Source organism: Cryptotermes secundus, unplaced genomic scaffold (assembly GCF_002891405.2).
Source record: "Cryptotermes secundus unplaced genomic scaffold, Csec_1.0 scaffold1044, whole genome shotgun sequence".
In the NCBI taxonomy this organism is placed as follows: domain Eukaryota; kingdom Metazoa; phylum Arthropoda; class Insecta; order Blattodea; family Kalotermitidae; genus Cryptotermes; species Cryptotermes secundus.
Genome location: NW_019738363.1, coordinates 941,122 through 1,000,078, shown reverse-complemented (window position 1 = coordinate 1,000,078; position 58,957 = coordinate 941,122). Strand labels below are relative to the sequence as shown.

At 38.6% G+C, this 58,957-nt stretch overlaps 5 protein-coding genes across 11 annotated transcripts in view; all 5 read left to right on the top strand.

The window, feature by feature from the left end:
- Positions 1-4,527, top strand: part of LOC111870952 (transcription initiation factor TFIID subunit 10) — a 17,092-nt gene extending 12,565 nt beyond the window's left edge. The window contains exons 2-4 of the mRNA XM_023863626.2: positions 1,016-1,222; positions 2,605-2,669; positions 4,314-4,527. Of these exons, the coding sequence (XP_023719394.1) occupies positions 1,058-1,222; positions 2,605-2,669; positions 4,314-4,518 (435 nt within the window). The 5' untranslated portion in view covers positions 1,016-1,057 and the 3' untranslated portion in view covers positions 4,519-4,527. The remainder of the gene's footprint in view (positions 1-1,015; positions 1,223-2,604; positions 2,670-4,313) is intronic.
- A 2,242-nt stretch (positions 4,528-6,769) lies between these two features.
- On the top strand, positions 6,770-8,331 carry LOC111870956 (UDP-galactose translocator). Of its 2 annotated transcripts, none has more exons than XM_023863634.2 (2): positions 6,770-8,167; positions 8,228-8,331. In XM_023863634.2, exon 1 carries the CDS (start codon positions 7,174-7,176, stop codon positions 8,164-8,166), a length of 993 nt encoding a protein of 330 aa, XP_023719402.1. In that variant the 5' UTR covers positions 6,770-7,173; the 3' UTR covers position 8,167; positions 8,228-8,331. The 2 variants fall into 2 exon arrangements, with proteins under 2 accessions (XP_023719402.1, XP_033609945.1); XM_033754054.1 differs by having other exon boundaries at positions 8,198-8,331.
- Positions 8,332-14,309: 5,978 nt separating this feature from the next.
- Positions 14,310-19,526, top strand: LOC111870957 (exosome complex component CSL4). Its single transcript, XM_023863635.2, has 6 exons — positions 14,310-14,569; positions 14,791-14,906; positions 15,005-15,079; positions 15,992-16,165; positions 18,197-18,278; positions 18,647-19,526. The coding sequence occupies exons 1-6, from the start codon at positions 14,494-14,496 to the stop codon at positions 18,754-18,756; spliced, it is 633 nt and encodes a 210-aa protein (XP_023719403.1). The 5' UTR covers positions 14,310-14,493; the 3' UTR covers positions 18,757-19,526.
- Positions 19,527-20,870: 1,344 nt separating this feature from the next.
- On the top strand, positions 20,871-52,428 carry LOC111870987. Of its 3 annotated transcripts, none has more exons than XM_023863693.2 (13): positions 20,871-21,207; positions 28,378-28,480; positions 30,452-30,570; positions 32,542-32,674; positions 34,077-34,455; positions 37,345-37,604; positions 39,031-39,153; positions 40,345-41,633; positions 42,914-43,021; positions 45,839-46,006; positions 47,703-47,906; positions 48,379-48,524; positions 49,539-52,428. In XM_023863693.2, exons 2-13 carry the CDS (start codon positions 28,409-28,411, stop codon positions 49,691-49,693), a joined length of 3,156 nt encoding a protein of 1,051 aa, XP_023719461.1. In that variant the 5' UTR covers positions 20,871-21,207; positions 28,378-28,408; the 3' UTR covers positions 49,694-52,428. The 3 variants fall into 3 exon arrangements, with proteins under 3 accessions (XP_023719461.1, XP_023719462.1, XP_023719460.1); XM_023863694.2 differs by lacking the exon at positions 20,871-21,207 and adding an exon at positions 21,840-21,886 and having other exon boundaries at positions 45,839-45,967; XM_023863692.2 differs by lacking the exon at positions 20,871-21,207 and adding an exon at positions 21,840-21,886.
- A 5,410-nt stretch (positions 52,429-57,838) lies between these two features.
- The window catches only part of LOC111870975 (charged multivesicular body protein 3), a 14,719-nt gene continuing 13,600 nt past the window's right edge, over positions 57,839-58,957 (top strand). For all 4 annotated transcript variants that reach the window (XR_002843956.1, XM_023863674.1, XM_023863673.1 and 1 more), the window contains exons 1-2: positions 57,839-57,883; positions 57,965-58,025. Coding sequence is in view for 3 of the 4 variants with exons in the window: in XM_023863674.1 (XP_023719442.1) it covers positions 57,839-57,883; positions 57,965-58,025 (106 nt within the window). In the remaining variant the exon portion in view is untranslated. The remainder of the gene's footprint in view (positions 57,884-57,964; positions 58,026-58,957) is intronic.

The window sequence follows — 58,957 nt, the reverse complement described above, 5'->3', positions numbered from 1 at the left end:
GACAAAGTGAAGTTTTGTGTGTTGGTGATTTCTTTTTCTACTATAAATGCCTCTGATGATGGCTCCGTGGTGAGCCGAAACATGTAAGGCAGGTGGTGACGAGGTGGAAAACTTAAAAAAGTGTCACATTTGACGGAAGGAATTTGATTGTTAATTTGTTAGTGTGACGGACCAGAATGAAAGACCTTAAAATTTGGGATCCTTGCTGGGTTTCAATAACGTTATAACCTTTGCTTTCTTCCAAGGCTTTGGAAAATATGACAACCAAAGACAGTTATTAAGTAAATGTGTCAGATATATGAGGCAGGGCAAGCATAACTCTTTACTGATCTAATCAGTGCTTTTTGGAGTGTTAATTTATTGTTAGCACTTAAACACTCACTTCTAAATAGGGAGTGAATTCTAATGAATGTTCTGAAGGCTTTTGGCTTCGGTCATTTCTTTGCACAGTCTCAATGTAATCCTCTTATTGAAGATTACCTCTAGATATTTTACGTGATTGACGAAGGGGATGTACGATCTGTTCAGTGTGCGGCCTTTATGTTCCAGCGCTCCCTAGCTGGCTGTTAAATTGCTGCTGGCCCTAGACAGCACACCGATTCTTGGTTTCAAGCCCCATGGGACAGTTTTGATTCCATTTATATAGCCTTGACATGGACCGCATAGAAAATATCACATTGCTAGCAGTGGCCCAACAGTTCCTCTACTGAAGAAAGCAGTCTTCTGGGATTTGGCACCGTGTATATGTGGGATTAACACCACATATACACGGTGCCAAATCCCAGAAGACTGCTTTCTTCATAGTCACCGCCGTGAAAGCCTCAAGTCTTACACAGTTCCTCTACTGTTGCGTGTGCGTTTGTTGCTGCAGAATCACATGTATTGGCCATTCTCTAGAAACGGCCATCCCTTCTGGTTTGACTATTCTGGTTTCCAATGTTGCATCTAAAGTTTATATCATATTTAGCAATGTAAAGCCCTGTACCACTTTAAGCTGTTTATTCCTTTTTCACAGACATCCCAGCTTTGTGGCAGTTGACCTACGGGTTATAGGAGAATGAATTCATCAAACATTACCAATGGAGACGGGAATCACCATGGATTGGATGCTTCTCCTACTTCAAGCAATAGTGAGATAGGAATGACTGGTGTAGGAGATGGAAAGACAGCTGGACAACCCTTGTCTGACTTTCTGTTACAGCTGGAGGACTACACCCCCACTGTAAGGAATGTAGACAGTAAAATATGTTTAGCCTGTCCAGACATTGTCTGGCATATTCAACTGATCAGCCTAACTTTCTTGTTCCTAGACCACACATGCTGGAAAATGCATGATTTGCCTATTGATATAGCTTGACAAATTTCATTGTGGAATATTTAAATTTCTAGCATCAAAATATAATACCTGGTACCCAGTCCATGCCAGAGGTGATGAACTGGACTGGCGACTGAAGAAAGGGCCAACAAACATACCAGAAGTATGTGAACATATGGGGTTTCCTAGTGATCATTTAGCCACTTACCCAGCATGTACAATGTTGCCTTTCCTCTGCTGTCCTATGCTCCATTAGAGAAAGGGGTACCAATTAAACCTTTCCTGGAAGATTGTCCACACAGTTAAGCAGCAGAGAGGATGCTACACTGATAAACATCCCACAAAACCCATGCTGGAGCAAGAAACAGCTGTAGCAGTTCCCTAAGGGGATTCATGTCTGCCCCTGTTCCCCTCATTTAAGGCCCATCTTCCACCTGTGCACTACTTCGCACCTTCCTTCTTTCCTATTCCAGTTGTAACTTACTTTGATCATAGCCACACCATAGCTCAAGGGGTTAGTCGTGGACTTCCCATTGCGGCAGCCCGGGTTTGATCCCGGGTCTGGTCAAGTGGGATTTGTGGTGGACAAAGTGATGCTGGGGCAGGTTTACTCCGAGTAGTTGGGTTTCCCCTGCCAATCTTCATTCCACCAGTTGCTCCACAATCACCCTCACCTACCATCTGGGGCTGGTACAATAGGCCAGAAGTGGCTGCAGTACAAGATACTTAGTCCCACCCCACTAGCAATAAAAGAAATACCTTGATCATCAGGGATCCCTCCACTACTTCCAGAGAGATGAAGTTAAGCAACATTGTGTGTGATAGGTATTTGGATGATAAGTACTGGGGGAATATATATTGATGTTTTGTGCACACTCGCTGGCCAGTATGGGGGTAATTTTTGATCAGAGTGATGTACTGACTATTACTGGGCACCAATCCACACCTTCCCCAAGTGGGTTTATTGAACTGCTAACCTATGTAACATGAAGATGGAAGGAGCACATGCCTGTGAAAAAGAAGCACCACCTGTCTTCCAGTGTTCAAAAGCAGGAACTTGTTCTTTTATGAAAATGTTTCCAGAATTTTAAGACATTGATACCAGAGGTGATAGGACTAGTAACTCATACTGCTGTGATTAATAATTATGAGAATAAAGTTCTGTGATGTGTTCAATTGAAAATCTGATGGAGATTTATTTCCAGATACCATGTTTCCCCAAGTAAAAGAGGTTTATATTCATTAGTGTGTGAATTGTGGTGTAGGATTTATTTCCTCTTTGTCCCCAGATCCCAGATGCAGTCACTGCCTTTTATCTACAGTCAGCTGGATTTGAAACTTCAGATCCAAGGATGTAAGTGTTTGATGTGAAATTTGACGTTCTCACAGCAGTGAACATACTGTCTTCTGGGATATGACATTGTGTAATTTGGTAGATAGGTATCAGTGTTTCAGAGGAACATGCTGCCTGCGTCTTCAATCCTGTATCCTGAAGATGGAGGCAATGTGTTTCTCCTGGTACATACGTACCAAACCAAATGGGATAACATCCCAGAAGACAGTAATCTTCATGTATGTATTCGTTCAGAAATTCTTATACTTTTATATCTGTTTAGAACTCCGTTGTTATACTTTAAAATACACTTTTTCACCTTATTCTTCACTTCCACACTACATGTTTCAGCACTAATGTGCCATCTTAAGGTGTCTTTATGCACGTTAAACTATTGTACTGTATGCCAAAATGTTTTCATTCTAAAATGACTAAAATCTGTATTCGTCATATAGGACGATGAATTCTAAATAATAAAACTTTTCAGGATTCTTCCTACGTCACACTGAAACACGCGAATTATGCCAATCCTCTTTTATGTGATCATTCTTCCTACATATATTTGTGTATCGTGTTCTGTGTTGTGTTTTGCTCCTGTTACTGCATGTGTGAAAAAGTGTATACACTGTAAGATGGTCAGCATAAACCATGGACATGAATCAGTGTAACAGGACGCTAAAATATAACATCTTTAAAATACCATATCAAATCATGGGAAAATTTTAAACACTCCCATCTGTATAGAGCAGTGATACTCAACCAGTACACCACAATCTTTTGCCAAGTGCACCATGAGGCTTTGAAGAGAAGAAACCCCAAATCTGTTTATTTAAAAGAAATTAAGATAATTGGAAAGATGTTCTTTATACACAGAAAGTTTTTGGGGGGGGGGGACATGATGACACCTTTACTGAACTCGGGGCCTCCATTATATGAAAGTCAGAAACCACTGCATTTGCACAGATTTCAAAACAACATACTTCTCTTTTACAGTAATTTTATACTTTTATGCAGTGAATGACATTTAAAAAGATGTACTGATTTGTAGTAAAGCAGTGAAGAATCTCCAGTATTTGAAAATTTTCATACACATCTTCAAGGTACTGTGCTATGTCTGAATTTGCTGTGTATAAGTAAAGTTTGCCCTCTTCTTAATTAAGCCTCATACCATGAAGAGAAACGAAGGAGTAGATGTGTAGTTCCACAGATTCTTAACCTAATCACTGTAGGGAGGTGACTGGTCACTTCACACCCCAACCATTTTACCCACTATGGTGCCTGTTGCATACATCATTCAACTGTTCAAAAGCTATTCACATTACAGGGAATAGAACATTTTTTCCGTACATTTTACTAAATATTCACTCGGTCATGTGAAAGATGTACATCTGAGTGATATGAGTATTTTGTGTGATTTACAAATATCTTATTGTCAAGACCCATTTTTCGAGAAAATTATTAAAGTAAGTTTGATTTTAACTTCATGTAGAGATTGTATATGTCAACAGCTTTTAGTTTAAAGCCTCAGTACTGAATATTGAAATCTGTTACATAGTTTCAGTGTTGAAATATGTGGAAGGACACCCTGAATTCCTCCTTGTATGATCATTTTATGTACTTTTAGCAAATAATGCGTATAAGTTCATGTTCTTGTGGTTTGTACAGAATTCGTCTAGTGTCTCTGGCTGCCCAGAAATTTGTGTCGGACGTTGCTAATGACGCTTTACAGCACTGTAAGATAAGGGGAGCTTCACAGACAAGCAAGACAAGTAAGGGGAAGGATCGCCGTTACACCCTCACCATGGAGGACCTGACACCTGCCCTTGCTGAGTATGGAATCACTGTGAAAAAGCCTCACTACTTTGTATGAAAAAAAAAACAGTAAAAAATTGCTGTGATATTTAAATTGTTTTATATTGTGTCTGGGTAATCTTTGCAAGAGAAGCTTGAAGCATGAATGCCATCACGAAATTGTAAAATTGTCTTTCTTTTGTGAATACCATAGAAGCAGTAATTGTAGGATAAGAATAACATATAATTTGATTATTTAATTCGTCGAATTGTCTTTTTTTTTTCTTTCTTTCTGAAACTTATGCAATCCATCAGTCGTATTCTATTTACATACTCCTGTAATAAGTTGTCCCCCCCCCCCAAGAAAAAAACATGTTTTCCAGTACTCTACCGCTTGGTTTTAGACTCGGTATTGAAACATATTGAAATGTACTGACATGTATGACTTTCAACAAGACTACCAGTACACAGTACCTAGTACAAACGACACAGCACGCACATAAACTACACGACTAATAAGAACATAAAATCAAGAGAAATAAATGACATCTCCCACCATCAGGAGGAAGACAACATGACCCAATGTTGGCTCACGATATTTTAACATAATAACTAATTTTTTACATTCAAAATTTTAATACAATTTTAAATACATTGGGAGGCTAATGTATATGATAGTGACTATCACATCGCATGCAGTGGAAAATCCCAGTCAGAATACACAGCAAATACGCTTAAAAGAAACATCATACAGAAGTCTACTCTTCAAGAAGCGCCATAGTGAATGCCTGGGACAAATACCAAAACCAACCGTGATAACAACAAATATATATAGCGAGCATTATTCATAGCTTAAGTGCATATGGTTAAAACATCTTATGTGACAGTGTTTCCTGATCGTAGTGGTGCGCCTCTGAGGATGATTCTTTTGAATCAAAACATGTAAGGTGAAAAAGACTGAAGTGTTGTAAACTTGTATGTCACACTGGACTGAAAATTATCCACCCTGTATCCTAGTTTTGTGTTTATCCGTATTCAGATAGTGTTGCTGTTGTATATCTATTTGCTCATCAATTTATGTTTCTGATTAATTAACCACTTCTCGTATATTGAACTGAGTTCCAGAAACTAGAAGGAAACAAAAATAGTGGCACTTATCAAAGTAACACTATACGTTACCATTAGTGATGGTAACATTATGTATAATAATGATTCAGTGTAGTATCTGGTTCCTCTGCACAGATGAATAAAGATTTCAGTTTGATACACACACTCTTTCTCTGTATGTCCATATACATTATACTGTGTTTTGTATAGATTTTATTGACAAGTGTTTACTGAATGGAATTATGTAACCAAATATTTTGTTTGATATAAGAATGTATTTTGAATAATAAATTAAACAGTAATAATTCAGCAGCATTTCATTAATTATTTTTTTGTGAATATACTATATTATTATTATTATTATATGGTTGGGGGGAGATGTCTGTTGGCTCCCCTATGGGAGCTGTGAATTGCTGTCCAGGGTAGTGGCATTAATACTTTTCTAGGGTTTATGGTTTTGTATTTGGTTACCACCTTACATATATTGCCATTACCACAGATGCTGATACAACTACCAGCTTTAATTTAATTTTTTTTTTCGAGATGAGTTGAGACAGACACCACTTTGCACGCAGATCACTAAAGAAACTACCAGGCGTATCGCACCCGCTACCCCGACTTCGGATGTGAAATTGGCATGTAAATCCGTAGCTTTAGCCCGCAGGCGAACGATACAATAAAGGGAAATCCCCACGGCAGTTAATTTCGGTTTTCTAGACCGGATTGGCATGTAACACGTTAACACAATCCAACATTACTTAACCCGTGTTTGAACCTGGGCCGCCGCGGTCGCGAGACGGCGATTGACCGCTTGAGCTGCGACACGGCCTACATTCACATTTTTTTTTAATTCGCTTAGTGGGTGGTGGTGTCCAACTGGGTCCACTCGGTTCGGCGGCCACAGATTGGCCTATTGTAGCCTGCCCCGGGTGATTATGAAGGAGAATTTGGTGGAATGAAGATTGGCAGGGGAAACCGAAGTACTCGCAGAAAACCCGCCTCAGCGCCACTTTGTCCACCGGAAATCCCACTTGACGAGACCCGAGATCGAACCCAGGCCGCCGCGGTGGGAAGCCAGCGACTAACCGCTTGAGCTGTGGCGCGACCTTTGCATTTACATGTTAATGATAATATTTTAATTTTTGTAAAAACAAATTTTAGAATAAAATGTTGGCAGTATTGTCGTTGCGTTGCACGTAGAAGAGAGATATATGATCCGTGAATATGGCGGTATTTGTTTGTACGTGTCAATGATGTCACCGGGTCTGTAACCTCTGTAGCTCTGTAGGTAGCTAACTATTTATCGTCTGTTTTGATTTATATGGCCATAGTATTGTGAATGAATACGCAAATTTATGAAAAGATATTGTGATTCGACCTGTCAGAAGTTCATTGATGGTTCTGTATAACGGCAAGTGCGCTGTAGTTGTGTGTAAAGGTTATGCGTCAAGTACATGTGGCAGGTGGTTCGGTAGTGATGATGTCATTCTGTATTTGGTAAAAGTACGATATCCGGTATCTATGTGGCAAAAGGTATTGATTTTGATAGCAACAGTGCATGCAGAATCCTAAAAGTTTTGGGTAAATAGAATTGTTAGCAGTGAATGCAGAGAGAAAATTCTGAACAATGGATTTAGAAAAGAAGAAGACACTGATGAAATATACGAGTCTTGTAACATTAACACTGCAAAATGCTATATTAGGATTAAGTATGAGATACGCTCGTACGCGGTCTGGTGACATGTTCCTCTCTTCGACTGCAGTTGTGATGTCAGAAGTAGTGAAGCTCCTGACTTGTCTTGTGTTTGTGTATCATGAAGAAGGTACTATTGACAGGGCATTAGCAGCTCTCCATAACACCATTATAAAACAGCCAATGGACACACTGAAAGTTTGTGTTCCCTCTTTTGTGTATATAGTTCAGAATAACTTGTTGTACGTCTCAGCTTCTCATTTGGATGCAGCCACATATCAAGTGACTTATCAGTTAAAAATTCTCACAACAGCCATGTTTACTGTGCTGATTCTACGCAGGAGTCTCTTTCCTCTTCAGTGGGGAGCACTGGCAATTCTTTTGACAGGTGTTGTGATGGTACAATTAGCCCATACAGACACACCATACTTGCCTTCTGGTGTGGAACAGAATCGATTGCTAGGATTTGGTGCTGCTCTTTCTGCTTGTGTTCTGTCAGGTTTTGCTGGGATATACTTTGAGAAACTGCTCAAAGGCTCAGACATTTCAGTGTGGATGAGGAATGTGCAGCTGAGTTTCTTGTCACTCCCGTTTGGGCTCTTTACTTGCCTAATGTATGATGGAACTACTGTTCGCAATAATGGATTCTTTTTTGGTTATGATTTCTTTGTGTGGTATCTTGTCATCTTACAGGCTGGAGGAGGACTAGTGGTTGCAATGGTTGTGAAGTATGCTGACAATATTCTGAAGGGCTTTGCCACATCACTGGCTATTGTAATCTCATGTGTTGCATCTATATATTTGTTTGATTTTCATGTCACACTTCAGTTTGTGTTAGGTGCATCTCTTGTTATATGTTCAATTTTCATGTACAATCACAAACCAGCAACACGAGAAAGTCAGGGTACACAAAATTTGAAAGTGTGACATACAGCTCCTGTATGTCTCCTGCAGTGACATACAGCTCCTGTATGTCTCCTGCAGTGACATACAGCTCCTGTATGTCTCCTGCAGTGACATAAAATGAATGTGCAAGTGCATGAACATTTAATATATAAAAAGAATGAATGAAATCTGCCTCTTACAGTGAAACCCGTGAAGTTGACCACACCTATAATTTTGTAATGGGTTTTCATTTGCTGCTTTTGTATGGCACTGACAGAATTGTATTAATTTGCGCATGGCCAACTCCCTGTTGGGGTACGCTGTAACATGGTTGAGGCACTATGCTACAAGCTGGAAGGTAGCAGGTTCAATTCCTGATTAGGTTATTTGATTTTTCAGTTGATCTAATTCTTCCAGCTGCACTACGGTCCTGGGTCGACTCAGCCTCTAACAGAAATGAGTACCAGGAATCCTCCTGGGGTTAAAGGACATGTGGCACATAAGGCTGACAACCTGACCATCATCTATGAACCGATTGCCTAGAAACTGTGGGAGCCTCAATGTCTCACAACCCAGTGGGCATCCATGGTCTGTTACGGGCAAAACTTTATTTACTTATTTTTTCTTTTTAACCACCCTCTGTAACTTTGCAGCCCATCCATCTGTTCCATGCTATGGTTTTGTATAAAATTTAGGCTCTCCATGTTCATCACAAGGAAAAAATTATCATTTTTTTTGTACTAAATTATACAAAAGAAAACCCCTTTACCTATCTGTCATTTGCATGTACCTGCTAAACACACCTGCTTTTTCTTTGCAGTTGATATATAATGAAATTCTCAGTCAGGGAAGGCCTACCACTTTAATAAAAGTTGTCCCTGTGCTTAACTAATTAAGCCCTATGCCATGAAGGTGTATGGGGAAGTGAATGTATAGATCCACATTTTCTTGACCTCAGCATTGGTTGGAGGTGAGTGGTTAGCTTCATGCTAACCTCAGAGCTGGTCTGGAAGATTGGAGAAGTGAAAATTCTTGATCCTACCGGGACTCAAACTCTGACCCCTTGGTCATCCAGCCCATAGCCAGTCGCTATACCGACTACTAGTATGGAAGAAATATTCGGAATCTCATTTTGACCTGTGGCCTTTTCTCTTGTTCTTCAGTCACCGGTGATTAGCAAGCTGTCTCTATGAGGAAGAGATTTTTAGATTTTCCAAGCAAAGTCCAGTCACATACCTACTCTTGTGTGTGTGGTCATATGACATCATTGTTTTTCCAAGACACTATACACAGCGCTCAGTACTAGCAAATTTAAATATTGTCACATATTCAATGACTAAATATGGCATTTGGATTGATAATTGGATTTATTGAACATTTGCAGATTGTAACTGCAAGTAACTATAGCGATATCACTAATTCACACTCCTTACAATTGACAATAGAATAGAATTAGCATCAGAACTGTGTATAGCTTACAGGATTGTGAAATATGTGCCATCACTAATGATCCTAGGACCAAAATATGTCAGGCTGAATGCTAATGTACATTCATGAATGTTGTGTATAGATGGTTATGAACTGTATTCAGTTGAATGATTGTTACAGCTGTTCTGAATGGACTACAATGAATTTTAGCTTACTGAACTCAGGGTGGAAGGTTTTCAATTGGACGTACATAGTACATCGTATGTGCCAAAGTTAAAGTCATTTATTTACAGAACACTCTTAGATTTGGGGCTAAGAACTTATACTATCATGCCTTAAACTTTCATTACATGTTTTGACACTCAGATTTCAATTTGTTCTTTGTGAAGTAATTATATTGTGTACTTGTATGGTGGAATAATTTTGTAAATAGTCTTTCTAGTGATTCATGAGAGAGTTATGGGAGGATGCCATTTTATAAATGTTATTCTTCTTAAATATGTTTTCCAATAACTTTCTCATGTCTAGTATGCATATAATATTAACTTTCACCTTGAAATCAGCCTTTATTAAAATTTTCAATATAATGTAGTTTCAATCAAAATTGGATGTCACATTCCATTACTAATTAAGATTTACCAAAAATATTTATATGTATGTTAGTAATACGTGATCACAATTATTGTGATTCTGCGTAGTGGTTTATATTTCCTGTCTTGTGTTGGTGCTGGTGTCTGGAGATAGGGACTAGTTCTATCAGTTGGACCCAACTAATTGGGTTCCACCAGAAGACGGAGACAGCATCCAGTCTCTGAGATGTTGCATGTTTTAAATGAAAACAGGACAATGGATAATGTCCAGAAACACAGTAGTTATATTACTGTAGCATTGTCGCAAACTTTTGAATCAAAATACTTTATCAGTAAAAGACATTTAATTCAAATATCTTATATTGTGTCAGTTTCCCCCCCCCCCTGAAATTGTGTTCCTGATTATCATTGTGGAATAGTAAGTTATACCTCATTGATATACAGATAAATATGAGGTGCATTAATTTTCCAAGTAATTTACAGTGTGAATTTTTAGAACAGGGCCACATATGATATTAAGATATTAGTTCACATATTGCCTGTCTTCATTATCATTACCTAAATTTGAGACCCACTCATGTTTTTCCTAATTTTTTATCTTTCAATAAATTTGTCACTGTGGCTGGAGAAATTCATGTTTGTATACACATGTTGTTCCACTCCTGGGTAGAGTATTTTATCAAATGTTTGGTGTAGGAAATCGACTAAACTGTGTATGCTGAAACATTATGTGGTGTTAGTCACCATTTATAGTACAACAGTTTGTTTTTATGATTGTGCTATGTGTCTAATGAAGCATGTTCTGTTAGGGACAGGTTGTTGTGAATTTCAGTTTTGAAATAATTTTGTGTTTGTATGAGGTTAGCTATTCCATAATTTAGAAGAGTAAATGAACATTTGTGAAAACAATGGATTTTTGTAGATAATATATTTTATAAGCAGTATTTATATCATAAAAAGTGGATAAATAATTTCTTCCAGTATACAAGTATGTGTATGACAAGTTACAATTGCTTTCAATATTTATAAATATTGTATGCATAATAGGATTCATAAAAATGATTGTGTATCCATATGTTTAAATGAATGTGCCAATGACTCAAATGTCAATTGAAACAATTTTTAATTGGAGCAAGATATGTTTGGGTACTCATCCCTGCAGTTGCTGTTCAACACTGTGATTCTCAGAAGCAATCAGAATTTACCATTGCAAGGATATCAAATTGTATTGCTTAAAAAGAAATAAGGTAGCATATAAAAGGTAAAAGATAAAGCTACCCCTATGAAGGCCCATAGGGTTGTGAGACATTGAGGCTGCCACATTTTGTCCAGACAATTGGCTCACAGATGGTGGTGAGGTTGTCAGCCTTATGGACTGGCCGCCCTTACTCCCCAGGAAGATTCCTGGTACTAATTTATGTTAGAGGCTAAGTTGAACCCAGGGCCATAGTGCGGCTGGAAGGATTAGGTAAATTGGAAAAAATAATCCGCCCCATCTGGACTCGAGCCCGTAACCTTCTGGCTTGTAGCATAGTGCTTCAACTATGTACACTACCGCGAAGAACATTTTAAGACAAATGCGGATGTACACAGTGTTGATACAAGACACAAACACTGTCTTCATAAACCAATTGCTATCCTCTCATGCTTTCAGAAAAGCGCATATTATGCTGGGATCAACAATTTTAATAACCTGCCATCTGATGTCAAAGGTCTTATGAATGAAAAGGCATGATTCAAAATATGAGTAGCACTGAACCGATACTTAAATACACATTCATTCTACTCTGTTGATGAATACCTATTGTCTTGAAAATAACTTGTGTATCTTTAAGTAGCCATGTGTGTAGTCACTGTGTATTCTTGGTTTCTCTTGTGTGAGAACTCCATTGGGACTGTACACATGTTTTGTATTTATATGACATATTCCACATCCTGCAGTCATTTTTGACTAACTTTGGATCTATGGAATGCAATGCAATGTAATGTAATTCTTATGGCAGTGGTATTCTGATACAGGCATGAACTTAGTTTAGTTTCACTTTGTAATATATTTATATGTAAGTTATTGTACATATCAGTGTAATTTTAAGAGTGTATAAATAAGTCATAATTTTGTACTTAAATTTATCTCAAAGCGTAATTTGTTTGGATGTGTTTAATTTATGATTTAAAATATAAATTACATTTTGCTCTGCCAGTTTTTCCTTTGTCTAATGATAATACAGAACAGGCCCTTCATAAGTCACCCAACCATGGTAGTTTTGTCACATAAACTCAATTTATCTTTAGAATTTTAGAGATAAATAGCTTATATATAATGATGTTGATTTGATAGAAAGCATACAACTTTTATCATGCTTCTTGCATAAAGAAAGAAGGAAGGATATCATGGTATTGATCAGTGAGAATATGAAAGAATGGTTGCGGGTATGAATTACTGTGTTTTACGCTCTACTAAAGCTCTCGTTGAAGTTTCAAGGATTCTGTAATACATGTGGAACCAGTTTAAAGTATTATTTCTTATTGAAAACCATCGTAACACAACAATCAATAATACGTGTAAGTAGCTCTAGGAGATACTTTTGCCTTCAGCCATCATCAGGCATTTAAAATTTTTGTTATTGAATTGCATGTCATTTAGCACAGTGCTAAACTTCCAAGTATATACAATGGCATAAAATTAGATGAATGAACATAAATTATAAATTACAATAAAAGTAGAAGTCATGAATAGTTAAAAGTTGTATATGTGATGGTATTTGGAAGTTGGCAGTTGTTATTGTAATATATGTAATGCTTATACGGACGTATTACATACACAATGACTGATGTTTTCGGAAGCCTGTTGCAACGTTGTATGTTATTTAATATCTGATACTATTTGATGGGCAACTACATTGTGTAAATGTCCAATTTGATGGAGAGATAGATTACAACAGTTTAAAGTAGTTCATTTTTGTGCACTAAAAATGCAATTGAAAATCCTATACATAATCTGTGTATCGGGGTGGTTCAGATAGCTATTTACTGTCACTGAATAAAATCTGACAGAAGCTTTGAATGATATACACATACGTGTATAACCGAAGTTGCTAAAATGCATATCCCGCAAGATATACTAGCATGTAAATTTGAGAATATGCATTAATGAAATTTGTGTCACTATACTTGGGAATTAAGTGAGGTGGATGTTAAGTGACATTTTTTGTGCAGGAAGAGACCATGCACAATAATTGTGAGGTTGTGAGGATGCTTTCAGTTTAACTTGACATGCATTGTAATATTAAGATTGTCATTCAAACATTCATATTACTAATTTAAAATATATATTTTCATTGCATTTTATAATGTTATTTATTTTTGTTGATTTATGCCAGGCACTTGTACCCTCACTGAAAACATATTGCATTGCCTTCATTCCCACTCATGCCTCTACAATACGACTTTACAAGCATTTATATCAGAAAGCATATAGAACCAAAAGCAAAGCTTGAATGATGCTGAGTGTTTTAGTTCACCACACTGACTAACCTGTTGTGTAACTGTCATGTAGAAACTTGTGCAAGTTTTGTGAGAGAAAAGTTCTGCTGTTGATATACATAACTGTTTACTGAGTATGAATGTGTTGTTTTTGGTATTAATTGTAGCAAACAAACAAAAAATAGGAAACACACATAAATTAAAACAAAAATGTAAAAATATGGCTCTGACCAGACTGCCCACTCTGTAATCTACAGTGAATTGCATCTTTCAGTCATACAATGGCAAAAATATTCAGCTGTTTCAAATTTGTATATACCATGCAGCAGGAAAATGCAAGCTTCCTACATTTGCAACCCCAGTGGCAGCTGGAGGTGTGTTCGTTTACTTCATACACAATTGGGACGTTTAGCGCATTAAAGCGACAGATTTTTTGGTTGAGAATGTCCTACGGCCCTCCTGATGTGGCAATTTTCTGTTAGGTATCAGATGTATGGGTTTTCTATTTTTTGAGCTGGTATGTGAGCAACATGGTATTGTCCAATTTATGCAGCAACATTTTAGGCCGCGGCCCATCTAAATAAACTAAAAAATTATATTTAGTTCATCACATTACAGACGTTACAGACGCTGAAAACCCCGATAATACTCATATAATAACTGCCCACACACCTTGTGCTCCTCACGGTTCGCTATAATTATATCGTATCATCTTAAAACGTTCCACAGAGTGTATTTCACTTCAGTTCAAAATGTTGGCAACAGTTGGCAGAGAATAATATAGATCATGGTTCACGTATGATTTAACATGCTCACCCACGCCATGTTGTTTTCTAGTCGTTAAGAATAAGTTTAATGGTTATGAGTTATGAGTGCCGCTGTCCTTGGAGCACTAGAGTTCCCACCAAATAAAATGGAAAACACACAACTGGTCTGCATACCAGGTTATACATGAATTGTACACATTTTAACTTAATTCAACTTATTGTAATAACTTATTATGTTATCTGATGGCTTGTTTCATGTTGTATTTTGGAACTGAGTTGGTACATTAAGGAATTATTTTTGTTTAAATAGGGAATTACGTATAATTGCCTGTCGTATAGTGATGTTTTGCATCGCATTTTGTTAGCAAAATTACTGAAATATGTTTCGTAATTTGTAGGTCAGAGGTTATGCCTGGCAGATAAGGAACACATCTCAGGTTGCGGTACATATGAAAGGAATGGATACATATATTCGACTCTTGCGGGCGTTGTGAACGTTGTAAAAGAGGAAAGGGTATCGTTTTTTGTTTGAGAGAGAGATCGTTACTGTTATACATAAGATTTAACATTTTGAAGTTTGCGTAATGTTTATAAGCTTTTTTTCCCTTGTAGTCTTCCATTATCGAAGTACACAGCAGTAAGGGACAGGGCATTATCCCAGCTCCTGGGGATATAGTAACAGCAAAGGTAATGTAAGACAGAGCAGAAATTACTAAATCATTTGTAGTAATGACTATGTAAAATGTAGAGGTATACGTACAGTAATGCACCAGCATACAAAACCTATTCTTCTAGTCTACATAAGACAGCATTTTATCACCTGTATTCAGGAAGGGGCAAAGCCATCCTTGACATTCATGAGTATTAGAGGGAGTTTGTGATAATATAGTAGCAGTTGAGTAAGTCATTAAATTAGTTAAGAATGCCTTCTTTTTTAGTTAGTTTGCCAGTTTAAATTTATGGAATAAGGAAGGCTGAGATAGAATATGTGGCATGCATGAAGCAACTGAGATGTGCAAACAAAATTTGGTCAGTGATCTTCAAGAAGACACCTAGGAAAAATTTGAGGATAATATTAATCCTTTGCCTGCCATGTACTGACTAGATCAACCCCGGGTACTTTTGTTCAAACCGCCACAGCCACAGATATCTTCTTTTTCCAGATTGACTAATACAGCATTTCTGTCACTGGATGGTACTGAATGAGGTGTATCAGTGTTTAGAGGAAAATATAGACTTACACGTAACCTATACTTATGGGCTTTGTAGGCTATTTGAGGAAATATTGGTGGTGTTTGTGCAACTGTATTAACCCCCAAGCAACCTTGATGTTTGTAGTGCATAGTTATATGGCAGGGCTTGGCAGTTGATGCGTTTAAAATGGATGTGATGATGTAGATATAATGCAGCTGACTGAAGGTGTCATTAGTGTCAGGCTGTTGTTAGCACTGTATAATCACTGATATATCCTCTGTCATTAAAAAGGACTCTGAAACAAATTCTGATGTATGATTGCATAGAAGTATGTAGTGTTTAACTGTGGTGGTTTTCATCCTGTTCTTTAATTGCATGGAGTACATGAATTCTGTTTTATGACAGGTGACTATTGTGACCCAGAAGTTCTGCAAGTGTGTCATAAAATGTATAGGTGACACAGTTCTGACACGGCCTTACCGAGCAATTGTACGCAAAGAAGATGTCTGTGCTACAGAGAAGGACAAAGTGGAAATAATTAAGAGCTTCAGACCAGGGGATATTATATTAGGCAGAGTTGTATCCTTTTCAGCTGCTGTTCACATAAGTAAAATACCCACCTCATTGTTAGATCTCTGAACTAGATTTCTTAAAATTAGTTACTGTTGGAGGTAAATGTCTTCTGGAATATGACAGTGTAGTATGGTAGAGATTTACTGATATTTCAGAGGGACATTCTGCCTCAATCTTCAAGACAGAATAGTGTTCTGTGCCAAATGTAGAGACAGCACATACTTTTTAAATGTTGGTAAATATCTACTAGGCTACATGACTTCCCATTATAAGCAACATAATCTTCATAGCCACCACAATGAGAACCTGAAACCTTTTGATGTAAGTTTATTTTAATTTTTGTGTACATGGTAATGGTACTGTGTAGCAAAATTGATAAGGCTCCTGACTTCAGACTGGACTGTGATTATTACTGTGGGTAAGCTGAAAGGAATGATGTGTAGTCATCATGAATTTGTAATATGTGACATGTTTTATGTCGAGCCCTACGGTGAGATGATTGGATCCATAAAGTGAAAATGAATGTAAATGTAAGGGTGAAGTTGCTTAATTAAGCACCATGCCAAGAAAATGTACGTGGGAGTGGAGGTACAGCTGCACGCATTCTTAACCTCAGCACTATGTGGATATGAGTATTTAGCTTTACTCCTGCCTGACAGTCCCTCTGTGTCCATGGGTCCCAGAGGTGGGCTGGGTACAGTGGAGGAGAGAAAAGTAGTCTCTGCCCTTATTGAGATTTGGACCTTGACCCCTTGATTGTCTGATCTGTAGCCTAGTCACTATACTGACCTGCTGCGATGGACACTGGGATTATTTGTAGTACACCTTTTGCAGTATGGTGACTTATGAGTCTTTTTTTTTCTTTGCCTGATATTTTAATATAGTTATATCATTTATATTATGAGGATAATTGAGGAGCTATTTAAAGGAAAAAAGTGGCTCTGGTCTAGAGAACTGAGATTAACAGCTGTGGGGATCTGTTAACGCTGACCATGTGGCACTATCTGTCCACTGAAGTTGGCACTAACTTCTCCAACAAATGGCGGTTGTTCGGTCAGTATAATTTGCTTGCAGACTAAAACCATGGAGTTTGTGTTTTTGTTTGTATATCAGTTATTGACAGATATTTATACACGTAAGAGTACTAATAAAATTAAAACCAATTATTTCACTCTATTCAGATATTGTTGGAATTAGGATAGGTTAGTTTAATTTAATTTAATTAAATTATGAGTACATTTGTGTTTGTGTTGCATACACAGTTTAACTGTTCCTCGGTTAAAGTTTTCGTCTGACTTAATGTTCAGTTTCAGTGATCCAGTATCAATAAACATAATGTTAAATTACTTCTAGTTAAGATTTTTCTGTATAGTTTTCAAAACCGCTGTTCTCCATAGAAGCCCTAAATATGGGTGTCACTGTACTAAGCAGTGCTAGATTTAAATAAATGCTAAATGAACTACTGCTTAGGACCTCTCAATCTTTGGGGTTTCCACACAGAGAACGAAGCCACCCATGTAAAACTCGGAAGATAACAGATGTCTGTCTGCATCTCACCTGATTGGAATAATGGAAACAGCACACACAGGCACAAATTGTAGCAGTTGAAAATAAATTTTAAGGCTGCATCAGTTCTCTGTTTCAGTTCTGGTGCACTTGTATGATTATTGCCAAGCAAATGATGGCTTTTACCATATTTGTACCAGTCTACGTACATGAACATGTATTTATTCTTAGCTTTATTAAAAAAATACAGGGTCCTTGTCTTTGCCTCACATTGTCTTTGGTCCAGGTATTAAGCATGAATAAAACTTGAAGAATGAGGGAAATGCTATTTGGATGTGTGTTGATTCTGTTATTTGGTCTCCATATTGTGTGACTGTTCTTTATTTCTTTTCTTGTTATCAAGCACATCTGTATGGCATAACTCACTTTGAAATGGTATAAAACACTGCCATTTTATTGATGTGGTATTATTTATCTAATTGTGAAGATGATTTGTTTAGTTTATTGCAGAGTCCTTAACATACTCTTCAGCTTCCATTGACTGAAGTCCATACATACCATCTGTCAACAGCAGAGAACGAGTTAGGTGTTGTGATAGCATACAGTGAATCAGGTATTTTCAGTGAAAATTGCGATTTCATACCCATGCAGCTTTTTTTTTTTTTGTATGAAGGCTATTTTGAAAGTAAGCATTTTTTTTCTTATTTTGGGCAACTCGTGTAGGAGTGTGGCAGAGCTCACGCATGCAGCTCTGTCATCTCTATTCTGAATTTGGAGTGGCAGGTTCCTCTGAAATATTGGTAACTACCCACATGACTACATGATGTCAGAACCCCAAAGATCAGAATCTTATTTTTAAGCCTTTTGAACACCCCCCCCCTTCCAATAAAATATACTTACCATTATAAAACTTTCACCTTGCTTCAGATCTTATATATATATAAAAAGATGCATGATTATATGGTGGCATTCCTGTTTCAGGTGTTGCAATGGTTCCTGTGAGCTGGACAGAGATGCAGTGCCCAAAAACCTATGTCAAGGAACCTCGGAAAGTTGCAAAGGTTGTTCCAGAAACAGTTACAGTTGATTAAGGTGGCCTATTATAATAGAATCATTTTATGTACAAAGCACTCCACATTTTTTAATAGACTAATAAAAACTATTGTGTGTGTATAAAGCATTTGATTTTCTTCAATACAAGGTGTATGCCATTGTAGTAATTAAAGATTGATTTGTTTATGCAGGAAAGTATTTAAAAATCCTTGTTGAATTGTACAAATGCAGATCCTTGTTTGCTTCTCTGTATTTATGCTCTAGTCTCATTTCTTTCGGTATTGTCTACTTTTGTGTCTCGTCCCTCTCTTGTCACCACAACAAATAAGCAATTAACTTATCACCACATATGTGGTGAATGTAAATGTATGAAAACATCTTCAAAACTTGAATGAGTTTTGTAACTAAATAGCCACAACCAAACAATGAAAATTCAGTAGAGGACATATTGCCAAGTTTAAACTGGAGTCATTAAAGAGGCAAAAATTATGCATTACAGTAGACATATGTTATAAGCAGGAGTTGAAAGTGATCTGTAAAATAATGAAAGAGGTAACAGTTAAAGTAAGTGAATGTACAAAATGTGTCTCGTATAAAGTTACAACAGTGATAGGGGACATGTGGTAACAAAGTACAAGAAATCTTCCTGGGGGTAAAGAGCAGCTAGTGCACAAAGCAGATAACCTCACTGCCATCTGTGAACCGATTATTTAGAAAATGTGGGATTCTCAACGCCTCATGACCCTGTGTTCTTCTATGGCCTGTTACATAGATAGCTTTAGAACTAATAAAGAATGTATTTGGAAATTATGTGCATTTGTATGCAATACATCATTCAATATAATTTTTCTGTACTGTTTACTGTACAAATAGGGCTAACGTAAAAGTCTTTCTCTGCCCTCTTGTGTGTGAGATTCTATGTATCTGTTATGGTCATGGGTTTTGTCAACAGCACTTTCGCAGCAAGATCACTTAATAGTACCCAGCGGTGATTTTCTGGTCTCATCAGAAAGAAGGTAATTCTCGTTAATTCTTTTACCTTATCATCAAGGCTGTTGAAGAAAATTGCAGCTAGTGGGGAACTCAGATGTTTTCTGAGACCTGTTTGTGTAAGAAATTCATTTCCATATTGCAGCTTTGATACCCTCAGTTCAAAATCAAAACCTGTCATCGTATTGGAGATGTCTGATAATGTTATAGATATTTTCAAATGTATTTTTTTATGTTCAAGATACACAGATTTAATGAAAATCAATTCATTGCTGCCTGAGTCATAAGTGGACAGACAGATGAACAGACAGGCACACATGGTGAAGCTGTGTGTGTTTTTGAGACTTTTGTTGTGAATGAATATTGCATAAAGTGCATGTGCAATTGGTAAATGACAAATGTACAGTAAGATTATGTTTCATTTATTTTATTAAGTTATACATTACCAGGAGTAAAAATGAATTTCCCTAGTACTTCAGTTTATTTTTACAGTTCAGTTAGTATCTGTATCTCATCATTTTTTCTGCTTATAAATTTAAGTAAAATTTAATAAGCTGAAAAGAAAATCATTTTACTTTCTCATATGCATAGTACTGAGATGGTTTTCATCATGAAATATCTACCTTATGATGAAAAAGTTAAATAGTTCAATCCAGTGTGATTGGTTACCCAGTCACACCAGACAGAACTATTCAACTTTTTCATAATATTAGTGTGACAGACCAGAATGAAACAAATCAAATTCTACCTTATGATTTTAACAGATTTACATGTTTTGAGCACAGCTCAGTATGAAAAAATGATTATGGAATTCTGGCTGTGTGTATGTGTATATGCCTCGCTAGTGCCTGAATGGTGTGATGGATTGTATCCATATTCGGTATTTGAGAGTTCATCTATCATAGGTAGGTGCCTAGTTACTCAATAGTCCAACTTCAAAAATAGGGGCCCTTCACACTAGCCTCTGCATATAAAAGTGCATTTTTTGAACGGCTCTAATGATTTTGTTAAAAATTTTAGAATTTATCTAGACTATCTGTATAAATAAAACTGTATAGATGATATTTTCAAGAAAATAACGGTACATCCTCTAGCAATCCAAATGAGATGACTTGGAAAGTGCAATTTGTTTACATCAAGGCAGAGTAATTCCACGTCTTCTTATCAGATCTTTATACTATGAATGTTTTGATAAGTACATAGTTCTTAATCGTAAAAATAACATACTCATTGTTTTAGTGATAACCCTATATTACATAATGATATGAATTACGGAATTTCGTTTTTGTTTAAAATTTTGAAATAAGCGGTGTTGTGGCGTCAGAAGTTTCTATGGTAACCACTTTTAAGTGAGAATTCTGCCATCTGTATGTGAAAGTAGGAAAGTCTGCCCACGTGATCAGTGCAAATGCTGTAGTTGTGTGGTGTGTGTGTTGATGTGTGCGTGCAAGCGAATACGGAGCCACATGTGACAAATATTGATACTTTCGGATTACACAGTAAGTTGACATTAAATAATGTATTTATTGATGTATCCTCATTTTTTATGAAGATCTCACTATATATAATAAAGCCCTTGGTTGCTAATAAGTTGTTACCGTCAGTTAAACTCTGAAATATGTGGACTCGAGCGCGTTTTTTTGTTGTGCTGCCTATTTTCTTTCGCCTAAAAATAACACGACCTTTTATTAATAAATTATGAGAAAGGACGTATAAGTGTATCAGTGAAGTATGTCACTACAAATTATATATTTCGAATGAAGGCGTAGGTGTTTAATAAGAGAATATTCCATGCCCTATCGTTGTGATCCGGCAAGTGAGCAGCGCGGAATTTTCGTGCTTTGTGGCATGGAAAGTTTCGCGCCGGTCGAAGACCCTCTGTAACCGTATATGCAGTTCAAGCCCAGAAATGTACTTACCTATGCGTACACAGCCCTTACAAGATATTTGTAACTTTTTCTTGTGAGAAATGGGAAGAATATGTTATCAGCTGTTCATGGCTGGTTTATACATATATATTTTTTTTATTGCAAGCACCGGGGTTAGTGGCGGGGCAAGTTCGTACCGTAGTAGGTCACTTTCCAATCCCTGGTCGAAATTTTGTGGGTACTGTTTATCACATTAGTGAAACTTATACGCTGAACTATTTACAAATCTCGAATGAGATCGTTATATTATGTAAGAAACATTACATATAAAACGTTTTATAACCTCAGTTTTGTAGTACATTAATGATGCCTGCAGTATAAATGCATTCTCGACCCAAACAGTTCATTTATAAGCATCATACATTGTACAAATGACAGTTTTGTTTTTAGAGTGTAAATTGGCATGTTCATGATTACATGAGACATTAAAATGTTAGTTGAACTATTTTTTGAGGTTTGCAGAATTAATGCCATGAACTGATTAAATCGTTTATAATTATGTTAAGCTTTAGAAACAAAAGAGAACAGCTTACATGTGCAATTAATTATTAGTAAGTTGCTCTGCATGTCACAGGCGAGTGGGTGGCACTCTTGCTTTGTATTTGTGAGGACCCAGGTTCATACTTTGTCCTATAAACTGAGTTACTGATGGAGTTTTTCTTGGTTTTACTCAGACCTTCCAGGTAGAACATCAATTTGTCCATGAATGCCTCCTTTTTTCCCCTTCCATTACAAATTCATTGATCATTTTACAATTTAATGCCATATAGCCTGAACTACAGACACTGTCATTAAATAACTGATAAGTAAATAAATTAGTAGCTTACAGTGCAGCATTTATAATATGGTTGCATAATCTGTTTCTAGGTTTTTGAAATGTGTAATTCACTACAAAATAGTTATTCGAAATACATCACCATTCCTACTTCTGCGGTTATTTTCATTGTGTGATTTCTTTCAGAACAGCTCTAACGTTGTGCTTTAAAACAGGACAGAACTATAGTCTTTTCTGCTTTAATTTGTCATTTGCTACCCACGGTGCTGTATTGGAGGATGTATGTTGGTGAACACCAAATATCCAATTCTTTATTTCTGTATTTAGTGTATACCCTCAGCTGTACTTCAGAGATTGTTTGACCCTCAGATGTAGAACGTTTATGGGGTATGGAATGGGGTCCACTCAGCCTCATGAGGATAATTGAGGAGCTATTTCAAGGAAATAGCAGCTCCGGTCTAGAAAACTGAAATTAACTGCCGTGGTTATTCGTTGCGCTGACCACGCGACACCCTCTATCCACTAAAGTTGGCACTAACTTCGCAAACAAGGAGTGATCGCTCGGTCGGTATAGTTCGCTTACAGACAAACACCATCTAATTTTTTTTTTTTTCGAACACAATTGTTACATAAATTGAGTAGTGTCTGTGCTATAATACTACTTTTGTTTCGGTCAAATTGAAAATACGGTATGATACTATTTTTTAATTTTTTTTATGTACACTATTATGCAGTGAAGTACTATCTCCATTGCTGTTACTTGCTGGGCACCTAGGGGCGATAGCCTAGATTGTGACGAGCACCCTGGAAAACTTTACCAACATAAAGGGGCGGTATGGACTGAGGGTCCTTCAGGGAGGTGGGTTCAAGTGGTGGTCGAATCTTATCTTCACAGATTACAGTTGGTAGCGTTTCTAGTTCTTATGAGGTTGTGATTTCTAGGGAGTAAACTTGTAACACTGGGGTCCACTATTGCCTACATTTATGGGTGATTTGATTTACACAGTACCATATTTATCTAGCCTTAGGCCGATCCTTGTAGGCATGTCTCTGGTTGCAAGTAGTGTGGCATGGATTCACTTTGGATGCAGAAGAGTGCAGTGATAATGAAGCAGTACAGGCGGTGTCCCATGGCTCTGGGGTGGTTTCCTCCGTCTAATGTTGTAGGCTTTTGGGCATAGCCCACCCTAGCAGCTTGTACAATGTTTTGATATTGGACTGCTCAGTCACTGACCTAAGGATCAGATGTTGGAAGACGTCTGCAAGTCAGCTGTTTCTTCATACTTTTCAGTAAACAGTGAGTGTTTACCACAGTAATCACAACTGCTGGTTTAGGGTTTACCAAAGAGTCTTGCCACACTTGGGCAAGCTTTATTTAAGTTCCAAAAGGGGGGCTGTGAACTGATTTATAGAAGTAAGGGAGTAAAGTAAAGCTATCCCTGTACCAGGCCGTGAAGGCCTGGTGAGACGTTGAGGGTCCCACATTATCTAGACAATCAGCTCAAAGATGGCGGTAAGGTTGTCAGCCTTACGTGCCAGCCGTGCTTTACTCCCCAGGAAAATTATTTAATTAATTCCTGGTACTCATTTCTGTTAGAGGCTGAGTGAACCCCAGGGCCATAGTGTGGCTGGAAGGATTAGATCAATTGAAAAAAATGCAATGACGTCATCGGGACTTGAACCTGTGACCTTCTGGCTTGTGGCATAGTGCCTTACTACACTACTGTGTGCCCTGATATATAGAAGTGTGTAACCGTCCTTCGGTTCTGCTAGCCTCGGTAGAGCAATTAGACTCCTCTCAGGGCGTGTTGACTGGCCACGTCTTGGGCGATTAGTGGGGCTTTAGGCGTAGGGAAGTCACCTCAACACCAATTAACTGTTTGAAGTCTTTATTCAACCAGCACTATTTGTACGGAAACAGCACTGTAGTGACGCTTCACAGAGTAGTGGATGTAGGCTTCTCACTGTTTTCTGAGATGCACACTTAATAGTCACCACAGGGCGTGTTTATGGGGATCAGAATACGTGTACCCCCGGTGAATGTAACTTTCAGAGTCCTCCTTGCCAAGCACCCTCTGAATGGTAATATTTGCCCTCGTTACCCAAAATTCGGGCAAAGGACCTCCCACTTCAGACGATGATTGGCTGGACCGGGCAGACTGGGAAGTTGCTTATCATTCTCCTCCAGTTAGAAAAGCAAATATCCACTAGTGTACAGTTTAGGGGTGAACTTTGCCACCTGCTGCATGGCTGTCAAACTGAGATTTTGGGGTAGCAGGAAACGACGCTGCTAAATTTATGACTTCCCCTGTCAAGTTTAGAATTTCTAAAGGACTCGGCCTTGTTTTACGCATTAAATTGACTGATTTACGGATGGGCAGCTGGCCTCGAGCTTGACCCAAGCCACTTGCTGCTTGTCTGAGGGGGAAAATTTCAATTGTGAGGCGAAAGTGAGGAATTTCACAAAAGCCTAACCATACACAAACATCAGTTGACCTCCCCATAAACTGGACAGTTACTCTAGGAATATAGTAAAGTGACTTTATAGGTTGTACACCCAGGGTTTGTTGCTCAGCAGGGATAGCAGTTTTTCTCTTCCCCACACATTCAGGCAAATTGAGACTTCCCAGTCTCCTGTCTGATGGATATTGACATCTTCCTTCAGTGGGAAAACCGCTGGGGTATGACGCTCGCTGTTCACCTCTGTAAAATGTCAAGGTTAGGAATTCATTGCCATAGTTAACCAAATCTAAGCCACATCCCCAGAATTGTATTGTCTTGAAGCAGAAAACAATATTTCATGCACCTACTTAATTTTTTTTACTTTTCAGCATTATTTTTCATATATCTCGTTGTAAGAAATTGGGTGTGAACTACAATGGACACTTTGTCATATGACCACTGAACAGTTCTACATGTTCAGTTTTTTGCTAATACCAGAACTGATGAGTGCAGACATACTGTGTCCCTTTAGTGGATGTAAGCAATCCATTGACTTTCTTTCTCTTCAAGAATTGCTTATAAACTGCACCCTGATTTTAGAAATGTCTCTTTGGATGGAGAACGTTGATTTTAACTTGGGGGCGGGGAATGGTTTCTCGTCCTTGAACAGGGGATTTTGAATATGCTACTATCGTGGCATTGCGGCCAGATTAGGTTAGGTAACACGGTCTGCCAACCAGGAATATGGAACTTAACACTTTCAGCTACTGTGGCAATGGTAGCTGGATTTTAACACATGGAAATGATTTATTGTTTGCAAGTAGGAGACTTTAAATGTTTGTTATGTGGTATTGGTGGACATATTTTAAGTCAAGGGTCCAGGTTTATCATCTGTGGTAGGGGGATTTTAAGTTTCCAGGTACAATGGCATTGAAAGCTGGAGTTTGTCTCAGGGTAACAGGTCATTGGCCAGAAATAGGGGATTTTAAATGTTTCAGTGCTATAGGGTTGGCAGCCATTGAAGACATTGATATTAGTTTAGAGATGCTGATTGAGGTTCATCTGAGAATTCCTCACACCACAGAGATGAGAGGGACACAGCTACTTGCATCTTCTAGCATGGCATGTACTGTCCTAGCAGTGCAGACAGCAGGACAACAGCCTTTACACATTATAATTTTCCAGTCACCCCAGTAAGTCTTTGAGCAGTTCCTGCAAAGTGAGATTATATGTTATTTGCCTTGTGATTATAATCCAGAGCCTCATCTGCTGTATTCAGTATTCATTCAGCTGTGTTAAAGCAAGTGTCACGTAACTTCGAACAAGGCCAAGAGTAACCTTGAATGCGCAGAAGAAATACAACTGGCTGCCTGTCACTTCTCACACCCTCGAACCCACCCCATTGTCTGAAATTTTTCTTCTGCGCATTCCAGGTTACTCTTGGCCTTGTTTGAAGTTATGTGACACCTGCTTTACTATTTGTGTCCGAATGCAACAGGACACTTACGCGTAGAAACAGTTTATGTGTCATACCTGAATGAAGAATAAGGAAATGATTCAGGCGTAAATTTCATGATGTTACAGATGCAAGTAAAAACTATTCAATCATAAATTTTGAGAGATGGGGTTCTTATTGGATCCAAGCAAAATAAATGGCGATAATCTGAATAATGTGAGATGTGAAACCACAAGCATATCAGGAATAAGATGAAAAACAAAACTGAGCTTGTAATGAACCGTAAGAACAAGAACATTAGAGACGTATAGAGAGGAATACATGACTTTAAGAGAGTTCACCAACCTAGAAGCAACTTAGTGAAGTATGAGAATGGTGATCTGGTTGCAGATTCCCATAACGTTAGGAGGGAAGTATTATACAGTATTCAGATAGACTTTGGGGTACCCATGAAACTAGTTAGGCTGATTAAAATGTGTTTAAACAAAATGTATAGTAAAGTCCGTGTAGGTAAACATTTATCTGATAATTTTCATATTCAGAATGGTCTAAAACAAGGAGATGCTTTATCGCCAGTCCTTATCAACTTTGCTTTAGAATACACCATTAGGAAGGTCCAGGGAAACCAGGTGGGACTGAAATTAAACGGGACACATCAGCTGTAAGTATATTTTGCTGTCTGTAGTCACCAGAGTGCAGGGCAAGATCATGACATAAAGATAGATAACAGATGTTTTGAAAATGTGGCACACTTCAGATATTTGGGAACGACTATAACAAATCAAAATGTGATTCAGGAGGAAATTAAGGGGGAGATTGATTTTGGGTAATGCTTGCTAGCATTCAGTGCAGAACCTTTTGTCTTCTCATCTGCCGTCTAAAAACATAAAGAATAAAATATACAAAAGTATAATTTGCCTATGGTTTTGTATGGTTTTGAAACTTGTCTGTAATATTAAGGGAGGAACTGTTTGAGAACAGGGTGTTGAGGTGAATATTTGGACCGAAGAGGGATGAAGTGACAGGAGGTTGGAGAATATTGCACGAGGAGCTTCATGACTTGTGCTCTTCTCCAAGTATAATTAGAATAAGTCAAGGAGGATGAGATGGACAGGGCATGTAGCATGAATGGGGAGAAGAGGAATGCATGTAGGATACTGGTGGGAAACCAGAAGGAAAGTGACCACTAGGAAGACCAAGATGTAGGTGGGTGGACATTATTAAAATGGATCTTAGAGGGATGAGATGGATTGGATTGATCTGGCTCAGGATAGGGTCCAGTTGAGGGCTCTTGTGAACATGGTAATGAACCTTCGGGTTCCTTATAATGTTGGGAAGTTCTTGAGTAGCTCCACAACTTGCTGCCTGTCAAGAAGGGCTCAGCTCAATGAATGAGGGGATGTTATTGGGCAGAGAGAAGCAAATCAAAACACTTGAGTGCTCATTGAAGTGAAATGGGATGAAATATGTGCTAGGCTTGTACCTTATTCTCAGAAATCTTGTAGACACCTTGCAGAGGAGAATGGAGTTTATGTTTCATGTTTTCTATACTTTTGAGAGGGAACTCCAGCACACGAATGTGAGCATTTTACAAAGGTGCAGTTGCATGGCTTTCGGTGAGTTTTGTTTTTTAATTGTTGGTCTGTTGTCATGTTGACTCGAGCTTGAATACACATAGTGCGAGAAAACACAAGTAGCTTGTGTTTCTCTAACCCAACCAGCCAGTGGATTTTCATGAGGCTCTTCGCCTTTTTGTATTAAAAAAAACGTGACATTCAGACAGCTTTACTATGAGCATGTGCCATTGCAGTAGTGCAACACATGCCCAGTAATAGTCAATTTAAAGTATTTTACATTATGTATGTGTTCCCATAAAGAATACAGATATAAATATGGAAATAAATGATATATGTGCTGCAGGGTTGATGTAATTAAAAGATGTTGCTCCATTTCCCCAAAATACTATGCTGCATTCCCAGAAATGTATGTTGTGTACTTTTAAAAAAGAAATCTAACAGCACTGTGTTAGATTATTGTGTTTTCTTATGAAATGTGGTATTTTTTTCAGGATAATACCTCTCCAGTACAAGAATCCTGTCATGGAAACTGGAATCCTCAACATACATGATGATGAACACTTCTCCAACATCTCATCACCACTTTATGATCAGGTATTGTTTATAATAGCTGGTATATGTTGTGGGGCTAAAAGGCATGCTTGCAATATAGGGACAGGCTACCTCTGGCTGTGTATATTATACTAACCATCTAAAACCTACACAAAAAAGGTAAAATTGTCCCTGTGCTTAACTAATTAGTCACCACACCAGGAAGGCATATGGGGAATGAATGTATAGATCTACATTTTCTTGAACTTGGCAATAGTTGGAGGTGAGTGGTCAGCTTCAGTCCCCTGCCGCTTTATCCCCGGGGAAAGAGTACTTAGTACCCATGGGATAGGAGACTGGGTAGGCCCCATAGCCGGTCTGGATGACGTGGAGAAGAGAAAATTCTTGACCCTACAAAGACTCAAACTCCAACCCCTTGGTTGTCCACCTGTAGCCAGTTGCTATACCAACTGTGGTATCATGGTTAAAAACCTACATGATACATGAAGTAAACTCTCTTTACATATCTGCTCTTGCCAGGTAATAACATAAGTATTTCCTTCTTTTCAGTCACTCTGTCTTCTGTACACTTCTTTGTTTTTACAGAAATGAAGCATTTCACTGAAGTGGGAGAAATAAGCAAATCTTTGAGAGGTGTTATATATGTCTAATGATAGTTTAAAGGAAAGTCAGATATTAGGAATTGTTGCCCCGACAATCACCAAACTCTGTGAATGGAGGCTTCTTCATATCTGGTTCTAGAGCTGTTTTAAATGGCAAGATGCAGGCATGAAACAGTGTGTATTTTGAGTGGTAGTTGTTTGTACTTCTTGTGCATACAGTGTTTTACATGTGTGCGAGGGTCGACAGCTTTTGAACAAAAATGTTTGACCTATGATCCGATGTTCCTTGTAATTCAGATGGTAGATCTCTCAATGCAGCAGATATATTGTCACATTTTTGAGTGACTGTAGATTTTGTTTGCATTGGGGATTGGATTTATTGACCACTTACAGATCATAATTATAGTTTACTATAACAACTTCACTGGTTTACACACTCATAGAGATCAGTATCTGCAGCCCATGTAAAGTCTTCTGTTTCTTCACTAGCTGTCTCCTGGTAATGGATCTTAACACTGTCCTCTGCTTACGTCCTTACCGCCTGGCACACGTCCTTACCGCCTGGCACATATCCCACAACTGATCTAAGCTCCAATCTTCGTCCCGTTTATAAGGCCGTGGCGTGGACCTGCAGAAAACACAGCTCTTCTACTGTTATGTGCGTATCTGTTGAAGTTCCCACGTGTTCGTCACTCAGCCTGTCCCTTCGTGCGCTGTCTGCTGACTGCCAGTGTTGTCTTGTTTGTTTTCAGTCCCTGCCTAGCAGTGGGTCTCTACAAGACAATATTGTCCTTATTTTTGTTAAAATGTGGAAGTGCCTGACTACTCCAGTTTTATGAGTTCTTGTTCCACCACTGGTGTATATTTTGATGGTCACGCATGCTGTCCAGTGAGGCTTGGATAGCTTGCCAGATAATATATCTTGGACTCGTGTGAGTCTGCAGTTTTATTTGTGCTGGTTCCCAAATTATAACCACTGTAATATTTTACCATCACTGAAAAAATTAGTGTAACTATACCTTGAATTTGTTTGAATCTTTTTTTTTATGAATATTTTGTGTTTGACATTATTGCGTATTTTGTACATTGTCTTATGGTATAAGTCTGTTGTGATTACTTTTCTTATTGTTGTATAGTGATAGGGTCTGACAGATCAAATTATTTCTAGATTCTGTGGTACATAAAGACACTACATTTTTATATTGGGAATGAAACATGATTAGATGTTAATATTAATTGTATTATGTCAGCTATTATTTCAGACTTTGCTGTGTAATTTAAGACAGTGTAAACCCACAGCTGTGTTACCAGTCAACGAATTGGAACACATTGAGAGGACTACATGTGACCAGAGGATCACTGGTTGACCAGTCCTGATCTATATCCTGATCTTCAGGTGTTTTATTTGCAGGGCATACTGGAAGATTCGGAGGGACTTTTGTTGGATATGTTACATAGTGAGTTTCCATCATACGAGATTGCTGTTAGCAGAAACTTTGATGCTCCTGACCTCTGGGGCACAGAACAGGAGTAAGTACAGTCAACAAAAGGTGGTGTGAAGAAATTGCAAGGAGTTTTATCATACACAGTTCATGTTGATTACCTTATCTTGCAAAAAAAAGTTGATCGCCGTTTGGTAGACCATTGTTAGTTACTAAATACCCAAGCTAGGCTATGTGTGCATTGAGTAACGCTTGCTTAATTATTTCACAAATGCTTGAGAAATCACAACTTGTTACTATTCTGAAATATGTATCTAACCCAGCAGTATGGTTTGATGTAGGTTTTAATGTTGGGCATAAATATGCTTTGCCTGCAGCAGCTTAACATAAACTGTACAAGCAGCAGAAAGTTTAATTTATCTGGTCAGTAAAGAAGTGAAGGAATGACTCAAATTTGATGAGGTTTGCACGCACCTGTTGTGGAACGCTCATGTATTAGTAACATTGTATTTCCTGCAGCCAAGTAGGTCAGTTGAAATATACGTGGGGCAATCCAAAAGTTACCAAAATTTGAATTCTGTGTGCGAATGGTTATGAATACATCGAAATACCGCTAGATGTCTCCTCACACATCCTTCTTGAATCAGTGTGGCAAGCGGTGTCGAGTTGAGTGGTTGGATTTATTGTTGGTGAACGTATTTCCATTGTTGTGTTTCCGTGAGTTTGCAGTTTTGTGATGTCTGACCTGAGAGAGCAGCGTGTCTGTATAAAGTTTTCTTTCAAACTTGGGAAATCCGCTGCAGAAATGCACCAAATGTTGAAGCAAGCTTTTTGTGAAAACAGTTTAGGCCAGACACAAACTTACAATTGGTATAAGCATTTTAAAAATGGCTGAACATTGACTGATGATGACGATCATTCGGGATGGACGTCAACAGGCAAAACGCCAGAAAATATCGCGAAAGTTAGGGATCTGATCCTGCAAGATCGTAGACTGACCATCCAAGACCTCTGTAACACCTTGGGACTAAGTTATGGTACATGTCAACGAATTTTGTCAGAGGAACTGAACATGAGGAGGATTGCGGTGAAGTTTGTGCCACGACTGCTGCAAAATGAACAGAAGCAGCATTGCTTGGAAGTCTGCAGGGAACTTCAGCAAAAGCTTCAAGAGGATTCAAACTTTCTTTCGAAGGTTGTCACTGGTGACGAAAGTTGGGTTTATGGCTACGACCCTGAAAGCAAGCAGCAATCGTCGCAATGGAAGAGCCCTTCTTCACCTCGGCCAAAAAGAGCTCGACAAGTCAAGAGCAACATTAAGTCCATGTTGATCTGTTTTTTTGATATTGACGGGATTGTTATTAAGGAGTTCGTCCCTCCTGGTCAGACAGTCAATAAAGAGTTCTGTCGTGATGTTCTAAGGCATTTGAGGGAGGACATGAGGAAAAGACGTCCAGAGAAGTGGCGCATGAACGACTGGGTACTCCACCATGACAACGCACGACCGCATACGGCTTACATTGTGCAGGAATTTTTGGCTAAAAACAAAACGGCAGTTGTTCCCCACCCACCGTACTTGCCAGACTTAGGATGCGAGCAAATAAAGTGCTATGGATATCCTGCATTTTGTAAAAACTGAAGCTTTCCTAAAGGCCACCAAAGTGGCACATACTCATAAATGCTGCTTGTCCCCACATTATGGAAGAATCATGTTCTTGAAATTCTATAATGCAAACTGTTTCTACTGCTCGTGCATCAATGGGATGACTGCCTCAGCAACCCTGGAGGCTATTTTTGATGTCCTTTGTTCCTTCGTCTAAAACAGTTCTCCTTCGGGTTTCATTTTAACATCCCTCATACATTGTTTTTCCAGCATATCTTCCATGTCTTTGAAAACGAATTTGAAGGCTGGTACTGTTCAGTATAGTTATGTGTAATCAATACACATTTTAGGCATCTGCATGAAGTTGTGGGGCAGGCTGGCCTCAGTGAATAACTCAGTTCTGTAATAGACAACTGTGTAATGCGAAAGAATTATTTGTGTAATGCATTGTGTCAGGTTGAATGGTGATTTGGCTGTGCTGCCACTTGCTGTGCCCTTGGATGGGAGTTTCACCAGTCTGGAGCCCCACGCCAAGGAGGACTTCCAGAAAATGCTGACTGAATGGCAGGAGCACCTTGGTTCGTTACAGGTAAGTGATAGAGCTGTATGGTCTTTTAATGATGGAGAGGGACAACATCAAGGTGAGACACATTTCGAGCCTACTTCCTTCTTTTATAAGAAACGTGAGGTTTATGGTGTTACATCTATGTGCCTAATGACTTTTGAACCAGTTGCTGGATTGCACTCAACCATCCGGGGACCTATCCCTTGAAATTATAAACAGCCTGAGGATGCAGAATTTAGTAATTATATTTGCCACCTTCATGTTAGGTAATTCTGGACAGAGGCATGTCAGTAAGTTCAGTAAATTCTCCGTTGTCCATCAGTTACGGGGAGTGGGATTTGCTGGTTATATTAAGCTGCCTGTTGTGTGAAGTAAACGCTAGCAGAAACACAGCACAACATCAGAACAACATTCTCACTCTAATTCTTGTATGGGGGTCTTTCTAGGTAACACAGGAAATTGTTGAGTGGAAGATTTCTGATGTATATACTGTAATGTCATCACAAATTCAAATAGCCTGTGTTGTTATGGCCAGGGATTGGTAAGTAACGGCATGTGTGAGAAAGGGTGATGGGGCAGCACTGCTAGTGGCAGTTGGTAGAATGCCACATTGAGGGTGAACACACGTGCAGTTTGGTTTTGAATATTTTTATGAAAATGATAAATGTACATTCAGATTTTTGTTGCTTGGATGCTGGTATCTGGGAAGCTATAATGTTATCTTCATTGACAGGTTTTCTAAAGACATGAAGGCATTTAATCCTAAAGCATGAATTGAGGTGCTGTACCTGCTAACTAACTGAATGACTGACTAGTTAACTAAGTAACCAACCAGCCAACCCACCCACCCACCCACCCACTCGCTTCATGGGGAAGGTTTCTCTTTCAGAAACATGCACAAGCCTTTTGAAATAAACATTCTAGCTTCAGAAATAGCCAGAATAGTTCATCGGGTATACAGGCTAGATGACAGGGGAATCTGTTTCATCACTGGCAGAGGTAAGAAATTTTCTCTCCTCTACAACCTCCACATCGGCTCTGAGGCCCATCCAGCCTACTGTCCATTGGGTACTGAGGACTCTTTCAGCTGGGGTGAAGTGGTTTGGGGCATGAAACTGACCACTGACCTCCATGTAGTGCCAAGGTTAAGATTGGTGGAGCTATGCCTCTACTCCTTCATATGTCTTCATGATATAGTGCTTAATTAATTAGTTTAAAAAATAAGGGTATTTCAGATAGTTCCCCCCATGCTTTTTTGGGGGGGGGGAAACAGCCGTAACGATTCTGATTAAATTTCAGTCACTTTATGGAGACCATTTCCCTTAAATAAAACTGTACAGGCAGTATCTTCAAGAAAATAATGGTATACCCTCTGTACGAGAAAGTATGTGCAGTGTCTTAGCACCAGTTTTTAAACTTTTTTCAGTCGTCAGATGCTGATGATATGGATGTGAAGGATATTGCGGAGATTGACATGGTGCTGCCCAACCATGTTTCTGAGCATCTGCCTGACGACATTTTTGAGGATGACACAAAACCCTCGGTTTCAACAGGGAAGCAGATCCCCCTGTTGAAGTTGGAACAGAAATCATCACCATTAAGTATCACAATGAAGGATGACTTTAACAAGCTCAGTTTGGACAATTTCATGAAATGTGAGGAAGATATTGATTTGGGCTTTGCTGTGATTAAGGATGAAGCCATTGACATGTTGGATTCTGCTACAGAGGGTGTGATAATTGATACGAAAGTGGACTTAGATGACGACTGTGTTGATGTGGAAACAGTTTCAGAGCAGATCCCTGGTGAGTACACTTGCTTAACTCGTAATCCCTCTAACATGATTACACCAGCCCTTCTTGCATAAGCTCTAATTTATTATCCATAAAAATATATACATAGTCACATTTGGTCATCTAGGTGCCTGGCTTCTACTTTGCAGTTATTTAAACTGCAGTGCATATTCATTATACCAGATATGTTAACATAACACACAGCCTATGCTTTACATTCCATTAACATTTCCACTATGCGTAAAGGTTAGTTTCTTTTTTTCTGTGGCGCTACAGCCCCAGTTTGGGCCTAGGCCTACCTCCCTGAAACTCTGCGTTTCACTTCGGTTTACTAGATCTTACACATCCGGTAGGACTCCTTGGGCGAGTAATCAGCTCGTCGCAAGGCCTCTACCTGTAGACGAACACAGTAAAACACACACAAACATCCATGCCCTGAGTGGGATTCGAACCCACGATCTCGGCTTCCGAGTGAGCAAAGACAGTGCATGCCTTAGACCGCTCGGCTACCGTGACTGGCAAAGGTTAGTTTCAGAGTATGAACAATGGTGTTTGCAATCTGGCCCAGCTCAGAAATCAGTTTCCTGCTGTCTCTCTTTCTAGGATGACAACTGTAGAAAGAGAACAGATCTTCCCACTGTTGTTGATGGTTATATAGAACCTAAAGAAATATCAATATGTATTTAATATTGCTGATAAATTGTGGGAAAACTTGTGTAATTATATCATTATTTGCATTCCCCCCATGCCTAAATAATTTTGGAGCTGGGGTAGCCAAGTCAGTATAATGATTAGGCTGTTGGCTGGACATCGAAGGAATTTGTGTTCAATTTCTGGCAGAGGCAAGTTTTCACCCCACAGCCTGTGGACCAGCTCTGGGGCCCAACCAACCTATCCAATGAATACTGTAGTTCTTTTCCCAGGAGCACAAAGCTGTCGACTCACCATCTGTTGCCATGTGGCATCATGGAGCTGTACCTTCACTCCCCAATATGTCTTCATGTCACGGTGCTTAATTTAAGTACAAGGGCAGCTTTAGTCATATATTAAAATGGTACAGATTTCGAGAATTTGTTGGAGGAACTCTGAGCAACAGGTTACCATTGTGTCTGGTTTATTTGGAAATGTTGTGGTCCTGTGTTTCTGTAGCTTAGAAGAGAAGATTGTATACCAGAATTAGATGCCGGTGCATGTTTATCACTCTGTGACATCTTGTATAGTATAAATAGGTATTTAAATAAATGGTGATTTTTAATGGACATGTATGTTGGCGTAAGGGGATGACGTAAGTGCCACAGAGGCTGGCTACTTGTAGCATCTGCGAGCTCTGGTCAGTTACTTCTGGAAGAAGTAAGCGTGAAGTTACGTTATGTTAAGAACTGCTAGTACATTGCCTGCCCCTGTTTTGTGGCTTCAAACCATCTGTACAAGTAGCGCAAGAAACCAAAAGATAAATGAGAAGGAAACTCACCAGATGTTACAAGAATGTTTATCAATGCCCGAAAACGCGCCTTGCACCTGTGAAGGAATCCCTGCAGAACACTGAAGTTAAAGCATTTTTATCACTGCAGATTTGTGTATTCTGAGAGTTTACGTAACCACTTAATTGAAAGTGTGCATCAGTTACGAAGAGCAGCTGAAGATCTGTGAGTCCATCATGCAGATTTCTTGACTTCCAAATCCTTTGTGGAGCATCAGTAGGTTTAAGCTCATGTACAGTTGTAACTGTTTATCGATGAAACTTTATTAATTTAGTTGCCTTAGAAACTGAGCTTACAGACACAACTGTCTCCTGTGATAATCATGTTAAGAGATTTCCAAGGGCTTATCTGTAGCTGTCTCCAAATGTCTTCAAGCTTCCCATCTGTGGGCACCGTTTTCTCGAGATGTTGTGTTTTATCAAATCCTGAGCTTGTGGTCTGCCTCTTCGTAATAATTTTGGACACACAAGATTTTGTAGGCACAGGTGAATCAGTATTTGCAGATGGAACTTTTCCTGCACTTTGTGTAAGCTCTCTTTCATGTACATGTTTCAACAATAAATATTGTCTGATCCATAGTATATACATCATTGGTTATAGAGAAAAAGATAAGCTCTTGAACTCAGCACACAAGTGCACCTTCACCTTAACTCTTCTGGAACTGACTAGAGCTAGTGGGAAAGATGAGGGGTAAGCCAAATAATTAGCTGGCATACCTGGGGATTTGTCATGTCTCCTCCTATATACTATGTAATGTGTGTGGGTCAGTGTGTATTAAAGCAGTGAAAGCAAGGTAATGATTGGCCAGACATGTAGCTTGGATGGAGGCAAGAAGAAGTGCATCCTAAACTAGGTATGTGTGAATCTTGAATTTTCAAGATGGAATTGAGAAATAATTTTTACTCTCAAAACTTTGATTTTTCAATCTTCAATTTAGAGAATTTTCTGAAGAGTGTTCAATCCATTTTGTCTTAATATGAAAGGGAAAGGTCAAATGATTACTCCACATCTCCAAATCATATTCCTGTGATAATATTAGACATATCATGTAAACCTACTACCAAGATCTATGACACATACTCAGAAACAACATTTCTTGTTTTATGTGGTATTATGTAGGTGGATGAGTTTGCATGATCAAATGATAATGCAGATGGGCGATGCTGCCAATTGGCTTCTTGGCTTTATATAGGGGAATTTATCTCATAGTGGTTATATTTGACACTCATGGGACTCATTCCATCTCCACGTTGAGAATTACCTCCACAACACTATAGCTCCGCATCACCTTCTGCTCCCGTGCATTGACAGATGCCATGACTCAAAAATCTTAGTCCAAATATGGTTGATTATCTTGCAGTGTGTTTTTCAGAGGAGGTTGCAGAGGGTTAATGGTAAAGTGTGTGCGGTTGCTTTGCAGTTCTTGAAGCTAGAGATTTAGCAAGCCTCCTGGAACAGTTTGAGGCAACAGAAGTGATCAACACAAGCAGCAACAGCAAACCTTCTGTTCTTGACAACCACTTGTATGCATTGGCAACACAGCAGTTAACACCATCCATGTCAGAAAGCCAACATACAGCAGCAACTCCATCTTCAGCACCTACAAAGGGAAATACCTCCATCCTTTCCCATCAGAGTATTAAAGATTCGCTTCCCAGAGAGGTCATTGATAGGATAAAGGTGAGTTATGATTTCTTGGAGATTTACTCTCCATCCTCATCTGTGTATAAGGATCACAGCCTGTTCCAACTTCACCTGCCCATCTCTGCCCAGGTTTGCCAACACTTTTCCTCCCTCTCACTTTATATTGTAACACTTCATGTGGTATTCAGTTTTTATGCAGTATCCATACGGGATAATCAGTTTTTTATATTTGAAAATAATATAACTAATTTTTATGTGTAATTCTGTTCAAGTATCTTCACATGTCAGTTTGTCTGAACTATTACATCTCTTTACTGTTCTTAAGAAATCTCACTTTTGTTGCATATATTCTCATATCTCTCTTTGTGTTGACCCATGCCTCATGTTCATATAATGGTTGTAGTGCACCCATAATATTAAAAAATTCAGGTTGTGTCTTCTTTTGTGATTTATTTTTCAATGTCTTATTTGTGCACACACCATTGCTGATCTTTCTCAACGGAAGGTTCTCAGATCAGTCTGTTTTGCAACCTATATAGTGTCAAAGCAAATTAAATTAATTTGACTTTGAGAATTGCATTAAAATACTTCGCATATTGGATTAGAATTGCATTTTTGACATTGGTATTTTGGATTACTGCATAATACTGCCTCCTCATTGTAGAATTAAAAACTACGGCAGCTTTGGTGGAAAGTGCAAGCTTTTTATGTAGCATTGATGTTGAATATTTTACTGTATCCTTCACAAATTGCAGTGCATTGTCTCAGGAATACAAATTATTTTATTGTCACACTCCCAGCTTTGGTCTGAACATCATTGTCAAGTGTTCAGTACTCCTGCTTTGTGTGTGGGAGGCCATTGGTTGAAATCTTGGCCCAGATACTGGCTTTCCTGTGGTCTTCCCGATTCACACAGTCACTCCAGGTCACTATCTGAATAGCGCCTTAAGTTAGGCAATAGCAACTTCCTTTCACATTCAGTTATTTAATTCTGTGAATTCTTTGAAATTGAAAATGTTAAGTAAATAAACAAATAAAAAAGTGATAATTCAGCTTTGAACTGCTAAGAGTTTTGCATTCATGTATTCTGCTCTCTCCTAATTTAGAATTAATTCTGAAACAGTGAATCCTGCATATCTCGTAAGGCTTCTTGGACAGATTTGCCAGCTGCAGAGCCACTGCCTGTGAAGGTCAACGCAATGCAGAAAAATGCTAATCTGAGATTCAAATCCATATCCCTTACATTTGAAGCATTGCAATAGTAAATGTCTTAAGAGATCACATGACCATTGTCGTTGGTATTAATGTATTGTTCACTTAAATTATTGTTTGGCTTGAAGTAATTTGCCATTGTGAAAAGTTAAATTTGTGTATTCTACTTTTTGTATCACTGTTAATAGTGTATTTGAGTAATATGTTGATTGAAGCTGTATCTTTCTACATTGTATTGCATATCCTGCAGGCATCTGGCCGAAAGAAAGCGATACCAGTAATTCCAGCCATGCCTAGCAGGCGGCCAGGCAGAGGGGGCACACGCATGCAGGATGCTGGTGCAGCCCTTAGCAGAAACAAGCTCTTAAAGATTGTGAGTGTTGTAATGCTCTGTTTTATTTGCAGGAAGCTTCTTATAATGACAGTGTATGAAGTTAAGAAAGAGTAGTTTGATTTTACTTAAGAAAATGAACTGTTTTGCACTTCAGAGTTACAGCGCAGGGATTCTCAAACTTTTGAAACACTGTTATCCACAAAAATAGTACATAAATTTATGTTACACTCTCCCCAGGTGTGCCAGTTAATGAAAATGCAGTTCTTCACATTGATGTGCTTTACTATGCTTTACTTAGCTTTACTATGTCAGTAGGAACCAAAATAACTTTACACCACCCTTGCACCTTGGCACCACCCTTGTACTTTGGCTGCACAGTGTCATGACTCAGAAGACAGCATTCTTCATGAAGATTGTTGTTGTTTCTGGAATGTGGATAATCACTGCTGTAGCCATAATTGTATGTAAATATGGCCGTGAGGATGGCATAATCAGTATAGTGACTGGCAATGGGCTGGATGACCGAGGGGTGGGAATTTTGAGTCCCAGTAGGGTCAAGAATTTTCTCTTCCCCATGTTGTCCAGACTGGCTCTGGGAGCCACGCAGTCTCCTATCCAGTGGGTACCGGGTGCTCTTTCCCTGGTGGTAATGTGGCCAGGTCATGAAACTGACCACTCACCTCCAATAAGTGATGAGGTCAAGAAAAATGTGGATCCATAGATCCACTCTCCCATATGCCTTCATGGCACAGCTTAATTAGTTAAGCACAGGGAAGATATTAATTCACTTACTTGGGGGTGGAGTCCAACTGGGTCCACTTGGCACGGCAGCCACTGATTGGCTTATTGTAGCCTACCCTGGGTGATTATGATGATGAAAAAATTTAGTGGAATGAAGATTGGCAGGGGAAACTGAAGTACTCCGAGAAATCCTGCCACAGCGCCACTTTGTCCGCCATAAATCCCACTTGACCAGACCCGGGATTGAACCCGGGCCGCCACAGTGGGAAGCCAGCGACTAACCGCTTGAGCTATTTTGTGGCCCAGTGGCAAGATATACTTTATCTCTAAAATATTTGTATGTGACCAGAAAAGTAACACAGACTGCTAACAAAAGTTGCATTGACTTCAGGTAGTTGGTCTTCACATACTTTGCTTGTCCATCTTACAGGGGTGCATGTGTGTAGTAACTTCTTGCAGCCATTTTGAAATAGCCTTTATTGTATCCAGGTGTCTGGTGGCGGAGGTGGGGAGTCGGTTCAATTGGACCACGACTATTGTACCGTATCAACAAACAACGTGGAGGTTGCACCACCACCTCGTTCCTTTTACCACTCAGATGCTTCTGAATATATTGCAGATAAACTTAACAACCACCATGGTAGTGATGAAGACAAAACTATAAGTAATGGAAAATGTCACGATGAAGAAAAAGTGTATTCTCGTCTGCCAGAATATTATATGGTACTAGCACCTCAGAGAATAGATAGAAATGATATGAAGGGTAGAAAAGTAGCTGTTAGGGATGATGAATTTTGGGGGGAAAGTAACTCTAAAAAGGACAGCGGACTAGAGTCAGGGGAGGTTAGTGATGCTAGTGAAGAGGTTATAGCCTCACCTAGTGATACAGTTCAGCATTCTGATACTAAATGTTCACCCAGAGACCAGACTGGAAAGCAGCCGAATGCCCTCCACAGTGTACCTCCCAAGACTTCTCTTGTACCTTCAAGTGGAAAAAGCTGTAGTAATATACTCTCTGTTAATGGGAAGGCTTATCATATAGCTTCAGGTAGTGTTAGTAGCAGTAAACTTTCAACAGAAACTATAGTTATGAAGCCTGGTAAAGAAATGCCCATGATTTCAGTGTTAAAGAAATGTCAGATAGGCAGTGTGCCAAATGCTTCTGGCAAAAGTTTTCTGGCTCATTCAAACAGTGTGAGCTGTGAAAGTCCAGCAACCATCAAGGAAGAACAGCAAGGACCAAAGAAACGGAAACTGAATCTGGAGGAGTACCGTAGCCGCCTCAGAGAACTGGATCGAATACGGGGGAGTAGGGAAAACAGTTGTGCCAGTTCCCCAGTCCATTCTCCATCATGCTCAACCTCCATTAGTGTGGGCACAAGCATGTTGGAGGATGTGAAATCAGATTCAAAAGACAATCCCAGCATTGCATCCGAAGTGTCTAGCAAGCCAGACATGTCTTCAGAAGAAAGTTTATCAGTGGCAAAGGGTGTAGAGTCTGTTGCTTGTGAAACCACATTGCGACCTGTAATGCATAATGTGGAGGTGCAAACGATACCTGACGATGAAGTGCGTATAGGGGGTGGTGCAGGGAAGCATACCCAACAGGAGGATGAGAAGGAAAGGAGAGATGGTTGTACCAGAGATAGGCGGAAGCGCCATTACAGATCACGGCGTGCAAGCAGCTCATCTAGCAGTGGTTCATCATCATCTGGCAATTCCCATACTTCAAGAAGGCGCCACAAAAGTTCACGCTCCAGGCACAGGCGTCGGCTCAGGTAATTTGACTGCTTTTGCCATAGTTATTTTATGTGCAGGTAGCGTTTCTTAATGTAACATTCTTTGCTGGGAAAAAAATTACACCAACTCACTAACTCTGGTGCAGGGATCTTGTTGACTCACCTGGACAAGAATTTCTGGCCTGTTAGGAAACTTGAAAGTTTATTACCAAGTTCACAGAAGTTCACTACCGACCCTGTCCTGAGCCAGCTGAATTCAGCCCACTCACCCTCTATTTCTTAAGATGCATTGTAGTCTTATCCTCATATCTGTGTCTAGCTTCCTTTTCTAATAGTTGTACTAGTGTTTATTTCACCTCCAAAGTTTCCAAGTTTGCCAACATTTTTAACGGTGGTATGATAGTAGAGGACATATTGAGATTTGTAAAAGCAGAACCCCCATATTGAAGATGAAGTACCAAAGAAGTTGTATTCACCATGTCAGCAGGATGGAAAGAGACAGACTTTTGAAACTACTAGAAAATTACAGGTCACATGGACTAAAGGACTGCAGAAGACCTTTGGAGACACTGCATGGCACACGAGGTTGAAATTGTCCAAAAGTGGCTCAACTCCTAGATTGATCAATGATAATGAGGAGGAAATTAGAAAGTTCAGAAGTATGAGTGACTTCTGTCTGGTAACTTAATGTTTACACAAAGTGTTGCAAAAATACTGTGGTGTGTCATTTGGTTCAGTGGTTTCTGTGGAAGGGGCAGACTGACAAACATGATGCTATAATACAGTAAAATAATTTGTTTCACAAGCTTTTATCACATACAGAAATTAATTGTGATTATTTATATTTAGGCATAAGTGTTTCAGTCTTCAGAGGGTCGTTTTTGGTGACTTCTTGATCATGAGAAGTGATTTATGATTAATTATCATATTCACTTTTGCACAATTTTGTGTAGCTTATTTATCAGCAGTGTGTAAATGATTATAGCAAAGCACAAGAGAGCAGTTCATTGCTAATAGCTATGAAAGTTTCGCACAACCGAGAAAATGCTGTAACATGATCCTTTGATGACTGAAACATGTATGTCTAAATATTCATTATTTATTCATTATATGTGGTAAAAATTTGCTGGACAGATAATTTTGTCATACAATTGAATCACACTTAAAATGTACTTCAAATGATACCGTAAGCGTATCTTTCCCCAAAAGATGAAATGATCTAAATACCATCAGACTATCTAATGACTGTTAACCTCTTCTGTATTAAAGTCTGATAATTTGTCTTACACTGCTGGTAGTTGATACCCATGATATTTCAGTTGGTGTCGCAGTTCTGCTGGTCATTCCAATGGCTCATGTGGTTCTCGAAGTCGTGGTGTCTGGTCTCGCTCTCCATCATCAGGCTCTGTCAAATCCTTTTGCTCAAGGTAACTTGAAGCAAGTTGAGTGTTTTGTTTTCATTTATATGTACTGTTTCAGAAACTTGATATTCTTCCTTTTCTGCCATTCTTGGATTAGTCTGAAGCAGGTTTGGACAACATAATAGTCCTGTAAATGGACTCTCATTTTGACGTGAACTGAATGGGAGATTTTCAGAGACCATCATTATTCATTCTGTTCAGATTGAGTAGCCATGTATTCTGTAAGTGTTTATTCTTCTATTTGTGGAATAAATATTCACTTTGTGCCATCTGGTATATTTCTTGACACTTGAAGGTTGTTTCCATTGCTTGAATTTCACTAACAGTTCAGTACTTCATAACTCAACTTCCACTTCCACACAGAAGTGTCAGAATTGCTATCAGTTTATAAAATTATAAATTTGTCTCCTTGCATGTTTTATAATGCTGTGTGTATGTTACAGATATGTCTTGATACAGATGTATTTTGTTCTGTGTATGATTTTCGATTTCATAAGAACAGTTACATCTCAAGAAATTTGTTTTGTAATTGAATTGGAAAGAATTATTTTGGAGCAGATCAGGTATTTTTATTTAAAAGCCATTGTTTTATTGCTGTGATTTAACTTCACGAATAACCATGATGGCTGACTGTCAAGCAGGAAGCTTCTGCTCCAATAAAAACATTCAGGACAGTCCCACACTGAATCAAAGATAAATCAACAAATGAACAAAACCATAAGGCAGTGAAGTAGGGACTAGCTCTGTCGATTTGTCCCAACTGAATAGGTTTTACCTGAAGACAGACAGGTTCAGAGATAGGGACTAGCTCTATTGATTGGGCCCAACTGAGTAGGTTTTATCAGAAAGAACAGAATCCAGTCTCCGAATCATTGTGTTTTGAAAAATAAACAGGACAGTGTTTGATGGAGAGAAGATGATGGATAATGTCCAGAAACATAACATTTGTAGATATGACATAACTGCAGGTACTTATTTCCCCCATTCTTTCTTTGTTGTACTCCATCTTCGTGAACTTATGATGCCCCCATTGTTCATGTGGTTATAGGTTACCTTATAATTTGCTAGTGGTTGTGGACAAGGGAAGACAGATGTGCCATCATGTGTTCCAGTGAGTTTGGTAATGTAGTGAAATGTATTAGAGTGTAGAGCAACATTTTGAACAGAGTCAAAGGCATTTTTTATGTACACTTTCTTGAAGTAGGTTTATTTTTTATTGCTAGTTGGGTGGGACTAAGTCCCTTGTACTGCGGCCACTTCTCGCCAATTGTACCAGCCCCAGATGATCTGATTGTGGAGTAATTGGTGGAATGAAGATTGGCAGGGGAAACCGAAGTACTCGGGAAAAACCTGCCCCAGCGCTGCCTTGTCCACCACAAATCCCACTTGATGAGACCCGGGATCGAACCTGGGCCACCACGGTGGGAAGCCAGAGACTGACCGCTTGAGCTATGGCGTGGCCTGAAGTAGGTTTGTGACTGAAGTAACAGCCTGGACTAAATTCTGTAATATAAAAATTGTCTGCCTACAGGTAATCAGCTTAATCAGTTTTCATTTTATTTGTATCTCCCAGAACTGGTTGTAATGTAACTAAATCATAAAGAAATCGCAAACCATGATTGTGAGGAGCGCTATCGGGCTAATTTAAATATGCCATACTGGTGATGTTATCCCACCCATTGTTCCTGTTCATCAGTATTTGTGAGGCAGCCTATAACTGTGCAGACCTGAGTGTGTTTGTTCTGTGGTTGTTCATGCTAACCAGTTGGTCAGAATGCGTAATTCAGTGGCGTAACAGAAACTAAGAATGTGACTGATCTGATGATGTAACCATAGTTACTTGGTTGTGTTCATATTTCACTGTGAATAATTAGAGCTCTTAGTTACTCCTGGAGTTAAGTGGCCTCTGTAGTCTAGAGGTAACGTTCCCACCTCATGACTCGTAGTACGTGGGTTCAAATACCCGGCGGAGGTCGTCAAATTTTTAAGGGCGGAAAAATAATTCAGAGAACAAGTCCTCCGGGAGGGACTTTTAAGCCGTGGGTCCTGTGTCGTAGCTTTACGGCACGTAAAAGAACCTCATATCTCCAAAGGAGGTCACAACCAAATTAACGGACGTTTCCCGCCCAACAGCAGTCTCTAATACCTCTGGTAGATGGGGGAAGCATTATAGATACCTCTCAGCTAGTAGAGCCGGTCTCGCTGGCTGGGCGGGACTGATGGTAAGCACCAGTACAGGTAGGATATAGAGACTAGTAGAAATCATAGAGGGAAGCACAATGGACCAATACAGGTCTCAGTGCATGGGGAAACCCACCCTCTCCAATAACTAATTAACTACTCCTGGAGTTTCAGTGTCCGCCATGCCAAGTAGACCCAGTTGGACTCCCCCCACTACTACTGGAGTTTGTGAAAGGCGTAACATGAATATTACTAGAACTGAATGATCTAGGATCTCTACTGGAAGGAGAAGTAGATTCAGCTGCAGAAATTAAGATTTAAGTTTGAATTGTTGAAGCAGTTTTGTTGCGATTGTGAGGAATGGATGTTGTTTATGATAGAACACACAACTCCTGTATATAGTGGTGTGAAATGGGGTAATTGAAGAAAGAATGGTTTCCAGTTAGGGTAGGAAATTGTTGACATTTCACTGCATCAGATTGTATTCCTGCAACCCTAGGATTCTTTATTTATTTAATTCTTGTTTATTGTTTCTTCGACAAATAATTACTTATAAGCTGGGAAATTTAATAAATCCAGTGTGCAGTTAATTTTCTATTATATGGCATTGTTTTTTAAATTTACTGAATTACTGCATTTCAGCAATTCAGCACATAGCAGGTCAAGATCCCGAAGCATTGGTGCCAAGTCATGTCGCAGGAGTCCTTCTGGAACCAACAGGAAATGGCACCATTCATCACAATATGATCACCATGGAAGACATCACAGGAGGTCTGATAGAAATTATGCAGGGTCTCGTGGGTGGAGGAGGTATACATGTCTTTCTCTTCCTTCAGTTTCTTGCAGAAGTCAGTAAGGATCTGTGCAAAAGATCGTGTGCTTCTTTGAAGCAAACAGAAATAGTTAGAAAGAAATTAGGGGAAGGAGTAGCATGGTCAAAAAATTACACAAAGCTCATTTTTCTGTATGTAGTAAAGTGAGAGGTAATGACCCTGTGCTTAATTAAGCATCACACCAGGAAGATACATGGGGGTGGAGGCGTAAACCTAAGCACTAGCTGGAGGTGAGTGGCCGGCTTAATGCCCCAACCGCTTTACCCCTGGTGAAACAGTAGATTTTAATATTTAATATTTTTGTGTGTTATCTCTATATTGTTATTCTGGGGTACTTATATCTTTGCTAGGGCTTTGCCATAGCTGAAGCGGTTAGTCGCTGGCTTCCCATGGTCCGGGTTCAATCTCGGGTCTGGTCAAGTGGGATTTGTGGTGGACAAAGTGGTGCTGGGGCAGGTTTTCTCCGAGTACTTCGGTTTCCCCTGCCGATCTTCATTCCACCAATTGCTCCACAATCACCCTTGCCTATCATCCAGGGCTGGTACAATAAGCCAGAAGTGGCTGCAGTACAAGGGACTCAGTCCCACCCCACTAGCAATAAAAAAAAATACATCTTTGCTAGCAATATCTTCAACCTGCATAAGAATTGTAAATTATATGTATTTAATGATGCTTTCAGTAGCTCGGTTGGGTGATTATGGATAGTGAATTAATTTGGAAAGGTGTGGATATGTGAACTGTAGTAAGGAACTGTATATGAAGGAGATGGCTTACAACGGACTATTTCTGCATGTTATTCATTGGAGATGGCAGTAAACATCAGCATCGTTCAGTAATGTGTAGAACTGGAAATGAATATGAGAGAAAGCAAGGGGAAGTTAGTAAAATGGAAGCTTATATAAGAAATGTTGAGAATTCCCATTAAATTCTCAAACTATTTTACCCTAGTGATTTTATAACAGAGGCATCAGAACCTAAATAATGTGGCATGTAGACCTGTTTCGAGGCATTGATCATGAAATAAGTGACTATACAACAGCCTCCGTTAAGTAATGGCTCTGCAAACAGTGGCTGTTGCTAGGCAGTGTATAGTAGTGATCACATGGGAACCCCGACATATACAAACACAGCATAGCAACGGAGGCACGATGTTTTCTTTGATGTCTGTATAGATGTGTTATAAGCAGGAGGAGTTAGTGGACAGAGTCGGTCAGTGGAGTCAGTGAAGATTTGGTTGGTGAGTGAGTGAGTGAGTTGGTAAGAGGACTGCTGCGGTTCAGTGGTTGTGAACTGTTGCTGAGAGAAGCTGGTAGCCAAGGCTGGGGATAGTTCAGAAACCCAGAGGAATGGGAACGTCTGCTGTTGGAAGCCGCTACCAGGCAGTGGCTAGTGGAGACTGTAACAGACTGAGGACACTAGGCTTTGTGTGACAGTGATTTGTGAAGTGTAGTCATAAGTTGCATGTTAAAGTGTTCAGTAAATCTGATTACCACTTGAAAACCCCATCTATAATCACGCCATATGTGTGACAATGCACTTTTATCCTGTAGATGTAATCATTTTCATTTATGAATGTACGTAACATGTAACCCACTGTGGGTATACTGTGTATACATTTTTACTTGGACATGGTTGTGTAACATGATGAGCATTTTCTTGGTTTGGCTCCCCAGATCCCGGTCTCCTCAGCATTGCAACTGGAAGAACATGAGTGGGGATTGGCAATTGAATGAACGGGAAAAGCAGCGACAGGTGGAGGAGAGACGAGTGATCTATGTGGGTCGGATAGAAGAAGGAACATCGAAGGCAGAGTTGAGGAGGCGGTTTGAAATGTTTGGCCCCATCGTGGACATCAGTGTTCACTTCAGGGAGCATGGGTACATTCTTGGGCTTGATACTGTTTTATTTAGTCCTTCTGTGTCATGAAACGTTTTCCTAGGCGTTTGTTAAATAACAAGCACATTTTTTTTTAACAAAATGAATCAGAACTCTTTTTAACTACAATAAGTATCGATGCTCATTAGAAATTTCTGCACCAGATACCAGCATAACATATGTATTGTAGAAGACTGTTACAGAGTGAAGAAAGTTACAAATTTATGAACCCTGTGTGAATTTATGCACACTTGGTTAAACAGGCTAGTTTCACAACACCAAATGTAAGTGTTTACAGATGTAAATGGCTTAAAATTGTGGATTTTTTTCATGTCATTACTTTAATTCAACTTTTCTTTCTTTCCCCTTAATCCTGATATTGGCGAGGCTGGTTAGATCAGTGATAGGTAAATTCCATACGTTAGCTGATGATTATCTTTGCAGTATAGAGAATTGTTACCATGTTTGTTGCAGTGACAATTATGGATTTGTCACTTTTGCATATAAAGTTGATGCGTATGAGGCTGTGGAGCATGGAAATGATGACCCTAATCAGCCACATTATGATCTTTGCTTTGGTGGTCGACGGGCTTTCTGTAAGACTCGATATTCTGACCTAGGTAAGTGGTGTCGTATATGGTATTAGTGAAATTCCACCAGCATGCATTGGGATTTTCTCTCACTGGGCAAGTGATCTCAATCAGAAACAGCTCACTTCTCTTCAGGAGAAGCCCACTTTGAATCTTGACTGGGGAGTCTGCTATTCTGCCATAGGTTTTTCATGATTTTCTTCTGTTCTGCCTGGTTTCTTTGGCAGGTAATGAATTTGAACACTAAACTGAGGACAATTTTAAATAATGGAAATATAACATTAGCTGTTAACTTGGAATTATTGAAACTGAATGTTAAAGGAGTGAGGATCTTAACATTAAGGAAGTTCCACTACAGTTGGGAACAAAGAGCTAAAGAAAGGGAAATGTTGATGTTTTTTGTCTTTTTAACTGTGTTGAAACAATTTAATAATGGCTACTGACAGACAACAGATAAAGACAGGCAGTAAATGGGGCAGGAGTTTCCTCTGAAGTGTTGAGCAATAGCTGCTGGATTGCATTGTGTCACATCCTAGAAGAGAGTAATCTCCACAGTCATTACTTTGGGAACCTAAAATCTTGCACTTAATAACATAGAAAATACCACCTTCCCACTTGCTATGCACACAGAATACGTTTGTTACTTTTTGAAATACATTTTATTCTTGTGTTTAATATACTAGCCGGAAGGTTGCAGATTCGATTCCAGATGAGGTCATTGAATTTTTCAGTTGACCAAATCCTTCCAGCCATACTGTGGCCCTGGATTTAACCCAGTGTCTAACAGAAATGAGTACCTGGGATCATCCTGAGTGTTAAATGGCAGCTGGCACATGAGGGTGACAACCTCACCACCATCTGTAAGCCGATTGTCAAGAAAGTGTGGGAGCCTCGATGTCTCCTAGCCCTATGGGCCTCCATGGCCTGATTCAAGGATAGTTTTACCTTTTACTAGCAGATGTCATTGTTCACTTATCAGAATGTCTGGAAGGTGTAATTTCAGAAACAGTAGTGTAACCTGGTCAATATAAACATCTTTTTCAGATGGAATGGCAACTAAAAATGATCCTCTCTCCAACCCCAATGGATATATGCAAGGAAGACCAGTAGGCATCAGTAGAAACAGATCTCACAATGAAAACTCTTTCGACTTGTTGCTGCGTGAAGCAAAAGCCAAGTTGTGCAAGCGCAAGGCTTGACACAGGTACATATGTATAGGAGCTATCACTGTTACTGTTTACATTATGCAGGTGGGAGAAATCCCGGGTAATTTATTGTTGTAGCAAGTTGTTTTCAGCGCCGGTTCCTACTGTCATATGCTTCCCTGCTTGTGCCCAGTTAATGCAAAATCAAGACTAGAACATGAAGAGATATTTGTGAATGGCCGGATTGAATAAATTATAACCTTACACTGCCATAGAATTGTGTTAATGATGGTGGTCTTTACGGAAACTGAACCGTGGTTATAAGATCTTGTGGTGTATGGAAATCTGTGAAGACCTCACCTTCAAGAGAATGCTGGAACCATGCAATGTTGTGTGGCTCATGTTACAGTCTTCCACCCATTTCCTGACTCCTGTGTGGCCAAGTAGTTGGTCCGTTCTGATATTCTTTGTATCTTTACTTAAGAAATTTTTGTCATGCTGTGTCAAGTTACGTATTTACTGACACTGTAGTCCGGGGCATTTTGATTTTGATACGTACCAAAATAAGTTATGGTATATTATTTATTTTACAATTCACAACACAGCTAAAACATTATGACATGTCTTATGATGCTGATAAATATTGTTTGTTGATATATCTGTAGTATATTCTTTATTTGTTCCAACATATGGTTCTATGCATGAATATAATACCTAAAAAGGAGAAATATAAGGCTGTGCTCTATTACTAGTTGTTTGTAATGATTAGTGTAATATTGTGTGATTTACAGGTTCAGTTAGAAAAATGATCTTAGTAACATCCAAATTTGAAATATTTACATTTCTGCATTGAATGATTTGCTGCTTATGACTTGTAATCTTCTGTCAATCTGAAAAAGAAAAATAAATAAAATAATTGAAATTGAGGAAATGTTAGCACCGCAAATAATGGTTTCGATTTGTTGAAATCGAATGTTAAACGAGGGAAAATCTTAACTTGAAGAACATTAAATGTGGTCCAGTGTGGATAAAATTAGTTGTGTTCTGGTTTGGAATGGTACTTCTGTGACACTACTGACTCAAGTTTTAAGTTCGAAAACTTCAAAGTCCACTACCCTATTTCTCATTCTCAGACTTGTATGTGTATTTATTGTGTTATAACGTTAAAATATTTAAAGAGAAATTTTATTAAAGAAAACTTAAAAATATCATAAATATAAAATGTATGCTGGATTTTAGAAGGTCTTGAACAGGGTTGATTTATCTTGTTGGCACATTATTATAATAGAGTTGCCTCATATACTGTGATTTAAAGATGTCTTTTCTGCGTTTTACTTCATGCCCCCTATTTGAGTGCTTTCATGCCTTATGTAACGGAACATTGCCCATTACCTTGAATTTCCTAAATCATCTTTAATTCTGCAGGAGAGCATGTTCTGACAAGTATTTTATCTCTAACTCCATGGAGCACAGTTATCCTTCAGATGCTAATTGTCACTGCTGATCATGAAATAACTGGTCTTGTAACCCATAAAGGGCTGCATGCTTCTGTAGAAACACGCCCATTTTCACATGTTTGGTGCTACACACCGCCAGAGAACATGTAGTCCACATAATGTTAGCAAGAATATGTAAGTCATGAGCCAATGATCCTTATTGCCCTAATGCATGGACTGGGAAATATTATTCTGTAAATTTGATATTTTGAGGTGCAATGAAAATTCATTCTGACTAGTCTTAGCTTCAGGCCTTTTAATCTAGATCCCTTAGTACTAAATCACAATTTGTGTGTAGTTTACAGGAACGTGGATGGACCTGTTAGATTCTGTTCTTTATTCATCTTACATTATTGCACCTAATGTCTTTTTTTTATGCTACTGCAAATGAATTATAATACTATTCTTGAACTTGACATATGTTGAAATGTTATGGTGCTCAGTAAAGTAACAACTGGTAGGGAAGTTCCTTACCTGAACGAGTAGAATGTTTTATTTTGGTTTCTAATTTGTTCTCCAGTTTCCCTTTATATATGAAAGAATGAATTATTTAATTTTTATTAGGTAATTTAAATGAGTCTATGTAGTTGAGAATGCTGTATAAATTCTACTTGGCATTGGCACTGCTTGTAGTATCCTGGATTAAGGTTCATATGTGCATTTTTAATATGAAGAATACCTGGTTCTCTCTTTGGCTACATGCTGTTTAAGAGGAACTTATTAAAGAGAAAAAGATGTGTTCTGGTGAAGAAAAGATGCTTTATGTTTACATAATGAAATTCCCATTTTTATATTTTTTCATTATGTTTTATGCCCCCTGTTCCCTTTTCTGGCATGTAAAGAAGGAACTTTTCTTTGTAACTTAAAATTACCAAAATATGATTACTACTGCAATACAGAATTACTGGACTTCTCTCAGAAAGTAAAGAAGTCAGCATTGAAGTTCTTTTGGTATACAGTATTGAATGTACTGTCCATCTAAGCAGAGTATTTGCTGGATGTTGAAGTGCACATGCATGTTTTCTTGGTTGAAAGTTAATTTTACAGAGGGGATGTAATGAATGTAAAGTGTTGTCTTGCCAGTAAAAGGATTGAAAGGGACTTGGAAGAAATTTGCATTTTGTAATAACTTATAATCTTTTTTTCCATCTGTCCTGCAACAATATCAATTTAACAACATTAATTCACAAAATGTTTAAAGTGTCATTAATGTTATTGAAATGTATTATCACGTGTTGGGTGGGTCACGCGGCAAATAACTTCACGCCGTCTTGGATGTAGCGAATTTATTGCTCTCGCTCTTACATTTACACAATTCACAATCTCACTACTACTGCCATCTGCAGGATTACAATTACTTCTCTTGCTTCAGTTCACTCCGGCGAATGCTAGACTGCAACTGACTAGTTACTCTGACGAATACTCATTATGTAGCTTTTATACTGACAACACAGAAAACAGTTTCATGATAGCTACCACTGTTGCATAAACGCCATGCTTACAGGCGTTGCTGGGGAACGCTGCCGAGAGTATTGCTGCGTAGTAACCGCGGTGTCCCCTGTTAAATCACTGTGGGAAGTGCTGTTGCGTCACCGCGGGGAGGGGCGGAGTGTTTACTGAGCGTTGCGTAATGATGGAAGGAGTGGGGGTATGTGACGTCACTCGCGAGACCACACGTGACCCCTACTTCCTGTTGTGCCACCCACGTCACAATATGTATATTTGGTGTTTATGCTACACGTTTAGGCCACATAGGGCTGTGTTCAGGCACCATCTTTTAAAGGACTCTACTGTACTGTCCACTTAGTAGTATTCATTAAGGAAAGTCATCATATTATTAACTTCTTTGAATTATGATGATGTAGATGATTTTCTTCCAGTTTCATTTATTGTGGCTGTTTTTATGTCCCATTGGGTGTGCCACCGCAATATGTAAGATAGGAAGAAAATCATCCAACATCAGATTTCAAAGAAGTTAATAATAATAACAACAAGGACATGCCTTAATGAATACAATTTGATCGAGTGCACAGTGCAGTAGACTCCTTTAAAAGAGATGTGTTGACTGAAGATGGCACTGTCCAGCTGAAACATGTAGTGTAAACACCAAATGTACAGATATTTTAATAATAATTTAGTGAATTAATATTGTTGGCTTATGGACAGAGAACAAGACCATAAGATATACCTGACTGCAACAGAATGCTGAAATGTAATATTATGCATTCTGTAATGCTTATTTAGTTACAGAGAAGCTCTGTTAGGTATGCTACTACCTGACTCATGCCTGATAAAAGTGTTGTTACTTTCTTACTTCAAGGACTTTTATCACACTGTCTCTACTAATCATGATTATGTCTTCTTTTAATTACAAATTAGTAATAGAACCATCCTTCTGTCACTGGATAAAATGTTGAAATGGTGTGATTTTAATGATGGCATTAACTTATGTACAGTTATACAGCATCTGTATTGTATTAGTTCATATGATTGTGTGGTAGTAACAAGGAACAGTGCCCTGTCTTTCCCAAGATGATTATTGTTTTCTAAGATAGCAGCCTTCTTAAACAAGGAATTGTAATAGCAAAACAGACTTGTATAACACAGACCTGCAATAAATACATGAATTGTTCAGTTTCTTTTAGGAAAGGTGTGTGGAAGGCTGGAATGTTTAATTATGGCTTCTTTCCTCATGTGGAGATTTGTATATTATAGCTCTTAGAGCTCAGCTTTTACAGAGTATACAGTAAATACTACCCTTTGTAACATCAGTNTTTTTTTTTTTTTTTTTTTTTTTTTTTTTTTTTTTTTTTTTAGTATTTTTATGTGAGAATTTTGCTAACGCACTTTAAGTAACCTGAAGAAGTAGAGAGCTCAGGGGCTCTTGTCAGTGTTCGTGCTGTTTCATTTAGTTTGCTGTCCTTGTTGTGCTGCTGTATACAGTACTCTGCAGACATGAGACATCTTATAAAATATGTGGACCCTACCAGAATTCATTCCTGTTCACTTTACAGAAAGAGCATTAGGAAAATCTGTAATTTTGTGGTGGTGGAGTATTCTTCTCCAACATAGTTCAGTTATGTGTTCTGAATTTTTTCCTGTACATGGAATGTTACAGTTAAATGGTTTCCAGATTTGAAGGAACTCCAGGATATATATTTGGATAATAAAAGGTAAAGCACAGTGTTGGGAATCCCGATGTTGTGACCTCATGTCACTGATCTGAAACCCCACTCATTCAGGTCAATTTGTGGTATATCAGATTTCTACTATGTGTTTGAGTGTACAGTGCACTAATTACAGTTTTATGGACTTGAGACATCTTGGCTGTGCTATAAATCTGTTAAGTGATGAGTAAGTGGACATATTGTCCAGTGGTTCGGTTGAGATTGACCCAGTATTGTATCTGATGTTTTTAGTATAAATAACCTATTTGTCTATGTGTTCTGATCAAGATAGAGGCCAGATTGTGATTTGTAATATATCAGTGCTCTGTGGCCCGCTATTATTTATAGCTCTCTTCAGTGTGTCTTCATAATGTATTGAATGAGATTAGTTTTGTCTGTCTGATAGTCATTATTATACATTATTATTATTATTATTATTATTATATATTAGTTGTATAGAAGTTTTGTAACTATTTCAGTTTTTCAGATATATTTTAGTTATTTGTATTAAAATTGCCACAGACTAGACTGGACTATTTGAAGTATGCATTGCTATGTATGTACTTAGGTAGACCTGGCAGTGTACTGTTAATAAGAGAAAACATAGGGATGTTAATGATATAATGCCATGATTCATGATATCCCTTGTAAAATGTAGTAAGCATTTTCATTATAGTATGGACTGTGTATTGAAAGAATGAAATGTTAGCAGATGTGAGGGACTGTGTAAAGAACTTTCTACATTGAATATCATATGTGAGTACCACATTGTATAGATTTCATATTTCTGCACCAGTGCGTGCCAAATGATGGCTGAGTTCACAGAAGAAAGACAGTTTGTGTCTGTACATAACTGGAGAGATGTAGGAGTCTTGTAAATATTTATATGCTTCCAAGTGCTGGAGCAAAAATGTGTAAGATACTTGTGAGGGCTGCAAATTGATGTGCATTATTTTATGAAGAATATATTTTACATTCTCTCTCTCTTTTTTTGTCATATATGTAATGGTTTTTCTGCCTGTGTTGAATGGTATTTTGGTTTTAGAGCAGAATCAGTTTGCAACCCTTATTTTTAGTCTCACTTCATTATGGTTGTATGTGAATATTAAAGCTTGTTTCCATGACTGAGATATCTGTGTCCATATCCAAATCTACCTCACTTGGAATCTTATTTAAAGTGTTTGTCCACATGAAGAGAGGAAGAACTGGTTTTTGGTTTGGTTGTATCAAGTCCATAGTTTTACCACTTTTGGGTAGTTGCAATTAATGCAAAGAAATACTTTTCTTATATGAAAGCTTTGATGACTTCTGTAAAGGGAAAGTCCCTTTTTCTGTTAGTATTGATGGACAGCAGTTGGGTACTGTATTGTGTAAGAATGATGAAATTCAAACCAGGTTTTTGCTGTAATTAAATACTGAAGCCAGTTAAAAATATGTATCATGGTACTGAAAATTATATTATTTGTGTAGTATTTTATTTTGAATTAATCTATTCAGTACAGAAGTTATTATATTGAGAGAGAAATGGATTGCACCACTTTGGAATACTTATCCAAGAAAATATGGACACATTGTTATGGATTTATGAGAGTGCTGCAGTTGCTAATTTTTCTTGTTTTAGACATTGATGTGCAGATGTTACAGTTTGCACCAAGAATATTTCAGTTCCTCCTACTCCCTCTTAACCATATGAATACTTCTGTTCATGTGGTCAGGTCACTTACATTTATGTCAGACTAGATATATAACTGTATATTTGTTGGCACAAGAGACTTTGTCAGATACTAATTAGGAAGTAAGCCAGCTGGTAAGCACAAGTGCTTCAGGAACTATGTTAGTCGTAACTTGAATAACAGTGTACCAAACTAGAGTCTATAATTATATTAGTATATAGCAGTAGTAGTAGATGTAGATTTAATATTAGTAGTAGCTGCAGTAGTAAAGATAAAAAAGAAGGTAAAGTTATCCCTGTAATGCCATGAAGGCCCATAGGGTTGTGAGACATTGAGGCTCCCACATTTCCTTTAGACAGTTGCCTCACAGATGGCAGTAAGGTTGTCAGCTTTACACACCAGCTGCCCTTCCCCCCCAGGAAGATTCTCGGTACTCATTTCTGTTAGAGGCTGAGTCGATCCTAGGGCCATAGTGGGGCTGGAAGGAATAGGAGAATTAAAAAAAAATCCACCTCAGTGGACTCAAACCCGTGACCTTCCGGCCTGTGGCATAGTGACTCAACCAACTATGCTACCACATGCCAGCAGCAGTAGTAGTAGCAGTAATAAAATATAGAAAGATGAGCACTTGTTCAGGAGGGCACTCGTAAAATATCGCATATTTGATATCATCCATCAAATTCTGCAACATGTTTGTTCTCTTGTGGAATCTGTTCATTTCTCTTATGTTTGTAACATAAGTTCCTTGTCACTGTATTATCTTTGAAACTAACTGCTGCATCAGTGGATAGTATGAGTTATGACTGAGCAATGCAATTAATTGTTCTATGGTTGTTTAATGTGATTCACAGAATATTTCGACTCTGAATATGGTTTCCATTTTGTGGTGGAATATAACAGCATGCGGCTGAAACTTCAGATAATGTGAAGGATTTATGAGAATAAAATCGTGCATTGTATTTATCTTATGTTTATTGTGAATGTTATACCTTGTTCCATGTCTGAATCCTTGAAAGTAATGTTGATGCTATGGAAAAGAGAAAAATATCTTTCCATCTTCCTTAAAGGTCTATCTTTGTGCTATGTTCCTGTCTCTGTCTAAATCCAGGTAGATGTTTTCCCACCAAAATTCTGTGTTCAACAATTGTCATTGATTCAACTATCTCTTTTTTTTTTATTTCTAGTGGGGTGGGACTAAGTCCCTCGTACTGCACCCACTTCTGGTCTATTGTACCAGCCCCAGATGATAAGCTAGGGTAATTGTGAAGCAATTGGTGGAATGAAGATTGGCAGGGGAAACTGAAGTACTTTGAGAAAACCTGCCCCTACGCCACTTTGTCCACCACAAATCCCCCTTGACCGAACCCGGGGCACCACGGTGAGAAGCCAGCGACTAACCGCTTGAGCTATGGCGCGGCCTATTTAATTGTCCCACTCGCAATGGTAACTGCGCCTTTGCACGGGTGTGAGGCTGACTGCTTCCACTAAATGCAGAAGTGAGAAATGGCGGAGCTACAGCTCCACATCCCTATACGTCTTAATTGCGTGGTGCCGAATTAAACACGGTCAACTTCGCTTGTTTTCTTAGTGTGCATACGTAGGCACATCAGATACATTTCTAGTCACGTGAAAATCCAATATTTATTATTGAAGATTGAGATACTGGTTATCTGTTTATTTCATGTGTTGGCTATCATGGTACGTCATGGCCAAGTAGATCGCGAATCGGGAATATGGTAGTAACCGTAGTAACGGTGATTTAGTTTGTGAGAAGTGTTGGTAGTGGGGATATCTGTAATGCAATCAGTGAAAGATACTTAATTTTTTATTTAAAGGAAGTTGAGTGCTAGAAATAAATTTGCCATGGGTTTGTTTGGAAAGACTCAGGAAAAGAATCCTAAGGACATGGTAAAGTTATGTGTCTAATTCAGAAGTGTATTGGGATAAATCTGTGGGCGTAACCTAATACGGTTGTGTTGGTTTTTCTAGGTAAACGAGTGGTCACATAAAATAAGGAAAGAAGGTTATCAGCTTGAGCGGCAGATAAGAGGTGAATAGGACCTTATATTTGCTTGTGTGTTTATTTAAATAATTTGGTCGTGCCAAAATTGATTTACAGTCCATTCTAACCTTCATAACACCTCTGACCTGTAGCGGAAGTAGGGGTCAGGTTACTAGTAAGGTTGTCACCTACGAGGGTTTTCATGCTCGGAGGTTTATATAATTTAGGAATTTTATACGTCAGTACATATAATTATGTACAGGGAAGATTTTTACTTTGTTGGCCGGTTCAGCGGCTGTGACAACCAGGGCGCCGCGAGGCGCATACGAATTTTGCCGATGAATCGGCCTGACAGACATCCGATAATGTTCGGAATGAAGTAGCTACAATTCACAGATCATAGGAGGTGATGAAAGTGCCGTCCTTCTACACCTAGATATCTTTCGCAATTAATTGTTTCGTTAAAAGACGCAGTTCAGACAAGAGTTCAAAATAATTCTAGTTCAGCAATAGATAATATATTCATTGATAACTCAAAATTAAGAGACTATACTGTAGGACCCTTTATAAATGGCTTATCCGATCATGATGCTCAACTCATAGAAATAAATAATATTGACCTTCAGCCCAGTAATCAACAATATCAAACAGTAAGGAAAATCAACAAGCATATGATGGCAGATTTTGTCACAAAATTAAGTAATGAATCATGGGACAATGTATTTGACAGCAATAATATTGATTCTAAATTTAATTGCTTTCTGAACACATACTTGAGGATCTTTTATTCAAGCTTTCCCTTAAAAATAGTCAAAAATGAAAATAAAAACAAATCCACCTGGATAACAATTGGAATAAAAACTTCATGTAAACACAAAAGACAACTATATTTGGCCAGTAGGGACAGTAATGATCCAAGACTAAAAAGTCACTACAAAATATACTGTAAAATTTTGTCAAAAGTCATTAAAGAAGCCAAA

Coding starts and splice junctions, on each gene's coding strand:
- LOC111870956 (XM_023863634.2), top strand. CDS start 7,174: ATGGATTTAGAAAAGAAGAAGACACTGATGAAATATACGAGTCTTGTA.
- LOC111870957 (XM_023863635.2), top strand. CDS start 14,494: ATGAGTGCCGCTGTCCTTGGAGCACTAGAGTTCCCACCAAATAAAATG. Junction 14,570..14,790: donor ACAACTGGTCTGCATACCAG/GTTATACATGAA, acceptor CGTAATTTGTAG/GTCAGAGGTTATGCCTGGCA. Junction 14,907..15,004: donor ACGTTGTAAAAGAGGAAAGG/GTATCGTTTTTT, acceptor TTTCCCTTGTAG/TCTTCCATTATCGAAGTACA.
- LOC111870987 (XM_023863692.2), top strand. Junction 30,571..32,541: donor CTCTGGGGCACAGAACAGGA/GTAAGTACAGTC, acceptor GCATTGTGTCAG/GTTGAATGGTGATTTGGCTG. Junction 34,456..37,344: donor AGTTTCAGAGCAGATCCCTG/GTGAGTACACTT, acceptor GTTGCTTTGCAG/TTCTTGAAGCTAGAGATTTA.